This window comes from Sphaerodactylus townsendi, linkage group LG08 (assembly GCF_021028975.2).
Source record: "Sphaerodactylus townsendi isolate TG3544 linkage group LG08, MPM_Stown_v2.3, whole genome shotgun sequence".
NCBI classification, from domain to species: Eukaryota; Metazoa; Chordata; class Lepidosauria; order Squamata; family Sphaerodactylidae; genus Sphaerodactylus; species Sphaerodactylus townsendi.
Window position 1 is genome coordinate 86,155,973 of NC_059432.1, and position 55,240 is coordinate 86,211,212.

The following is a 55,240-nucleotide window of genomic DNA, read 5'->3' on the forward strand; positions in this document are numbered from 1 at the left end:
TAAAAAAAAAAGAAAATAAAGGCACCAAAACCTCAGACATTTGCACTTAGATCTTTTATTAAATGAATGCCCCTGTCTGATTGATGACCATGATGTTAATTCTGTTATTTGTTCAAGCGCTAAAGATGGTTATCTCAACCATCTTTTCCAGCTGATATCTAGCCATGTGAATGTGTGGCTCCTTTTTTGACCTTTAGAATATCTTTATTGTCATTTTTTTGCAGCCCTGAGTTGGTTGCACCACTGAACATTTTAATAAAGAAACCATCCAATGAAGACACAAGAGGAAGTCAGCTGGGTGGCTCTGGGATGTGAAAGAGGAGCATATAAGGAGTAGAGTTGAGGGGTTATGGCCAAAGCAGAATCATGAAGTTTATTGTTTTATTTCTAGGGCTTCTTGTGAGGCCTCAGGCTGTTTCTCTCACTCGACGCTTTGAAAGGTAGATAGTTCTCAGAGTGGTAAACAGTTGACAGAAAATGCTGTCACAGGGCAGGTTCTCTGTTTGAGGGGAGGGCTTACAGTGCCTAAAGGCAATTGTACAATCCCCCAGTTAGTTCCCCTTGCCAGCCCCATTGAAAGGAATTGGGTGTTTCACAGCAGCACAGTTTAAGGCATCTGACTTCGAAGAGCTAAAGATTGGGGTTGGGATGGAAAAGGCAGAGTGAGCCCTATTTTAATCAAGTAATTCTTCTTTAATTATTGAAGTGAGAAAGTGTTTCGTGTGGTTCCTCAGAATGAAACTCAAGTGAACTTTCTGAAAGTACTGGCTTCTGATGTACAGGTAAGGTTATTCTACACATATATCATTGATTCACTTTGATGTTTCCTCCACAGACTTTTGCAATAGGTTTTAATCTCAGAAATACACATGCATGTTGTGTTAATGGATCTATTTGGTTGATTGTACTGGCTCATTGTGAGTAATCTGCCTTAAATCCTTGTGAGAAAGGCAGGCTACATACATATATACATACATACATACACACATACATACATACATACAAGTCACTATGAGATATGTAAATGTTGAAGAGATGTATAATAGTTTTGTTTACAGAATCCCTCACATGGTGAGGTACAAAGAGGTTCTGTTTGGCCAAAACCATTTTTACAGCTCAAAGTCTGAATGTACAGCCAATGTGGTATAGTAATCAAGAGCAGGTGGACTCTAATTTGAGTCTGATTTCCCACTCCTCCAGATGAGCAACAGACTTTAATCTGGTGAATTGAATTTGTTTCCCCTCTCCTGCACACAAAGCCTGCTGGGTGGCCTTGTGCTTGTCACAGTTCTCTCAGAACACTCTCAGTCCAACCTCCCTCACAAAGTGTCTGTTGTGGGGAGAGAAAGGGAAGGGATTTATAAACTGCTTTTGAGACTGCTTACCGTTGAGAAAATTGAGATATGAATCCTTATTATTATTGTTGTTGTTGTTGTTGTTGTTGGGCTGATCTGTCATCAGTACGCTGATGATACTCAGCTCATTCTGTTGATGGAGGGGGGAGCGGTCATCACCCCTGCAGCTCTCCAGCACTGTTTGGAGGCGGTTGCTGGTTGGTTGCAACAGAGCAGGTTAAAACTTAATCCATCGAAGACGGAGATCCTCTGGCTTGGTCGTGGGGGGGGGGGTGAGAATTTCCAGCCGCCGGTGTGGGAGGGGGCCTCATTGGCGCCAGCTCCCTCAGTCCGCAGCCTGGGGGTCCACCTGGATTCGTCTCTTTCGATGGAGACCCAGGTGGCCCATATAACCCGGGTTGCGTTTTTCCATCTTCGGCAGGCCCGGCGGCTGGTTCCCTTCCTCTCCCACACAGACCTGGCCACTGTGATCCATGCAACGGTCACCTCCAGGCTGGACTATTGTAACTCGCTCTACGCGGGCCTGCCCTTGCGGTTGATCCGGAGGTTACAACTGGTCCAAAATGCAGCAGCCCGGCTGCTCACGGGGGGCGCCTTCCGTGATCATATTCAACCAATACTGCGCCGCCTGCATTGGCTCCCAGTTGAATTCCGGATCATCTTCAAGGTATGGGTACTTACCTTTAAGGCCTTACGTGGCCTGGGACCCTCATACCTTTGGGACCGCATTACCCCATAATGTCCCTACTAGGCCTCTACGTTCAGCGGAGGCCAATTTGCTGGTAGTCCCTGGCCCCTCAATGATGCGGCTGGCCTCCACGCGGGCCAGGACTTTTACAGCCCTGGCCCCTGCCTGGTGGAACACTCTTCCTCCAGCTGTCCAGGCCCTGCGGGATCTTGGTGAGTTCCGCAGGGCCTGCAAGACAGAGTTGTTCTACCGGGCCTTTGGAGTGTCCAGCCGCTGATATAAGTGCCCCCGCCTCCTCCTACATTTTGGGCCCATTACCATCTATGGGCCCACTCTTTTTCTCCCCTTCTGGGAGAGTTTAACAGGGATTGTTGCAGGCATTGCTGTTATTAGTCGTTCTTAATTGCTGCATTTTAAATTATTTACAGTCTATTATGTAACTGTTATTTTATGTTGTTCACCGCCCAGAGCCCTTCGGGGGTTGGGCGGTCTATAAGACTGAGAAATAAATAATAATAATTGTTGTTATTGTTATTGTTATTGTTATTATTCTATTTGGCATTCAAACTTGGTTTTGAGGTGTAAAATTCTATTTCTACAGATGCTCCTTGACATCTCCTATAGTTTGAGCATTGGCAAGTATCAACTAGAAGGTTGCGTGAATTGCCAGCTGTCAGATACTGAGCACCATTGCATGTCAAATATTTTCAAATACTACATATCATGGTACCTTACCATAAAATGCTGTAAGATATCAATAATGATATCAAATGTCATTTGACAGCATATATTTGGCTATAGGCAGTTTCTCAAAATCAGAATTTATATATTATTCCACTTTTCCAAGGAGCTCAAGACTGAAAACATGGTTTTCCACTCCTCCATTTTGTTCTTACAACAATGCTTTGATATTAGTTGACACATAGCAACTAGCCTAAGATCACGAGCACTGTGGGTAAGAGGACTGTGCCTCTCTTGTTCTTGCCTCTGCACAGACAAGAATTCTGCAAATAATATTTGGGAAGATTCTTATATCTGGGTAGACAAGAGAAACAATTCAACCAACACGTCACATTTTCTGATAAGTTCCCTGCTCTTGCATGCCTAGGGGAGGAACAGATGCAGTTAATACATTTGTGAGAAAGAGGAATGAAAGAGGGAAAATAATAGTTCTCTGTCCAGTGGTTGGAAATAAGTTTCTACCATTCCATGGGCATAAATGCACCTATACTTAATTAAAACTGATCCACATTTTTCTGCACAGCTTGACTTCTGGCATCCTGATTCAGTTCATCACATTGTCATCGGGACAGAAGTGGATTTCCAAGTCAGTTTACATCTGGCAAACTATGTTCTGATGAAGCTGGAACAGAATGAGCTACAGTATGAGTAAGTGATATTTTATAATACAATGGAGACTCAGGAGCACTGTGAATTCTCTGAGTTTTTATGATCTACACAGGCTATTTGGAGAAAGTAGCAGCAGCTTACTTCAAGATGTGAATGTCATCCAAACTGGGACAGGCATTGTTATCTGGCAAGGAACTCTCCAGTAAATGAAACAAAAACATATACAGCCATTGATGAGTCTTCAATGGCTAAAATAAATTTCCATTAGGATGCATAGTTGTGTCATACATGCTAAACAAAATGTAAGTTGTCTGCTATACTAAATAAACAGTAAATACATTTCCCATGTGCATTCATTATACAGTCTCTGTGTACAATCAGATTTGTTTTTAAGCTTTACATGTTATAGGCATCATGCATATCTTTTCTTTGAACCCTTGCCATCTTCTGGCCACTATTTTTCCAAATGGACAGCTAAACATGCCACTAAGAGAAGTTAAAGACGGGTTCAGCTTACAAGTTGTCCACTGGAATATAGCTATTTCAAAAACCTGCAAAATATAATATTGGGTGAAATTCAGGAACTTAGGCCGTTTTTGCATGGTCAAAATATTCCAGGGTGAGCATGGAAAATATCCCTGTGCAGCCAGGAATTCCGCATGGTTCCTGAAGCTGCACAGGATCTGCCCCGGGGTTGCCCCGCTATTTTTCCATTGCCCTAAGACTTTCAAAAACCACCAAATTGGTGGTTCTTTTAAAATGCTCCTGTGTGACCCAGCTGCTGTGCAAACACCGCGGGATCAGAATTGGGGCAGAACTAGTCTTTTTTTCCCGCCTCAACACTCTGACCCACCCCACCAATCAACAGGAACTGGGAGCAACAAATGTTTGTGTTGGTTTAGGAAGTGCTTGCAGTTGTTTGAGAGACTAACTCTCCTCTTCTTTTCAACTTCCCCTCCCCTTTTTCTGTCTTAAGGAGCAGCAAAGGCGTAGTGGCTAAGAGCAGTGGCTAAGAGCAGGTGCATTCTGATCTGGAGGAACTGGGTTTGATTCCCAGCTCTGCCGCTTGAGTTGTGGAGGCTTATCTGGGGAATTCAGATTAGCCTGTGCACTCCCACACATGCCAGCTGGGTGACCTTGAGCTAGTCACAGCTTTTAGGAGCTCTCTCAGCCCCACCCACCTCACAGGGTGTTTGTTGTGAAGGGGGGGAAGGGCAAGGAGATTGTAAGCCCCTTTGAGTCTCCTACAGGAGAGAAAGGGGGGATATAAATCCAAACTCTTCTTCTTAATCCACGGCTGCTTGAGAGTCTCACTCTTGCTTTCCCCTCACACACACACCCTTTTTTTCTGTCTTAATCCACAGTTTCACCCTCAGTGATTTTTCCGCACTTCATGGAAGGAGTTCTCTCAGTGTAACTGGGTTCAAAGTCATTTAAAACTAAACTAGTGAAAGTGAGTGGGGGAATAGGGGGAGAATCAGCCAATCAGAACGCGGAAAACGGAGGTTGTCCGCACATGCACAGAAAAGATCGTGGAAGAGATCGTAGTGCAAATGGAAAAAGACCTGGGCTGGTGTGGAAAGTGCTGGGGCATTACATCCAGTCCTGCCTCTACTCCTTGGAAGAACTGGGGAGTAGCGGAAGGAGAAACTGGGACAAATCAGCCACAGTTTGTAGGATCCCGGTTCTATCCTGGGATATTTTGACCGTGCAAAAATGGCCTTAGAAATTTAAACATGTTCTGCCACTGTTTTTATTGAAATATGGCTTACATGCAGTGAATAAAACCAAGGGAAAATTGGACTTGATCTGTCAACAATATTTTGTCACCCATTATGTTGAGTCAGAGCACCCCTAAGTCAATCTCACTGGACTCCCTTCCATTCCCCAAACTCTGTACTCTCCAGGCACCATCTGCAAATCTCCAGGAAAGGAATTTCCCAAACTAGAATTGGCAACCCTAACTCCAGGTCCCCACTCAAGTCTCTAATCGCTACCCCACACTGGCTTTCCTAGAATTGACATCATGTGAACTTATGCTTTGCTTCAACTGTTGACGAAGCTGAAGAGTCAAAGAATAGGAGAGTTTTGAAGGGTGATTTGAAGGATCTAAACATTGTAGATGTTTTTCTCCCATAACAGGGTTTTATTCCACAATCTACAAGAACAGATTGAAAAGCAATTTGATGGAGGGAACTATTTCCGCAAGATGCACAGCTACACAAAGTACAATGACTGGGAAAAGGTAAAGCAGTGTCATTTGATTTGTTTGTTCATTAGTTTCATTACATATAGGCAACAGAAGCACTGCTTAAGTCACATGTAATTGTTTCAGATAATTCAATCATGAATCATTTGTCGTCTGATTATTATTTTGCAACCCTTAGATTGTTGCATGGACTGAAAGAATCGCTAGAAATAATCCCAAAATGGTCTCCCGAATTGAGATGGGAAAGACCAGTGAAGGGCGCCCCATGTACCTTCTCAAGGTATGAGGTCAAATATTTTAATAACTGGCCATTTATAAGGGAAGTACAGTGATGAAGCAACTTAAGAAATTCATGTTATCCTGGGAGAGCGACAGTCAGGATTATTGGAGCTATACCTTTTATTTATAGCTGCCTTGTAGATATTTGTATGGAGAGGTGGGATACAGCTATTTAAAAATATATAAATAAAAATAAATCTGTAGCGAAAGATGAATGTGGTATTATTGCAAGAATTATTTAAATATTTTCTCCAAGAGCACTAGCTGGATTCTTACAGTGTCCATAGGTAACCCAGTCATTCTATCCAATGGAATGACTGGAGAGGCTTAGGGAGCTGAGTATGTTTAGTTTGCTGAAGAGAAGATTAAGAGGTGACATGATAGGCCTGTTTAGATATTTGAAGGTATGTCATGTTGGTGAGGGAGCAAGCTTGTTTTCTGATGCTCCAGAGACTAGGACCAGGAGTAATGGATTCAATGTGAAGGAAAAGAGATTCCACCTAAACTTCAGGAAGAAATTCCTGACAGTAAGGACTGTTCGACAGTGGAATGCACTACCTCGAAGTGTGGTGGAGTCTCGTTCTTTGGAGATTTTTAAACAGAGGCTGGATGACCATCTGTCAGGAGTGCTTTGATTGTGTGTTCCTGCATTGCAGGGGGTTGGACTTGATGGTCCTTGGGGTCTCTTCCAACTCTATGATTCTATGATTCTAAGTATGACATCTGAAGCCTCTGAAGTCATCATGTCCATCACATCCTTCATGGGCACTGAAGAAGCTAGGCTTCTGCACAGCAAATGCAATAAAAATGTCTAAAAAGCCAATGTTTTGCTTGGTAACAGGTTGGGAAGGTGACTGGCCAAAAAAAAGTCATCTTCATGGAATGTGGCATTCATGCACGAGAGTGGATCTCGCCAGCGTTCTGCCAGTGGTTTGTGAAACAGGTTAGTGTTATCATATGCAAATCCTCTATTGTCAGCCTTCATTGCCACTGAATTATCCAAAGTTAAGTACCTTTCATATGTTAATATTATTGCTGCACTATACATTCTTAGGTTACCAGCAGGCCAGGGATAAAAATGTCCTAACTGCAGTATAATAGTCAGAAATGGGCAGTCAAAGCGTTTCATCTCATGGAGTTCAATAGGTCATTAAGAACCTACCCAATTAGTGTCATTTTCTGAGGTCCTGTTTCAAGTACCTCCACCTTCTGAGGTTAAGTGGGTAGCAGGTTTAGAGAGGAACTTCTCAATTGTAGCACCAAGATTATGGAACATGCTCTTGAGGGTTATTTATCTGTCCCTTTCTATCAGTGCCTTCTGCCAGCAGGTGTAAACTTTTCTGGTTCTTCTGACATTCTCTTAATAATCCCTTCTTCCTGCCCTGTTTTTTAGTTGAAGGGGGATTTGCATTTTGCCAGGAGTTGCATTTTGCCAGGTTTCAGAAACCACAGGGCTTCCCTGATCTGAAATGTGGTGAGTTTGAAAAGGAGGAAAATGTGTGCCCAACCAAGAATCTGCCCTGAGGGCATTTATAGTCACTGCAGAGTAGACCACAAGTGCATAAATGGCCAAAATACATTCTAATTTGCTTTGTCACTTGCATAAAATGTCACACAAGCAATTTATGCTACTACAAGGGGAAAGCACTAGCTATTTCACAAGAGGTACTGCATTGTTTACGTTTCTGCTTGCACATTACTAGATTCAAGCTAACAGTGCCTTTGTAAACAGGGTTACACTATTCTAAGCCCACCGAAGCCAAACAAACACTGTCCAGTTGCAAAGTGTAGTAACAATATAGATTTTAAGAATACATATTCCAAGATCACAGATGTGTCTCAGCTGATTTGGAATGGAATTTTATACAATACATTTGTCTCTTATAGGCCACCCACACATACGGAGAGGACAAGGTCATGACCAAGCTACTGGACAGCATGAACTTCTATGTGCTTCCTGTGTTCAACGTTGATGGCTATGTCTGGACATGGACTAATGTACTGGCCACATTTCTACATTTTCTAGTGAACTTTGTTTACTAAAATTATTTAAGGTGACCCTAAATGTCTGAAGGGGAATGGTGGGTAGAAGAAAAAAGAATGGATAGGTGAGCACAAATATGAAATGTCTACTGTTAAACTATATCAGTGCATACACATATATATGTATTTAAACTATTTAAATACTTACCTTTCTCCAAAGCATCCAAGTCCTAAGACAGACATAGTTCAGAATCCAGAGACCCACAAACTTGAATGGCTTTGGCAGAATACAGATTGTTGCCAGTTCCTCTTTCCCACTGAAGCTCATGTAAGAATGCGGGCTATTCAGTCCTTCCTACAGTGAAGTCCTCCCTCATTCCACATCATGACCATAATTGCAAGGACCTTCAAAAATGAATATTCAGGGGATGGAAAACACTGCAGTGAAGGGGGTGAATTCTTCATTCACTGTTCTCTGTAAGGAATTCTTCATTCACTGTTCTCTGGACCCAAACAATACTGTCCAACTTACAACTGTTAGCTGGCCCCCTTGCAGTTCTTACTCCTAATTTTTCCCCAGACTTCTGTGCATACATTTCATTTACACATATGTCTCACAGGTGAAGGCAAGGTGAGTTCAAGGACATGGAACATGGAAGCAAATCCATCTTGCAAGCAGGGTGGGATTGGGACAATCTTAACACGGCACTATGCAGCATTTGTTCATGCTAACAGTTGAATAAGAACTTTAAGCTTTTCAGAATTAATATTAAGTCTAAGTACATTGAAAAACACAAGATAATTTCAATCACCTTGTCCTACAGAATCGCTTCTGGAGGAAAAATCGTTCCAACAACTCTAACAGTGACTGCATTGGCACCGACTTGAACAGGAATTTCAAAGCGGCTTGGAGCAGTAAGTATAATATATTTGGTAGCAAAAAGAAATACAATGTGGCCTGGGATGTCATCGGCAACTCAACTCAAAGCAACTCTACATCCTTATGGTTTGTATCTTCCTGTTTTCTTACATTCACGGCTTATACAGAACAGTTTCAACAGTATTTAGCAATCTGCTGGCAAACTAACCTTAGCAATCTAGCATGGCAAAACCTTTAATGTAACTTCAGTAAGAGCCATGCATTCCCTTGTCAGGCTCTCTTACAAAGCTTTGGCCTGTTTCATATGCCATAGTACACTGTTATAAAACTGATAAAGTAACAAAAGACAAGAATGGCACAAAAGCTGAAATTATAGCCCTTCACATTCACCTCACACATCTATTGCAGCAATAAAGGCTCAAAACTTCATGGGTAACAAGGCTTTAATACAGTAATATTTACTCAGTGGATTGGGAGCCCTATATGGCTCTTTGACGCATCACTTGTGGCCCTTCTGAGCACTGTTCCCCAAAATGGCACCATCCCCACAATTTAGGAAAATGGGAAAGTCCTAGTGGGGCTTTGTGGTCAGCATGCGGTTTCCACCTTGAAGCAGCTACTGTTGGAGACACGGGTACGCTACAAACCTCTATGAGTGGCAGGCTTCATGCCACGGATGGAAGTAAATGTACCTCTTTGGGGCGATGGTAATTGCAAATGTGGCTCTCTGCAGGCTGCAGGGTGAGTACCACAACTTTCAGCTGAAATATTTCAAATTACCCATGTATCCTGGATTCACTGCAATCACACTATGCAAAGCACAATCTAAGCCACACAAGTCCATCCTGAGTCCCACTGAATAAGCCCTGTCACCACCATTTGCTCAGGATTGCAACTTGGCTTGGATTCCATGTTAACATCAGGTCTACAAATTTTGCCTTGCAGCAGTGGGTGCTTCTGATAAACCTTGTAATGAGATCTACTGCGGGACCTCTCCGGAGTCTGAACCAGAAACTAAAGAACTTGCAAACTTCATTCGGGACCACTTAGACGTCATCAAAGGCTACATAAGCTTCCATTCCTACTCCCAGCTGTTGATGTTTCCATATGGCTATACGTACAAGTTGGCACCCAATCATGATGAACTGGTATGTGGAAAAGGGAATCAATTTCCATAGGTTAGCAATAAGAACGATCAAATTAGTTTTCTTCTTCCTGATTCTCAAAAGCTGAGTGACTATTGCAAATTTCCTTGTTTACTTGTGAGACATGATAAGAACTCTGTTAAAATCTGCTCATATATCTTTCATAAACAGGGTGTTTAACCTAACTCTAATTTAATGTGAATGGCATTTGGGTTAGTTTAGGAATTTAGAGCCAAAAAAAATTAGAATCGACGCATCTTCTGTGGCTTCTTTCAAGGAAGATTGAGTACAATTAGACAGAAATCAAAATGAGCACAGATTGTTGTTTGTTCACATCCGTCTTAAAATCCCTGCTCCACAAACAATGGAACTTTCTAGTTGTTTTAGGAACAAGTTAATTCAATCACAGGAAGCAGTCCTGGGTTCAGAGACATGGTTAAAATGAGACTGTGTGCAAAAGAACAAGAGGAGAAAGCTGGGTGTCCCATCCCATTCTCAAACATAGCCTGGACAGTTTTGCTGGACAGTAATTCCAGGAAGGTGATTTATTTATTCACTTTACTTATACACTACCTTTCCCCCCATTAGCCCAACACTCTAGCCATGTGTGCATGTGGCATGGTGAGCCAAGGCCCCAGGATCTCCTACAGCTATAGTCAGATCCTACTGCCACATGCACAGCTCATCCATACACTTTTCTAGAAATGGGTTTGGTAACTGGCAGGATAGCATCATTCATTGGGTTGGATTTGACTGAGGGGCTCCCAGTTGGTGGCCCCTAGCCTACTGTTTCTTCCAATCCTTCTTGACTTGTAGGTCTTACCATGCTGTCATAACAACCATACATGCAGTGCAAATGGCTAAAGTATGGAAACAAAGATGACACCATATTAGAAAGTGAGGGCAGTGCAAGTAAATACAATATGGCCGATGGTTTGCCATGGATGGTATACAAAGCAGTTAGATCTGCGTATCTTCCTTTTGCATAAATAGAATGCAAAGTCAGACCCAAGGCACAAAAAGCCCCCACTCAGAATCTACTTGGATTCTAATCTGCATTGTGTTCAACTGCAGAATGATTCAGACTCACCCAGATAACTATTGCTTCAACAATGCATGTGATTCCACTGCTGTCTGGTAGATATTTTTGTCTGCTTCTAAATGTCTTAGCAATTCTTAGTAAATGTCTTTTTCCCTAAGTGCAGCTTGACCCCTACTAACACAATAAAGGAAAGGCATTATGGACACCAGTTTTCCTGTTGATAAAAATCATCTTTTAAATTTTATAGATGTATTAGATAATTGTAGATATAACAATGCTGCCCTCTTGTGTTTTTTGCCTACACAAGGAAATACCAGCTGCTAAATTTGTGCTCCACTTTCCAGGGGTACCTTTTTAAAAAATGAGAGGGAGAGAGGCAGACATACGGGAGGGGGCATTGATTTGTGGCCCCATAGCTGCCACTGAAATAAAATTGAGAATTTTGTTTGAAAAATACAGTATTACCAATTCCAATTCCAAAGCCTTTATTGGCATTATAAACTACAGAGTTAGTAGAAAAGTAGAAAAGAGGCATTTATCTACTAACTGAGACATTAAAACATTAAAATGCATTAAAACATTAAATACATTAAATACATTAAAACAATGTTAAACGTTCACAACCACGCCTTGTAAACCGCACACATATAAATTAATTAACCATTACTACTATGTAGACAATGATTGCGCCTGACCAAATAGTGCCTCAAAAAACTTGCAACATTCTCACATACAAGATCACAGGACCCATTGAGTAGAAAGTTCATCACAGATGGTAACCTGACAGCGTTTGAGCTCTCTACCAATGGACAGATGTACATGGAGCGTATAGACTCGTATATTGGACACTCAACAACGGCCATGTTACATTGACATAACCTGTTCTCATATGGAGTGTTATTATACCTGCCAAGAGTCATAGCGTTAGGTAGAGCATTAAAACGAGCCAAAGTGTACACTCTGCGTTGTTTGGGGTTGCACAGAATGTACAGATAGTTGGCACAGTAATCTGATCGGACAATTCCCAAGGCCTGTGGGGAGAAGCTTTTTCCCCCCTCCTGCAACATTCTCAGTTTCTCTCGTTCAACTAAAACAGATTTAATTTCATTATGAATTCTGATGGCAGACATAGTTTGGAACTGGTCAGCTGTTAAGCCCATGTTGTTAAGTTTCTTATCTATGTCAGCCAACCATTTCACAGATGTAGATTCTGATAAGAGTTGATGTATAAAACTATTGGGTCTGGGCTCAAAATGAATTTGGGTCCAGTACTTAAGTTCTCTTGTCCATGCCATCAGTTCCATACTATTTTGTCCAGTTTCTCTGCATAGGGTGTCATATGGGACACACCTTGGTGACCCTAAAATTCTTCGCAAAAAGTATCCCTGTACTGACTCATAAGGTGATTTAATTTCGGGGAACCATATTGGGGCTCCATATAATAGTTGAGGGATTATCTTTGCATTGAAGATTTTCAGTGCAGCGGGGACAAATTGGTGTCCTTTCGAGTAGACACATCGCAGAATCGCTGCAGCATCCAACCTAGCTTTGTTCTCTGCTTGTTTGCTGTGAGGGACCCAAGATAGGTTGTAACTGAATAGGAGCCCTAGATATCTAAACTGACTTACTTGCTCTAGGACATGGTTGTTCACTTTCCAGCTACATTTACACCTAGATTTTGCAAAGATCATGACTTTGGACTTGTCATAGTTAAGCGTCAGCTTATTTACATGACAGTATTCTGCACTGCAGTTTAGTAGGCGTTTTAAGCCTACTTGGGAATATGACAAGAGAATAGCGTCGTCTGCATAAAGCAGGGTGGATATATGCAGCGAACCTAAGCGTGGCGGATGGCCATCAATTTTAGTTAAGGTTGCAGGGAAGTAATTGAGAAATAGGCAAAATAGACTGGGTGCCAGTGGGCAACCTTGTTTAACCCCTTTGTTAACCATAATTGATTCTGTTAACGTGCCATCTCTTGAAGTTCTTATTTGGCAAGTTGTATTCGTGTGGAACGCTTTAATTAGAGCTAAAAGTCTCTGTTCCATGTTTAGGGTTTTTAATTTATGCCATAAAAGTTCCCTATCTACCGAATCAAAGGCACCCTTCAAATCCAGAAAAGCAGCATAAAGCTTGCTTTTTCTTGTGCCTACGTATTTGCTTGCAAGATGTTGGAGAATTAGACAGTGATCTAGAATAGAGTTACCTGCCCGAAACCCGATTTGTTCTGGGCCGAGTAGCTGATGTTTGTCTGTCCAGCTCTTTAATTTTTTCAGTAGATAGTTAGCATACAATTTGCCTACGATAGATAAAAGGCTGATCGGCCTATAATTAGAGGGACACTGGGGGTCTCCTTTTTTATAGAGGGGTACAATGATCGCCTTTAACCAGTCCTTGGGAATCATTAAAGATGAAAAATACAGTATTATAAAAGTCATCACTCCAACTTCCCAGTTGAGTGCATACTCTAGCTCAGGGGTAGGGAACCTGCGGCTCTCCAGATGTTCAGGAACTACAATTCCCATCAGCCTCTGTCAGCATGGCCAATTGGCCATGCTGGTAGAAGCTGATAATTGGTATCTGGCGAGGTCTCTACTCTTTTAAACAGTCTGCACTTTGGCAGTCATTTTCTTGCTGCTTGCATTTAAAATGGAATGCTTTTTCTATACAGAAACTAATTTGAATTGTTCTCATACCCAACACAACCAGATGCCAACAAGTAGCATTTTCCACTCACTGTCTGGTAAGAGACTATGAAAGTGTAAAAAGACCAGACTTGGAGACTATTCCAAACATAGCCGGAAGCATTGAGATAGCCCAATGATGATCAAACTCTCGCATTTTAAAACAGAACAGCAAAAGTTATCATATTGTAGATTGCTGATCCAAGACATGGAATGACTTTGGATTGGTCCACAAAGTTCATATGGAGCAAAAAAACAGAAGGCATGATTGAAAAGTACAATAATTTGCCCAGTACCCATAAGCATGGATCGAATGCAAATAAGCCTCAAAGACACATGATGAAACCATCTGCTCTCAGTCACAGGGATGAAACAGTCTCTGTGAAAGTGGCAAACTTCAGTCTGAAGTGCATCAGTCAGCTTCCAACAGAGTACAATGAACACATGCAAAGGAATTATTCCTGAGCGACTGAGGGCACTGCTTAATTTTTTCATTTGGTGTTCTAACCACATTTGTTCAGTTAATAATGAAACACGCACACACTTAATGCATCATGTGAAGTATTCAAGAATTTAGCTACCAGTTTTACCTGAAGAAGACAATGGGCCTTTCCCCACTTCCCTTAAGCCCCGCGCTACTCGAGGAGAGTAGCGGGGTCCCTCGGCACTCCCCACTGAGAGGGGCGGTGACAGCGCAGCCCCCCCCGAAGCTGCTGCTGTCGCGCCCCTCAGCGTGCAGCATCCCAGGCGCTCTTCTCAACGGCGCCTTTTGATGGCAGCGAGCGCGAAGGTCGGGGACGGACGACGAGCACCTGGGATGCTGCGCGTTGAGAGCAGCGCGCGGCGTAGAGGGGAAGGACGAAAGTGGGGAAAGGCCCAATGTTTGAGGAGTTTGATCTGAAGTTATTGCAATGCCGCTGAATTCGCATGGACTTAAGCCCCGGAGGGAAGTAACCAATTCCTTTTTAAAAAATGCAGAATAAAGTGGCAAAGGGAGCAGTGGATGCTTTAGCTACCGTCTATGGCACAAACTATACATACGGACCAATAGCTGAAACAATATGTAAGTATGTTGCAATTTTCTAGAGATTTATAGGACCTTTCCAGCAGTGATTAACTTCTGTATCCTACCCAACCTCCCTTTTGCTTTCTTCAAAACCCTATGGATGTTTTGCCTACAAACTTCATTTCCATGGCAGCTGCCACTACCCAATTCATCTGGTAATTCTTCTCGATTGAATCTATTTTGCCTCCCTTGAAATCCCTCACATGTTTTGCCAGAATTTCTGAACTTGCCTCAGAACATTGCCTGAGATGGAAAAAATGCAGTTCCCCAATTTTTGTAGATATTGATTTTTGAACACTAGTTGTGTCCTACCACCAAAAAATCAGAATGTCATTTATAAATCTACTTTATACCAAGTCAGACCATTGATCTACATAGTTTTCTGGGAAGTAACTCTCCAACCTTTTAGACCCTGGAATTCTTAAAGTGGAGACTAAATCTGGATACATATATAGATTCCTGATGTAAATTAAAATGATTTACCATTTGCATTCTTCGCAACAATGCTACACCTTTATTTTCTTAACCATGGTGATATCTGGCTATCTTAAAGTTCATCAAGATGTTGTTTTTTCCTGCTCCCCAGCTACTGTCCTGTGAAATGTCATCACCTACCAAACAAAAAAAAAACCCTTTGGCACAGCTTCATCACATAGTGAGTTTCCCAAAAAAACGTTCCCCAGCCAGCATAATCAACCACGAACAGCAACTCTCCATGCAATGGACAACACCGTATAGTGTTTGTATTCTTTACACTAGGCAACTAGAAGCTCATTTCAAGGAAGTGAATGTCAGTTGGGAATAGGGATGCTAATCTCCAGGTGGGACCAGAATTACAGTTCGTCTCCAGATTACAGAGATCAGTTCTACCATGGGTTACCCCCTGGGTTACCATGTACTCCCTGGAAACTGGTTGGGAAGAGGGGGTCTTACCAGTTGCAAATTGAGCCCTAGATCCAAATATTAGCATGTTGAAAGTGACATCACCATGTCACTGATGACATGAAAGATGCTCTGGTATTTGGGCAAAAATTCTGAGGCAAAAATTTTCTGTAAAATTTCACCCAAATACCAGAGCGTCTTCCACATCATTGGCAATGTGATAACATCACTTCTGGAAGTGGCATCAAGGCACCAACAGTGGCAAGGTCTAGACCAAAATCCCTGCTGGCCAGCTGAGCAGTGCTGAGGGAGGGAACCCAAAGCAGGGGATTCGTTGCCTCCAGTGGGAGTTTGGCAACCCAATTGGCCATCCTGGCAGGGGCTGATGGGAATTGTAGTCCATAACATCTGGAGTGCCAAAGGTTCGCCACCACTGCACTATGGCATTGTATCCCAACGAGGTCCCTGTTCTTGCCAGGCTTCATCTCCAAATCTCCAGGTGTTTCCCATGCTGATCTGACAACCCTACCCCTGCATCACCTGGGGACCTGGCAACCCTAATTAAGAAAGACCATTACCATTTAGACTAGCACTGAATCCAAAGTGTCTACATTCCAAGAAATGTGCAACTAGGATAATTTCATGTGCCCATTCTCATCAGTTTGAGCACTGAAACAGCTGGACATAAGGGGAGAGAACCCAACCCTCCTATGCCAGTCACCACCACAACCAGTCCTTCACCTTCACTGAAGAAAAAGTCATCTGTGATGATTGAGGTATTGTACTGCAATTTCAGCAGTTGCTTTAAGGTCTCTTTTCAGTAGTTCACAGCACTGTGAGCCAACTAGAGAAAAACAGTTTTTGCTTTCAGCAAGTTTCTGACTGTGACCTGAAAGAGTTCTGAAGTGAGCTGGGCCTCAAATTAAGCTAGATAAGACTAAGTAATTGTGTTCCATAGCCCTTGCAAGTATTTTTGTCTGTATCTAGTAGAAATATTTGAGGGGCTCAGTTGTAGCTTAAGTGCAAAAGTGATCATTATTCTTCCAGTCTCACAACAGAACAATTATGTCATATTAATCTTCTAAACTAGCAGCCTATCACTGCAGGTCTTTCCATGGTTGTGCCAACATTTTCTTTAAATTATTTTCCCTGTTTTTCAGACCTTTCCTCTGGTTCTTCTCTTGACTGGGCTTACGACGAGGGCATTAAATATGCATACATCTTTGAGCTTAGGGACCATGGGCGATATGGCTTCCTGCTCCCTGAATCAAAGATAAGGCCAACCTGCAAGGAGACAATGCTGGCAGTGAAATACATTGCCAGTCATATCCTCGCTTCTAATCCATGATGATGTATTCACACATTTCCTGAAGGAATTCTTTTTTCCTCTCCTGCCCTTTTTTTCTTCTATAGTTCTATAGTTATTTTTTGTCCACTGCATTCTGACTGTTTTGTTGAGGCTTGATCATCTTCTGCAGAAATGAGATGTCTTCAGTCCTCTCTATGCCACCCAAACACATCTTGTTTCTCTTTGAAGCTGCTCTTTGGTGATCATAGTTCTGAATATTTGGGGAGGGGTCTATTATTAGGGAAGCATAAATCAGGAATCTGTTGAGTTGCTCTGGAGTGCAGGTTGATTGATATGATCCTTTGGGTATTATTAGAATTTGTATGGACTGAATCCAATTTAGTCCCAAAACTCACCCACTTATCTAGAAACAGGCATAGTTCAACACTTGTTCATGAATAACACATATGACCATGCAGCAGTGAGTCACAAGGAATATCCCCACTCCCACTTATGAGCATGGTCAGAGGAGGAGGAGGATGTGGAGGAAGCACTCTGGTGGGTGAAGAGGCAGAGGTAGAACTGCCACAGCCTCCGCTGCACATTTAAAAGGAGAAAAGAAATATCTTTTAAATCACTTTTTTTGTTTCCTTTAAAATGCTAGTAATGAAGTCAGGAATCCAATTTCTACTATCAAAACCAAGTAGCGGTTGAAGGGTTCAACCACCTCTTTTCCTCACCTTTGGGGCTTCACAAGCTTGCAATTTGCATTTTATGGACAGAAAGCTATCCATAAAATATCTTTGAAAGGAGATATATGCCTCATCTGTTGAATTTGGTGCCTAAGTTTGACCCTTTTCATATGAGAACTTGCGGTGTCATGCAGTTGTGGTATGTTTATATGTACTGATTCATGGATATTGAAAACATGTGGATGGAGCTGATTGTGTGGATCATGTGTGGGGTTTCAGTAACCTAGTGCCTGCTCTCCCAGCCAAGTGTTGATTCAGTAGGGGAGACTTAAACAAATAGACCTCCCAACAGGAACAGGAGATTTGCAGATATGGTGCAGCTGCATAGAAGTAGCTCCCACACTGCTCAGAACACATGTGAAGGAACTTAGCCTTTAATTATGACCTAAATTGATATATTTCTTCCCTGATTCTGATACTATAATTTTTTTCCTATGGACCTGCCCCAAATGATACTGAATCTAATTCTTACACAGGCTGCATTAGACTGATCAAGTCAACAATCCATGATCCTCCCTCACAGTTCCATAAAAGTTTTGTAACATAGATCAAAATTGGTGTAACTGAAAGAAATAGCACACGATTGTACTTTTTAAAATCTATGAGTCCTCTTTCAATTGACACAAAACACTTAGCAGAAATAACTAGTGGTAAAAATCCCTTGCAACTTTGTTTTTTGGTTATGGCGATGTTTTTCCAGCTGTCCCTCAGAAACATTTTTATATGGTTGCCATTTCACTGAGTAGCAAAAAGAACTCTGACATTTAACACTGATTACTAGGCAATGAGTCTTAATAAAATGTTAGCATCAAACTACATACCTTTTTCTTAAATGTTCTGAACAGGATATCGCACAAAGAACAAATGCTTTGCTCTACTACTTTGAAAGTATTGTTCCACCACGGTAAAAAAAAAAGTATCACTGATGTTCATTTAAAGCTATAACTGCTTCGAAATGGGTCTGCATGCATTTGTACAGCTTGAGTCACAACTACCATCGTAACAGCACAAAGCACAAAGGATATACCACCCAGCCATCTTGAAGCTCATGTATGTCCATTGAAGTCCAGCTGTGTTTTCATAAATCCAAACCATACTCCAACACAAGAGCTACTTTATGTTGTATAATGGTTAAAAATCTGAACTGCAAGTTGTGGAAATCTCTATTGTTATAACTAGATGGTTAAGGCTGCAGTCAATCTACTTATTAGGTTCCAGTCAATCTACTTACTTGCTGTATAGCATTGAAGCAGAAGAGAAGGAATCTGCCAAAGATATTTTGCTGTCCGAGGGTGGATCTCTTTTGTACGAGTTCCTTTACCAATAATACACACTACTCCATTGCTGGGGTAATAAATTGGCCATAGCCATTTTATTGAGCAGAAGCGTGAGGCTAAGCATGGGTCTGGATCTGGTCATACAGGTAACATGCTACAGCTCAGCAGGGTGGGTGCCCCATCCCGAGCTTCATTCTACTGCGGGGCTCTGTCGGGCAGACGCTCCTGGCCAGAGATGTTTCCCTTTGGCCTGGTTCAGCTGGGGCGGTCGCCTCTTGCCGTTGTTGCCGTTCCCAAGGGGAAGGCATAGCTCCCTAGCTCCCTTCCCCTTGCCCTTCCATACCCATGTGCCAAACCACCAAGGATCTAGGCTATGACAACATGAGCATGCATTAACATAGAAAATTAGGGAGAGGTGGGTGGGCAAATCGTCAACCGACAAGCACACGGCCCGGACAAAGGTGGGCGAGCCCATTTAAAGTCTCGGGTTGCCCCTCCTTTCTTCTGGTGATGCTAGCCCATTTCTAGCATGGCTCCCCTTCCCCTCTCGCCCCTTACTGGGGCGGCATCCGCTGGTCCCACTTTTCCCCACCCTGCAACCGCGCCTCGTGGGTGATTCACAGGCGTCCTTGTTCTCAAATTAAAACATTTGATTAAATTCTCCTGCTAGAACTGTAGCTCCTGGAAGACACAAGAAAGTACATCTTAGGAAGTAAAATTGCAAAAAGGAAATTCAAGAATGTATGATCATTCGTAGATTCTGAGCAATTACAGCACAAAGTAGGCCAGCCAAGAGAGAAAGGCTTGGATGAATATACCATGTTCTTTTGATAACTTACTATAGTTTGCCTATAACCTTGTAGAAAGAACTCAGACTTTCTGCCAAATGATGTATAATTCTGCTTCCTAGGTTTCTGATCAGGAAGTTAACAGTCTCCTAACCTTTTGGTAGGAGAATACTGGCCACCAGCTTGCCAGCAGGTTCAAAGCCATCTGAATTCCTTGAGTTGTCACAGTTGTTTAAAGATGAGCAATGTATGTGTGTATAGAATGTTACTTAAGTATTCTCTGGTTGCCATAGAACCCACTTCGATGTGTACTGATAATTAAAATGGCTCTTTGCCTCCTCCTTGATCTAGAACATTTAAAAGTGATAGAATTGGTTTCTTAATGAAATTCCATAAACTTGGAGCTGTGATGAGGAAGACTGAGAATGTAGTATGAGGGTCCTAAGGAAACACAGTTACTCTCATTGTTGCCTGGCTTTTTGAGAGAATGTTTCATCTTCATTGTTTGTGAAGATATCTGAGAAGAAACAGGAGAAAAGAGAGCCAGGAGACATCTGTTCATATGCACATCTCCATAGGATGTTTAGCTGAAAAGGTGGAACCCATGCTTAATGACTGAAGACAACAAACAGAAACTGAGAAGAAAATCAAGACAGTTTCATTTTCAATGGACTTTGACAATACCTGTCATCTTTTTTCTCTTAGGATGCATTCATACATATCCTTCAACCTCACAGAGGTAAATCAACCCAATACTTATTCCATATTTAGCTGATGAAAACCTTTTGATTGACTAACAAAGGTGTTCCTGATCTGGTACCAAATGGTAAAATTCCTAAAAGAAAAATATAATATAAGAATGTATAAATATTGTGAGGTACTAAGCGCTATTTTAGAAAAGGCACTTTCTTTTCTCACACACGTATGAAATTACCTTTCCTAAGAGCTGAGGAAAGTATCATTTTTATTCAGAATGATTTGCAAGGAATTTGTGTGTGTTATTCAGAACAACTTTATTCATATAAACTTCATGTATGTTTAATCGATCATTCACATAAAATGCATATAATTAATCAACTAGGATTTCTTTAATTGGGTAATGGCATACTCTTATCTGGTGAACTGGATTTGTTGCCCTGCTCCTACACATGACATCTGTTGGGCAACCTTGGACTAGTCACAATTCTTCAGAACTCTCTGAGTCCCACCTACCTCACAAGAGGCAAGGAGTTTCTAAGCCATTTTGAGTCTCCTCACAGAAGAAAATGCCAGGATATAAGTCCAAACTCTTATTTTTCTTGATTAGCAAACAGCTAGACCTAGGTGAGTCATGTAACTCGTGTGATATCAAGTTGCCCAGTGGTTCCTGCCAGGCTGGGCCCCTATGAGTCCTCCTTCAAAGGTCAAACCAGCCCTGGAAAGGACCCACTTCAGTCCAGTCCCCTCCCCTTTCATTGAGGGTACCATTTCACTGAGGGCATCACTGCTTAATGCTACAGGCACTCCTTTTTGTCATTTTGCAGTTTTTTATCCACACATGTATATATTTTTAAAGAGTTTACATTTTTCTACAGACAGGTTTTTTTCAGTCTTGCAGAAGGGTCTGTCTTACCTGTTCCTTGGTCCAATCTCTAGATTTAAATATTCTCAGGCCCTTTCCGCATGGGCCAAAAACGATGGCCACAGAGGCGGTAAAGCGCCCCCCCAGGCCGCCCGTTTCCACAGGCGGCGCTGCTGCAGCGCAGCAGCGCCGACCTGACTACCCCCCCCCCCCTCCCCAGGCGTCAGGCCGCCTAAACAACAACCCTTTAAAAGGGTTGTTGTTGAAGCGTCTTCCAGGCGGAGCAGTCGCGAACCGCACCGCCCGGGGAACACGCTGTTCTCCCTGCCCGTCCCACTCACCTTGTCCCCGTCATTACCTGCTGGCCGTTGAAGCCCCGCCCACACTGTCCTCCGACCCCTGGAGGTCGGAGGGCAGCGGCGGGCGGGGCACTGCCAGCGGCTACAACGGGACAAGGTGAGGGACGGGCAGGCTGAAGAGCGGCTCCGTCATGGAGACCACCTGCCATTACCCGGCCTCTGCTGAGGCCGCCCGCCATCGCGCGATGCATCGCGAGCGACGCTCGCCTCCGACGCCAGCGGAATTCTTTGCTGGCGTGGAGGCGACTGCACAGGAAACCGTCGCAATGAAAGCGGCACATTTGGCTGACTTGGCTTGTGACAAGCCTTTTCTATTCTACTGAGGGACACACACAGCCTCCTAAATGTTTTTGGTATCTAGGTTCATTTTGAACTATAAACCTTCCCCTCAGTTTCATGTTCTACAGGTAGTGAGTGTAGGCTTTGGGTTCATTGCCATGAGGCAAATATTGTGGTGAACAAGGAGATTACTGATATCACTGAGGTTGAATTAATATAGAAACAATGAAGAATATTTATTTACGTACAGGATGGATTAAAAGAGGAAACCAGCAGCACAGATCTCCAGGTAGACAAAGGAGAAACCTGGCTGAGGAACACAAATTTAAACATGTTATGACTTTAGAGAGTGGTTAGACTTTTCTATAATGCTTACAGGCACAGAGTTTTATTAACTAGTCACTGGGTTGTATCTTCTCTCTCACACAGGATTCCACTATATCAGCCTGCCCTTTCCCCAGAGTCAGACTAAATGATACAAGGTCTGCTCATTATCTAAGATAAGCCTAACCATTGGGAACTATCTTCTGTCCCAGAGATAGAGCCAAACCACTCTGCCACACATCCAGGCAGAGCTACCTTTCACTGTCTTCTTTTTTTTCCTGAGCCAGATCGGAGCTGTCATGTCTGACTCCCTGAGGCAGAATTCAAGGCTCTGTTCTCTGTGTTCCCTCCCACATTTCATTCCCCTTCTCAAAGGTGATTGGATGCTGGAGCAGCACTCCTATGGGTTTATCTGAGTGGCTGATTTTCCCTTCAGGAGAAAGACAGCCTCTGGTCCATCAAATGGCTATTAGAATACAGACAAGTGGGAACCTGAAATTCTCAGAAGGATCCCGTCCTCCTCTTAGCTATGGCTCTCAGCTACCCACATCACTGCCATCATCACACCATCACCTAACTACTGGTGATCCCAGCATGACATCTACCTCCCAACTATCTCCCAGCCTTCATCACCAGGCCTCCCATGACTCCATCACCACCAAAAACACTCTGCCACAACTCCTGCCCCCCCCCCACCATCGTTTCAGCCACCCAGGAGCCTATCACAGCTCCACTGCCACCAGGCCCACCATGATTCTCACCCCTCACCTACAAAGTCAGGTCCACCACTGTCCCACTCCACCACTGCCCAACTGCCCCACTGTCATTGGAGGAGGTAGGTTCACTGTCTGTGCATTCACAAACAGCTATTCTGGTGGGAGGGAAGGGGAGTTTAACACCTCAGTGTATTTTTAAACATTTTCAGATATTAGCAGAACTGTGTTTTTAGTCAATGTGGGCCTGCTCTGTGAATTTAAGTATCCACAAATTGGCCTACACTCAGCTACTGGAATATAGAATTCAAATTTGCTAGTTTCTGTCTTCTAATAGTGTAGTGTCTAGATTATTCTTAAGAAGGGTGCAACTTTGTAGATATTTACCTGGGAGTAAACATCACTGAGCATAGTGAAACTTATTTCCAAGTATGTTCCACTGAATTCCACTTGTGTATACTTCTGAGTAGATATGCTCTGGATTGTGCTAACAGCCACATTATCCCCACTGAAACCTTGAGCAATTATATTTAGTATGTCAAACAGTAACAGAAGTTTTGATTCTTTTTTAAAAGTGTATCAGGTAATAACTGCAGACAACAACAAGAAAAAGGATCAGAGCCTGATATTACTTATTTATTGCTGACAAAATATTTATATGCATCTTTCCTTTAAAAAAAACACACATACACAAGGTGGAATGCAAATAAAGTTGTCAGATCAGGAAAAAAAATAAGTAAGAGTAGGGAACACAAAATTAATTTTAGCGACCAAACAAGGGTAATGAGAGAAGCAAGGCTTAAATTATGGATGGTCTATTGTAAGGCTATAAAAAAAAATTTGGTAGGGACAGTATACCTATACAGAATAATTATTCTTGGAAAGATAATTATTTCTACAGCAATTTACCAGTTTATACTGAGCTCTGAGAGTTAATGTTATACTGACAGAATAATATTAAAAATGCACTTTGAATGGACAAAATGCTTTACTTCAAAAATGTCGCATTAACCTAAATGTACAGATGGGAATTGAATTCATTGAAAACATGATACTATCAGCCATCGCAGTGTTCCCCTCCCTTCCATGGGTGACATTTTTTTCCTCATTGATGGTCTCAATGATTCTTTGGAAGAACTGAATTAAGCACAAATCTAGGCCAATACAACCCAAAGTTTCCTGTATCTAAGACCAACACTTCTCAGGCCACCTGAGCAGAATAATTTGAAGTGGAGACCTTTCAGTAAATGAAAGAAAGATAACTTCTGTGGTAAAAAAAAGACTGCCCAGAGAAAGTGTCAGTTATAAAATATGTTGATAAGAGAGGAAGTGGTTGTTTTAAAAAAAAGTACCACATCAACAGAACGATTAAATTCTGTTTGCACATTTATGATAAAAAAACGAATAAAGATAAAACATATGCCAAAGGAACATAAAAAAATTTTTAAAAAACCACCTGGTGAGAGGGGAGCTTAAACTTTGGATTTTGTACTTGGAAGATTCCTTCAGAGCCAGTGGGTGAGGTGGGTTTTGAACAGCACGTGTGTACTGGTTGCTTTCTGGCCTGTACACAACAAAACTACAAAGCCGAAGACAGGAATCCTAAAGCCCAAAACAACTGAAAGGGAAGCAATCAAAAGTGTGGGGGTATGGTTGTTAGTCTGAGTCTGGCAATTTGTGGGAGCATTGGGGACAGAGAGATGGGGCAGCATCACAAGCATGATGATGTCACTTATGGGACAGTGGTAGCTCTAGGATTGTTTCAGCACAGAGCTTCTGTCAATTCCTAGAACTACAACCATCGCTTATGGGGTTTTGCCAGAACTCAACAAATCAATCACAGAACAGTATAACGGGAAAATTATCTCAATATCTCAAAGAAAACACTATACTAAAGCTACTATTAAACATACATTGGGCAGTGGGTCTTCTTTGAAGGCTTCTTTGAAAGCACAATAGCCCAAAAACAATGCTAGGCCAATGAAAGTAATGCATATCCCATGAACTGCACAAAACTTCTCATTATGCTTGACTGATGACATCATAACCTAGTTGTACGTTGCCACTGTTGCTGCAAAAGTAGTCTCTACAATTAGTTTAAAGGCACTAATACGTTTGTAATTTCATTAAATACGTGTGTAGCTATAACAGCACAAAACTCGTATCTCCCCATGAACCCCCCTGAGGAACTAAAATAATGACAAAGCAGAAAATAAAAATGACAGAGATCAATTGCAGCAGAAGAAAACAAACATTAAATCCCTTCTGGCTTTGGGCTTGATTCCCACAGCTTTGGTTCTCACTTCAGCTCAGAATTTTGGTGGGTGGAGCTTTCTCACTTAAAACCAAATCAGGGAAGGGTTATTAATGTCCTCATGCTCTATTCATGTTTTTGACTTTATTTTCTGAAGTGCAAAGGTGTTTCGTGTGAAGCCTCATAATGAAAACCAAGTGAGTGTCATGAAGTATTTGGCCAGCATTTTACAGGTGAGACATGTTTACTTGGGGGATGGTCTTCACTCTGGTGGTCTGAATATCTATATGAAGTCTTGTGTGTTCTTAAATAACATTGGCTTGGAGTCAGACAAGATGTTTTCAAAGGTGCAACATTTTTATCTGTAAAATGCATTCTATACCTCTCCTGTCTCTCTGCAGCAAGATTTTGGGATTAGGGGACATTTGGAGATGCTGCCAGATGAGGGAAACATGTCTGTGGGTAGAAATCTTTAAGCCATGCAATGGCTGTCTGTGGGTAGACATCTTTAAGCCATGCAAATTTTAGCTTGGGCCCAACCAATTGTTTTATAAAAACATGAAAAGTCAGAGCAGCAGTAATGTATTGCCTTTCATTAGAACCAACTCAAATGACACAAAAATAGAAAATAGTTAAGTGAGACCAAAAAGGATGCAAAATATAGATCTCCTGGTCTTTTTTTTTAAACCCTCAGATTAGCATGATTTTTAACAAAAGTCCATTCCATAGCAAGCCGAAAAGTTGCCATTGGCTGTTAAGAGGAATTAACCAGAATTCCAATGACCAAGATCAGAGGTCCACAAATAACCAAAAGAGAGATTTGAATTCTCTTTCTGGTGATCACCTTCCCTTGGTTGTCTGGCACAGAAGGCATTTCAGAGAACTTCAATTTCCCTGTGGGCCCAATGCCATTTTCTAGCATGCCCACAAAAGTTGGGGGAAGGAAGGAGAGAGCTGGCTTCTTCTTACTTCATGCTAGATGCTGGAAACATTCAAAAGCAATGGGGACAAATCTCATTGCTCTAATGATTGACCTTTCCCAAGCCCTTTCTGCATACCACTGGAAGAGGAAGAGATGTACAGTCAGTGGCAATCACAAACAATTTGCAGAGAAGAACTGCAATATTTTCAACAGCATAAGGACAAGTGACATTGTGTGTGTATGTTAATTAATACTCTTTGTTGGCTCTCGTCAACATGTAATACAAAATTTGCCTACTATCTTCCTATAAAACAGGAGCTTTGATTTTCCTATCTGCTCACAAAGGAAAAAAATACATAGAAATATAGAAAAAATATAAACTTATACCAGATATGATACAGCAGAGAACTGGTTCATATAAATCAGTGATTAAAATTTTTAGAGTAAGCTCACAAATCTAAAATAATGTTATTCGCGGTAATAAATCAGAGGAGGAACATATATCAGAAATGCCCAACATCATTTCTATTGATGGGATTTTCAAGTACACATTCACTTCAGCAACGTGTCTTCTTATTTTCTTCTTGTGCAGCTCAACTTTTGGTATCCAGATTCAGCACTGCATATCATCCGTCAGATGGAGGTAGATTTCCATGTCAGTGCTGATCAATCCAACATTGTCCAGACTCTCATGGAGAAGAATAAAATACAGTATGAGTAGGTTTCTCTTAGCAAATTATTGGGTTGCCTGCTAAAAGAGAAGGAAAACTGTGTCTGTTGTGTGTGCTGTATGTATCATATGATCTTTCACATGTGTATGTTATATGACATAAATGACACTATTAGTGCAATCCTATGCCGAATTATTCTAGGAATAGGTTCACTGCAGTGACTCAACATAGGATTGCAATGTACATGACTTCATAATAGTTATGTTGTTGTTATTTTCCATCACACAGAGTTTTATTTCCAAACCTGCAAGAAGTCATTAAAAAACAGATTGGCAATGAGACAAATTCCACCAGCAGACACAGTTATACAAAGTACAACGAATGGCATAAGGTACAGAAGAAATATTATCGTTTGAACGGCAAATGCTCTTTAGGGGATGAAGCACTACTGTTGAGGGATGAGGCCAATTCTGGAGTTTTTTGGTGGAGTCAGATAGGCATATCCTAGTTTAAGATACCCATACACCCTATACATATGATGGGCAAATGTGCTTTTATTGTGCACCCAACAGGAAATGGCACCAGAGGCTCCAAACCCTTCATACGCCAGTGGCCTCACATCTGAATTTTAAAGAAGATATACCAAAAATAATTGTAATAGATGGGGAATGTGTGTAATTTAATATCTGTAGGCTGAATTTTAAAAGTCTAATGAAAATTAACTCACAAGTAGAATAGAACCAAGGTTGTTCCCCATGGTTTCCTCCACAAATAACTTCATTCCTCATTTCCTCATGGGGGGAATCTAAAATGTAATACTCTGATAGAAAATGTTGTTGAGAAAAGGCATACAGTTTTACCTACGTTCTTCCAACTAGCTATCTATAGAGGTAATTGGAGTCCAGTTATTTGGGTAACAGAAGAGGAAGAAAGATACTGAATTATAACTGCATAGCCTTTGCAGTATCTGTTATTTTCCTTCAAATAAAGCCATTTTGTCCTGTGCCTTTAACAAGCATGAAGAATATGACACCATTCACAGGATCTATTTCCTTGTCACAAAACATGTTACTTGCTGATTTCTGCAGATCACGCAACTGCTAAAGGCCCAAGTGCAAAGCAAACTATTTTTATGATCTTCTGGCAACCTTAGGAAGTACAAAAAGCTAAGCATGTCACAATTGGTGCTAGAAGGTATGGGACTTCTTGCTAGTATGATCACAACATAGTTTATTGCTACAGTATCATGAACAGCAATCAGTAAATCATATTTATATTTCAGTGTCTAACATTTAATCCTACTCTGTGCAAACAATGATATATTATTCTTTACTTCAGATTTCAGCTTGGACTGCTAGAATTGCAAAAAATAACCCCGAGCTGGTTTCCCGCATTCAGATTGGCAATACCTTTGAAAAACGTCCCATGTATCTCCTTAAGGTACAAAGTTCTTCCAAGGATAATGTTCAACAAACAGATAAGATACTAATAGTGCGATCCAATGCAGAGGTACTCCATTCGAAACCTACTTATTTCACATGCACAAATATTCCAATGTGTACAGTTGGATTTCTGCCAATTAAGCCATTTTAGGACTTCAATCCTAACAACAGTGCAAATATTTTCTTAAATTGCAGTGCTATTCAAACATCAATATTTCTATGAAGATCTCAGACTGTAACTGTACCTCCTTAAAAATGGCTTCTAACCATAACATTTGTTTTGAAAATAGGTTGGGAAAAAAAATGGAAGGGGAAAGGCCATTTTCATGGACTGCGGAATTCATGCACGTGAGTGGATTTCACCTGCTTTCTGCCAGTGGTTTCTGAAAGAGGTTAGTTGAAGACTCTTTTCTTTCCAATGTAGCGGAATACTGGTGGTGGAATACTGAGGCAGATGAATGAAAATCTCCATTTCAAACTGCAGCTGATGGGTTCTAGCTTTGAACATTCCATTGTGTGCAAAAAAAAACTCCTTGCAAACTGAAAACTGACACCAGCAGGGCAGTTATTTCTGCCTCCTGTCTTTGACTGTTGGGCTGGATTTCTATTGTCATAGATTTTTAAACATTGAAGATCACACCTAATTTTGATCCTTCATGCATTTCCATGATAGAATCCATTTTATCAACTCTGTGTTTCACCGCCTAATTATCCTGCACATGCAACCCAGAGGAGGTATCAAACCTACCCACAAAGATCAATTCCTACCTTTTCAGTTTGATAGTAATATATTGCAGCCTAGGAAAAGTGAAGGCTTCTTTACTCAGTAGGGTAAAACTAGGTTGAGGTCCCCAACTTTTTGCAGCCTGCAGGGTATTTGGAATTCCAACATGGCTTGGTGGGCACAGCAACAAAATCACTGCCACTAAATGGCTGCCACAGGAGGCAGAGTCAGCCACAAAATGCTTGCCACAGCATAACTTCTATAACACAGTACAGATTGCTCTGCTGTGGGATCAGCTGCTGGCAAAGCAATATTTTTTAAAAAAAAATCTGCCACACCCAATCAAATCTCCAATTGTCAATCAGAAGCCTTGCTGGGAAAAAGCTCTACCTGGCCCCACCCACTAGAAACATTTGGTGGGCTCTAGAAAAGGTAATGGTGGCAGGGGCATATCTATAGAAAATGGCACCCAGGTCAAGCAATGAAATTGTGCCCGCCCTTCAAATTTGACAGGTCTTCCCCATCTTGGAAGACCAGCCTCCATCAGCCAGGTCTGCCCATGCCTTTCAACTGTGAACAGACCAGTCCTCCAGAGAACTAATCACCCTGCCTTTAAGAAGAACTGATAGATCTCTACCCATATAGGTGGAATCAGGGGTAGACCAGCTCTCGGAAGGGCTGATCTACCCTCCATTAAGAAGAGTTGGTAGACCTGGCCAGATCTACCCATTATTTTCAACTGCAGGTAACCAGCTCCAAAGAACTGGTCTATTCATTGTTAAAAAGAACTGATAGACCTGGCCTCTTACTTCCTATTGGCAGGTAGACCAGACCTCTGAGCATCAGTGGTCTCCAATTTTGCCAAGGAACAGCCTGGGCACTCCTACATAAACAGTGTTCAGGACTCATGCCCTGGCTTGCCCCACCCTAAATACCCCAGTGGATGGTGGGCACCTTGATATCCATGCAACCATGTGTTGCGGATCCCTGGTCCAGATTTAGGGATAGCTGACAAGTTATGATGAAGTCCAATGAAATAATTTACTAAGTTAATTCTTAAATCAAGCTGACTCTGAGCTGTCATTATCAGGCCACTCAGACCTATGGAAAGGACCAGAGTATGACAAATATCCTGGACAATATGAACTTCTATATACTTCCTGTGTTCAACATAGATGGATACATTTGGAGCTGGACTCAGGTACTGTGCAATTTTTTCTTACTTTTCTACAGTGCTCAGTGAAAAAAAACAGTGCCAGGGATAAATCATAAACACCAGCTACAATAAACACACCCAATTAACCATTAACTTAATTCATAAGTGTTTGATGATTCTATCAAACATTATTTTGAGAATGATGAATGGCATAGTTCCGTGGTGGCGAACCTTTGGCACTCCAGATGTTATGGACTACAATTCCCATCAGCCCCTGCCAGCATGGCCAATTGGCCATGCTGGCAGGGGCTGATGTAGTCCATAACATCTGGAGTGCCAAAGGTTCGCCACCACTGGCCATAGTTTCTTGCAATGAAATCTGGTTTCAGCTACCAAAATCTTTCTTTAAAAATTAAATAAAAGTCCAGTGGAGCCTTAAAGAGTAACACATTCATGATTCAAAGTTTACTTCATATTAGTGCAACTGATTTTTGTTTAATTTTGCTGCAACAGGGTTGAAAGCTCTTTTCACCACACAAATACCTTCCTTCATGAGTCCTAGACAAAGGTAAATTAGAAGATGAATGGTAATTAAAGATTTTGTGGACAATGTGAAATTAAATTCTGTCACATGTGTTAGCCCTGAGTAGAACATAGAACATTGTTCAAGGAACATTAACAATAGATACTAGAATCACAGAGTGGAAGAGTCCACAAAGGCCATCCAGTCCAACTCCTGCCACATAGGAACCCACAAACGAAGTACTCCCGACAGATGGTGAGACAGATTCCCTCACCTTCACAACTCACTGAGGCAGGATAACCACTTTATGACCAGGCTTGTCAGATTTCCTCCCTTCTTCACTCAGGGACTGAGGTGCTTCAGCCCTGTAACTCTCCAGAAGGTGAAGGACACCTGTTATTTTAATTTTCTGGCAAGCCTCTCAATAAGGCACCAAATAATATATAGTGGTAGATTCAAACAAAACAGAATCAAAGTTTATTAACAGAGAAGAGTTGTGAATAGGAGACAAATAACTTGGATGGAAGGAAAATACATATACCATACATACATACAAGAGCTTCAATATTCAATTTTTGTTTTTAGGCACAGGCATAGGTTTATTATATTTATTCAGTTTCACTTAGATGTTATTTTTGGATTTTTAAAAAGATGGTACAGTTTCTTAAACTTCTACAGGACATCGTCTACACATAGGTTGTATGTTTCACCCTAGCTACACCAAAGTGCTTTCTTGTCTGGAAAATTCATGACACTTTGAAGAAGCTCAAACTGACTTAAATCTGAGAAGGGAGTGCAAGAAGATGAAATGATAGCAGCATAATCTTTCATTCCCCTAGAAGATTCCCAGGAAGAGGATAAAAGTAGAAACATACATTTAAATAACCACAAATCAAAAATTAAAACCAAATTATGTCTGTTCTCTAATATAACGTATCCAAATGGAATAACTTGGTAACAGTAGCATGAAATGAATCTGGTTTCTCACTGTTGTGGTTTCTGTTGTCTGGAGAGGAAAGTGAGGAGAAAGAATGCCTCCACTGATATATGCACCTGAAATGGATGTTGTCTACCCAGGTATTTTTGCCAAGGAGGATAATGACAATTGACATTTTTTGTCTAAAACACTTCAGTTTCCTCCCATGACTGCATTATCTCAGGTTTTCAAAGGGCTTTGTGGGTTGACAAAGTTAACCAAAACTGAATAACATTTTTTGCCCAGATCCCAACAGAAAAGTGGCAAGTAGGCTGAAATTGAGGTGTTTCTTGCAGTTCTTGAATGTATTGCAATTTTGATTGCTTGTTTGGTATGAATATCAGTTGAGGGAGTATGCCTAAGAAGGCCTACTTGAAAGCAGATCTCATTTTATTCAATAGGTCTTATTTCCAGGAAAATGTTTTTGGGATTGGAATTTTTGAAACATTAATAATTATTTTACATACACTTTATTGAGATCTACTATAACCATTTTTCAATATAACAAACTGCTAATATTGACCACAAAATCCAAGAGATTGTGTAGGAAAGACACTTTCCTGATTCATAATTCTCTGTACCTACAAAACGTGGAGAAGGTTTGCGGAGTAAGCATAAAAGTATGACTATCCATGGGCATGAGGTAGATGGTTTTCTTTGAATTGACATTGTCTTGTTGGTATAAAACAACATAAGATTCCCCACCATTTTGTCAAGCAGAATCGCTTGTGGAGAAAGAATCGTTCCAAGACATCTAACAGTGATTGTGTCGGTGTTGACCTCAACAGGAACTTCGGTGTTGCATGGGGCAGTATGTATTTTTTGTAAAGCCACAGGTGACTTACTTCAGAGCAGGCCAACTGCTTTCTTAAGGCTAATATAGTGTAAAACAGATTGGGTTGTATGCAAAGGCTGCTAAAGACTCTGCTAAAAAAAAAATCTTCTGTAGTAGGAAGTCTCCTTCCATTGGAAGAAGTCATTTCACCAGCTGAAGGAATCTTCCTCCGACAGCATATTTTTCTTATAGAGGAAGAGAACTTTTAGCTCCAGCTTATGATATATTGCAGTTCTTCCTCTTAGCCATGCTGGCTGTCCCACCTTCTGCCATCTCAGCCCAGCCTGACTTGGTCTTGCAAATCATCCCAATGGAGAGGATGTGGGTTGAATCTCATGTTCTTCCTACTCTTCATACCTCCTGATACTCCAAGCTCAAATAGTAGCTCATGAACATATACCCCAGTCTGTTCCTAGTTTTCTCTAGCTCTACCTCACAGTGGTCACTTCCCTTCTTTCCCTTGCCCAGCCCCAAAACTGCTCCAGGGATGAAGGTGAGGATCAGGAAGCCCTGACAGTATCATCTTCCTGTTCTTAGTCCTTACAGGCAGCTGGTCTCCTAGCTGTTTACTGTTCCATCCCCTGCAGAGCTCTGCAGAGTGACCCTGATGGGCTGGAAAGCTTCCCTGCAGCCCAGCTTTGCCTCTCTCAGGTTTCTCCAGATCCCCATTTCTACCAGTTTCTCCCAGTTCATTCCTAGTTTCTACTACCAGAAGGACTCTCAAAGCAGCTTACAGTTCCCTCCCCCTCTCCCCACAACAAGCACTTTTTGAGGTAGGTGTGTCTGAGAGAGTTTGGAAGAAACTGTGACTAACCCAAGGTCACCCAGCAGGCTGCATGTGTAGAAATGGAGAATCCAATCTGGTTCTCCAGATTAGAGTCTGCTGCTCATGTGGAGAAGCAGGGAATCAAACACAGTTCTCCAGATTCAAGTTTGCTGCTCTTAACAACTATGTTACACTGGCTCCCTGGATGAACTCAGAAAGTTCCTGGAACTGCTAACATCAACAGCATATGCCCAGCCTCCACCCACAGAAGCTAAACTACAGACACTCCAGGAGGCACTAGTGTCAGTTTGCTATTTCTGTGGATACAGTCTCAGCATTGTCTAAACCATTCTGTCAGCATGGATCAAATTACACGTGTCATTAATTGAAGGCTAATATTCTTTTAATCAACAGCTGTGGATTCTTCCAGTAATCCATGTAAGGAAACCTACTGTGGATCTTCTGCAGAGTCAGAACCAGAAACGAAAGCAGTGACAACTTTCATCCGGAACCATCTTTCTTCAATCAAGGCCTACCTAACTGTGCATTCTTACTCTCAGATGGTGTTGTTCCCTTATGGCTACACATATGATGATGCCCCTGACCACAATAAGCTGGTAGACTGCAAATGTGAATGATTTCAATTTTCTAAGACCTTTGTAATGACTCTGTTATCCTTAAAAAAACAGATTTTAAATAATGTACATTGGGGTCATAAGCCATCCATCCTTGCTTAGTGTAGCTGCTATATTTTCAATGGTATTTCAAGGGGCAGGAAGGAATTAGTGATAGTCAACAGAAATGTCCATTATCCTTTCACCTAGTGCAAGTGACTGCAAAATTTGTGTGTGTGTGAATTGTTAGAATTTATGCTTTTCTCCCTTGAAACATCCTGTTGTGATCCTAAATCAATGGGTTGTATCCTGCCATCTGTGACCAGCAAATGTTGCCAATTGAGAAAACATGGCAGAGCATGCTTTGAGGTCAGGGAGCAGTTTTGCCTGATTGGTGGTGGAAAGTGCCATCAAGTTGCAGCTGACTTATATCGCCCCCACCCGCCGGCCCCCCCATGGAGTTTCAATGGCAAGAGATGAAAAAAGGTAGTTTGCCATTTTCTGCCTTACATAGCGCAACCCTGGACTTCCTTGGTGGTCTCCTACCCAAGTAATAACCAGAACCATCCTCTGCTTCTTCCAAGATTGGACGAGACTGAGATAGCCTGGGCCAGCCAAGTCATGGCTTTGCCCCCATTACAGAACTCTAGGCCTTGTGGTATTTTGCCCATGAGGCTCTCTCAGTCCAGAATGTTGACTTCAGCGGGCCTTAAGCAGATGCTGTAGAAATGGAAATACAGAGTTAGAGCCACTGTCCTGAGGACTTCCATTTGTGGCTTGTAATTAAAGACAGACCTTTTTATTACTTCATTATAGTGATCCTGGAGAAATTCATCCTGAATGGGAAAAATTGCAGCTTGCCAGAGCTGATCATGTCAGATGTAGTTTTACAACCCCCCCCACCCCCCCATGGATGCTATCATATTACAAAGTTTGAAAGAGTTTTTCAAAATAGGGTAAGGTGGTGTCAATCAGTGTGCCATACAGGAGAATGTTAGGTCATCTAAAGACTGCAGTGCCCCATTTCCACAGGGGCTATCCCAGGGGTAGGGAACCTGCGGCTCTCCAGATGTTCAGGAACTACAATTCCCATCAGCCCCTACCAGCATGGCCCAGGTGGCCATGCTGACAGAAGCTGATGGGTGTAGTTCCTGGAAGCCGCAAGTTCTAGTATCCAGTGCCGTGGGGAGTCAAAGAACACAAAAAGGGCCCCCATAAATGGAAAACCTCCATTGGGCTTAATGGACTTACGCCACCAAAAAGATAGTGTAAGTCCAAAGCCCCAGCTCTGGTGTAAAAGGTGGAAACTGACTAACATTGGCCCCTTCCCCAGCCACGCCCCCAGACCACCCCCTCTATGCCAGCAGGGGTGAAGGGATGCTGGAGTGGCATTCAGCACTGCTCCACCGCCGTGGAAGGCAGTGGTGGTTTCCCACTGGCAGATCTAGCCCTCTGCTAGGGCAAGTGTCCCAGGGTGGGCAAATCCACTGGTGCGGCCTCACATCACTCCCAGTGACAGATTCCGCCCCCCTTTGATGGGCTGTGTGACTGCTGGTATCATTCTACCTGGGTAAAAAACATGGGCAAAGTGTTTCTCTGTAAATCTTGAAGGAGAAAACTGAAGGGGTCTCTTGCAAGCCGTTTCTAAAAACCCCACTACAATGGCAAAAGCCATTATGCTGGCCAAATAAAGATATAGATAACAGGTTCTCTATACATATGCTCAGATGTTTTTTGACTTCTAAGAAACAGGATTTTCTTGTTGTTTTTTTTAACCAGAATGAAGTTGCAAAGGGAGCTGTCAAAGCTATATCCAGCCTGTTCGGGGAAGAATATAAGTATGGATCATCAGCCACTACAATCTGTAAGCATTTTTCACTTTTTGGTAAACATGCAAGGGTGTTTTAGCATCAGGGTGTTTTGTTCACAGACATAAAAGAAGAAAATTGTGGCATGCTGATACAGTAGTGGGGAAACACTGTTAAAAGTACTGAATCCCTGCTGAAAAAACTTCATTCTGTGTTCCCCTAAAAGGCCTCCATTGGACCGCATACTCAGTTTACTCCTGGACTCCTCCACACCTAATGTTTGACTGACTGATGAAGTACTGAAGTGCCATCATAACAACTCCTAATGTCTTGTTTACCTAAATTTTCCTCCAGCCATACCTGCAGCCAGCTCTATGGGAGGAGAATTCATGGATTTATCTCTTCCCTCCTCCCCTGAACTGGGGTTAACAGCAGCTCCTAAAGGGTAAACATCCCGTTCCCCTGTCACTACTACACTGCTTTAAAGGAAAAACTTTTTAAAATGAGGTAGGTTAGGTTAAGTATATGAAACTAGCCCATTGCCACCAAGCAAGTTTCCATGGCAGGACAGGGAATCACGCTTGAGTTTCCTGCATGCTATTCTGCCATTCTAAACTACATTACCGCATGGAACCTCATCTTAGAGCCAAATTTGAGCCTCGGTTTACTGGGAGGTTATCTTCAAAGCAGGTTAGAATACCATGGATAAAGCAATGGTTTTTTAAAAGAGATCTTCTTACCGCATGCAAGGTATATTTCCTTAACTCCATGCTGAGTAATTATGTGGATTTTTAAGAACTAAGGCCGATTATACACAGGTGCTCTGCCATGCAGCAAGGATATGTTTCCTTCGTGGCAGAGTCATCATTGAAGATACACTCACAGTTAAGCCACTGCATATCCTAGAAGCCCCACCATTCCTGAGAGCAGGCAAAATCCTAGGGCTTGCTGGGCCATAGCATCCTCCTCCATTGCCAATGATCGATCACTCCTGGCTGCCTCCCTTCCGAGCTCTCCAGCATTGCAGGAGGGAGCAATATTGTTCCAGGGAAGAATATTGATATAAAATTTAAAGGCTTTTTTTTAAGCCATCAATTTTGAAATGAGGACAGGTAAGCTATGCAGCAAGCAGTGGGGCACCTCCTCGCCTGTAGAGAAGGGAAGGGCAAGGAGATTCCTCTGTGACTCCACTGTGGAGCAAAGAGCATTGCAGAAAGTGTTCCATGCATAATAGGCCTATGTCTGTGTTAGATCCCTTGACTCACTTCCACTAAGTTGGGGGCCAGGACTTTTTCACTACATTTCCCTTCATGGTAGAAACAGGATTATTCTCAATGGAAATGTATTTCTTTTTTCTGACAAGAAACATTTTTTTCATTGTCGAAAGAAGTCTTTCTTTGCTGAAGGAAGACTTGGTGGAAAAGAGGTGGAAAAGAGTCATAGCAGCCAGCTCATAGTTTCCACAGTTTCCTATGCCTTCTCTGTAGCACCCTGGTTCAAATGCACATTTAACCATCATTGTTTTTACAGATCCTTCATCGGGTTGTTCTGAAGACTGGGCCTACAGTCAAGGCATCAAATACTCCTTTGCCTTTGAGCTTCGTGACAAGGGCAGATATGGTTTTCTCCTTCCTGAATCTCAGATCAGGCCGACTTGTCAAGAGATTGTACTAGCGGTCAAGTTCATTGCCAATTATATCCTCAACAAAACATTGTAATTTGGACAACTGTTTCCCTGACTTTCTGCAGAGATCTGGAAAAGAATAAACCACCATGTGTTTACAGAGAATGATTCCAGAGTGTATAATTATTGGCTGTAAGAGTTCTTCAGTCTGGGCACAGCCAAGTAGTTACGTATGTTCCAGTTTTAAGCCAAAGAACAGCACCCTGGGCAAAACTAATTTCTTTTTAAAAAACACTATTATTAAATGTCTGTTCAACAGATATTTACCATTTTTGCTCCCACACTGTTCTGAAAATCCAGGTACACTGAATGAGAAAATAATTCTCAGGTAGAATTTCTAGGTGTCCTGTCTGTCTGAGAAGAACAAGAATATTTCTATGAACCTCGGCACTGCCACATTGTGACAAGACTCCTGAGATTCTTATTACGTGAAGCATATAATGCAAGATAGGTCAGAGATCCCTTGGCTTCCACTCACAAGTATGATGGGGGACTTGCTTTTTAAAGTGCTGTGGGACCAGTTCTTCTCCAAAGTGTGAAACCATGGCAGTGGGTATTTAGCCTTTTCTCCTCTGCTGCTTTTACAAACAAAAATGTCTGGCAGGGGGAGCGGTTTGTCATGGGATCATGTGATGATTGCCTTCCCCCCCCCCAACCCAACTCACATCAGACATCTTACTTTATGAGGGCCTACGAATGGGGAATGGAGTAAAGTCTCTCAAGAAATTACCACAGCCATCCTAAACAGACATTAGGAAGGAATCCTAAACTGTAACTAGACATCCTAAATAGACTCTAGATATTAGGAAGGAAATAGACATTCAAAACATTGGAAATAACTTCCTGACATTAAGGGCTGTTCGACAGTGGGATACACTGCCTTGGAATGTGGTGGAGCCTCCTTCTTTGGAGACTGGATGGCTATCTGTCAGGAGTGCTTTGATTGTGTGTTCCTGCATGGCAGGGGTTTGGACTTGATGGCCCTTGGAGTCTCTTCCATGATTCTAGGATTCTTCGTACATTTACTGCAATGAACTTGGAAAGGTCTATCTGTGCTTAGAGTTGACTCTTCTGTTTACACTAGTGATGCCTTTTTTGAGGCAATCAAGGAAAAAAACCTACAAAAACATTAGACGCTTTATCCTCAGAGGAATAAATACTTGTTCGCCTCCCCCAACCTTAGAGAAGCTGAAACCATATCAGAATGCTCCAAGAGCCAATGTATATGTTGCAAGAAACATGGACTGCCCACCAAAACCACATTCCTAAGGTGTATTCTTTCTCACATAGTTTTACTCACCTTAGGATGTGCAGTTATCATGCCCTACCTTTCCCTGTAGTGCACTACCATTATACCCCCACCTGTCTCTACTAAAGATTTGCAGTAGGGATTCCTGTACTCATGGCAAGGTCACTGGATACCACATGCAAGGGGTGGTGTAAAGAAACACATGCCATAATGTCACAGCACAGAGTAAATGCTAGTAAACTTTGTATGGGGAGGAGGGGACTTGTAGAACAGACGTACCAATGTGGTGCTATATTTAGAATGTTAGTCTAGGATCCTGGTTCAAATGCACATTTGTCATAAAGTCATCGGCTGACCTTATGCTAGTCAGTCTCTCTCAATTTAACCTGTCTCACAGGGTTGTTGTCAAAATGCAGTAGATAGACAGCAGATCTCCTGTGTCCTGATATTTGGCCCAACTTTTTAGTCTGTTTTATATTGTTTTTATCTGATGTTTTATTGTTTTTTTTCATCGATTATACTATTTTTCACTGATTTTCCTAAGTTTGCTGTAAATTATCGTACTTTGAAAGGGGTGGATAAATAAATAATGCAAATATGTCGCTGCTCTTCTTGACTAAGTTTTGCATACCCAGAACTAGGTCAACATTGACATCTAGTGGATAATATGTAGAACAATGCATACACTAACAGCCAAGTCGGCTAAATCTAAGAATACTTAAATGCCATAAACTCCACCCTCTAAAGCAACCATTTCCTCCAGGGAAACTAGCTGTTGGTCTCCTCCTTCCCCCACCCCCAAATCTCAGGAATTTCCCAAATGAAGCTGGCTACTTAAAGAATTGATCTTTGCAACTAAGAGATCTATTGGAATTCCAGGTGATCCCCAGGCCAGAGGTGGGATCCAACCAGTTCTCACTACTTCTCTAGAAGTGGTTACTAATTTTTTCTGAGTGCCAAGAAGGGGTTACTAAAGCAACCTCCCTGCCCAATAGGGACTGGAGATGCGTGTGTGCGGCGGCGCCACTGTTTGAATCCCACCACCATCGGAACCTGTTATTAAAATTTTTGAATCCCACCACTGCCCCAGGCCCCACTAGGTGGTTGGCAAATCTAGAAGGAGAGAAGGAAGCAGGAAAGGGGGAAAGGCTATGGGGGCTTTCAGAAAAGGAAAAGAGGAAATAGTGGGGAGGAAGCAATAAGTTGCCTTCCATAAGTCTTGAGCATTCCCACTTGTCTGATATATTGCTTGAGAAACCTCTTGTTCTAGCTATCTGCCTGGGACTGCCAAACCAGTTATTAAGCATCTGCCAGGCCACAATATACAGCCAGTAGTCTGCAAACGTTTTAGTAGATCACAAGCTGCAAAATCTAATTCATTTAATGCTTTTAACAATATGTAACTATAAGGTTATATGTCCCAAATGGTATAGATATATCTGCTCTAGCTATGGAGATTGATGGATGCTAAAGCTTTCCTAGATCTACAAATCAGCAAATGCTGCTTCCGAGAAAGACATCTTTCTTCCCGCTAGCTCCTACAAGATTCATCAACCCTTTAAGCTAGATTTGGAAGTTATTATCTCACACCAATTATGTTTCAAGTTATTTATTTACTGAACATTTATTATACTATCCTTCAACCAGAGAACTCACTAAGAGACCCCTGTCCATCTAGTCCACCATCTTGTTTCATGCAGCAGTCCACCAGTTGCCCTGGAGGCTCGAACAAACATGGCAAAGGGGCTGAGACCCTTATGCTGCCTGACAGCACTGACATTCAGAGGTCTGCTGCTCCTATAGATGAAGGCTCCCTTCAGCCACCATGGCTAGCAGCCACGAAGGGACCTCTTATGCCTGGGGTAGAAAATGTCGTCAGAGAGAATTTTTCGATCTTTCTCACAATACTAAAACCAGGGGGCATACATTGAAAATGCTGAGGGGAAGAATTAGGACTAATAAAAGGAAACATTTCTTCACACAATGCACAATTGGTGTTTGGAATATGCTGTCACAGGAGGTAGTGATGGCCACCAACCTGGATAGCTTTAAAAGGGGCTTGGACAGATTTATGGAAAAGAAGTTAATCTATGGCTACCAATCTTTACCCTCCTTTATCTGAGATCAGGGGCGGAGCGAGGGGGAACTGCACCCCGGGCGTGAGTGCACCCTGCGCCCCTGTTGCAGTGCTGCCCACCCCCACCCTGCCCCAGAACGCCCGCACCATGCAACGCCCCCAACCAGGCATGCCCCCACACCAGGGCGCGCCTGGGCATCGCACTCCCCTGTTCCATGGGTGCTTCGCCACTGTCTGAGATTGCAAATGCCTTAGCAGACCAGATGCTCAGGAGCAACAGCAGCAGAAGGCCATTGCTTTCACATCCGGCATGTGAGCTCCCAAAGGCACCTGGTGGGCCACTGCAAGTAGCAGAGTGCTGGACTAGATGGACTCTGGTCTGATCCAGCAGGCTCTTTCTTATGTTCTCCTCCATAAAACTATCTAACCGCTTTTTAAAAGCCATTTATGCTTCTGGCCATCACTAGCAGTGAATTCCACCATTTAATCACTAACAGTGCAAAGGATTTACTTTTGTCTACCCTGAACCTGTTTCCCAACAATTTCATTGGGTGCCCATGAATTTTGGTAATATGGGAAAGGGGGAAGCTCCCAAGGTAACAAAATAAGACAAAATCACAATAAAACAAAAATTAAAAAATAAGCTCATAAAATATAAAGCACCAACAAAAATAAGAAGCAGCAAAAGACATTCCAATCAGTTCTCAAACAGCAAAATTAAAATCTATGTTTAAAACCAGGCTTAAAACCAAGAGCAGCAACAGCAATTAATTCATAGTATGGGAGTAAATAAAACAAATATCACCTAAAAGTATAGGGGGATAAGTTTTCAATTGACACTAGAAAGACAGGAGATCAGCTTTTGGCAAGTGTCCAACAAGAGGGCATTCCATAGCTGCTTGGAGTGCCACAAACAGAAGAGGCCCTGTTCTCAGTAGCAATCTAGGGCACTTTCATGAAAGGATGCAGGTAGATCAGGGGCCCCACTTACTAGGTCAATAGCCCTAGAGGATTACGTGGGAGAAGACTCTGTAGCTCAAGAACCCACCAAACTAATATTAGCACAGGTGTCGAATACTTTCCTCCAGATTCCCCTCTCCATATAGCAAAAAGCAAGGCTGTTTTATGACTTTTAACTATCTTCTACTTCCTGCTTCCTAGTATGAGAGGACCAACTATCAATCAAGGATGCCCTCCTACGTTTCCTCTGAGTGAGAAACACAGCAAAGGTCCAATCATAATAATATTGCTCTGTTCATGTACTTTATTGGAATTCTGCTCTTACACCTATGTGATGTTGAAACAGCAGAGGGCACTAACACATCACAATGATGCTCTGACTAGGAATTAATATAGAAACAAATGAAGCCCTTTCACAAGTTTTTCCAGATGGTGTGCCTTGGTCAAACTGACTCAGCATGCCAAACAAATGCACTGCTCATAGGAGGAGAATGCAGAGATCAGTCCCGTTGATGCTAGTCTATCTGGTCCAGCAAGATCAATGCAGTCTCCCTATTGTTTATTTATGACTTCCTTTACACCCCACCTGATGGGGACCCAAACAGGCTTATATTGTTCTTCTCTCTTCCATTTTGTCCTCATAACACCCCTTTAATGTGGGCTAGGCTGAAAGCGTGTGACTGGAGTCCATCTGTTTCCAATGTCCTTTCTTCTAAGAACCTAAGTGGACATATGTATGTCTAAGCCAGTTAGGGAGTACTCCAGTTGAATCGGTATTAAACCCCCTGTACAATGAGGCTACCTTTACAATAGAACTGAGGAAAACTTCCTGAAAATGCTGGTTTATCGCAAATTTTGTTCTTCGTTCATGTGGTTGCCAACTACCTGGGAGATTAGTTTCTCTATGGACCTGCTTTATCCTAGGAGACTGTATTTTTCAGTTGTTTTCCACTTAAAAGAAAGAATGTGGGAAGCATCTGCAGCACAAGTATTACATGGAATTGGGTGTTTGGACATCCATGTGAACTGATTGGGATTGATATCTACAAGTGTATTTTGAGATGTTTTAGTTGACAATGTGTTCCTGATATATAAAGAGGCCGTGCATATGTGCTATTGCACTCTATGGCCATTTCCCCACTGAGAAATTTAATCTAGATACAACCAGGTTTCAAAAGAATCGGCATCTTTTCATCGAGGTTTCACCCTCCCCATTGCAGCGTGTGTGTGATGAGGACATCCATGTCTATCATGCTTTCAAACAGTGCGGCAATCCCCACAATCGCGTGATCAGACACGTAATCTGCTCAGCAGCTCTTTCTTCCTTGTCCTGATTGACTGTTGCACTTTGTTGGGGCGGTAATTTTTTTAAAAAAAACTTTTTTTACACAGCTACGTCACCACGCGCATGCGTAGATAGGACAGTAGCTGTTTTTCACGCTAAGCTACATTTATGCGTGGCTTCAGTACTCTTTACCCACGCAGTTGCGCTGGAACAAAAGTGTAATTTTAGTTAACAGTTGGCACAAAAATCACGTTCCACGCAGTCATGTTTCCACGTAGCCTCCGCCCGCACAAAACAAAAAAAGGGCTGTGCACAAATCGCACACAGCCCACTGTGCTCTGATTGGCTGGAAGGCTCCGTGTCACTGCCAACAGCAGGAAATTAAATCTAGATTGAAACCCCGATCGTCCCCACCGATCCAAATTTGGCGTGTGCTTTTTAAAAAGGTGCACTTTGATGCAGGTTCTGAAAAAACATGCGATCAGGGGGAGAGGGAGCACCAGAACCGGGATGAATCCGTGTTCGGAGATCAGGCAGTGGGGAGTTCTTGCTGAAACCTGGTTATTTCGCATGAGTATCATGCAATTAATTGACTGTGGGGAATCATCCCAAATGGATATATAGATGTTATTTCACTTTGTATGTTGAGCACTATCGTGCACTTTATCATTATTTATTAAAACGCTGTTCGTTGTTCTCTCATATACATGTATGAGCAACTTTGATACGACAGTTCTTCCTTTCATACAGACTCTGCCAAAATATGATCTGAATGTAGTGAAACAATTACTCATAATCTAACAAACGGTCACATTTTATTTTACATTCCTGTCAGATAATCTGTTAAACTGAAAGAGCTACATTGCTGTGTATAAGGCAGGGAAACTGCAGTGTCTCTTTAAACACCTTGAATGGCCTCTTCAGTTCTTTCAGATTAGATATGAACTTTACATGATTACATTTCACTTTGTACTTCTGCGGTTTCTTGACCCCTAGATGCTGTAGTTCATTGGGGGGGTTTCCCAAAACTCCTACTGAACATGAGGATCCACTTCATCTGAAGAAATGAGATAGACCTGATGCCGGAATACAGCTCTGGTTAGACTTTGAGGTGCTACAAGATTCTTGTTTATCATTTATCTGTGAAGTGCTGAAATCCAGCTCACCGTGGTACTGGAGGAAGAAGAAGAACAGTTTGGAGTTATACCCCTTTTTCATAACTGTCAGGAGTCTCAAAGCAGCTTGCAAACTCCTGTCTCTTACTCTCTCTCCACAACAGGCACATTGTGAGGTGGGTGTGGATGAGATAGTTCTGATAGAACTGTGACTAGCCCACAGCAGGCTTCCTGTGAAGAAGAAAAGGAAATAAATCCAGTTCACCAGATAAAAGCTTTTGCATTTAAAGAGTTGTGTTGCTGTTCCTGACTTGACCAATCATGCGGAGGAGCAGGGAATCAAACCCAGTTCTCCAGTAGTTCCACTGCCCTTAACCACTACATTATACTTACCCAGAGGTCTGAAGGCTGATGTCCTGTCCTATTAACAGAGCTTTATCCTGTAAAAATAGACAGGGAAGTTTTTCAGGGATGAAGATGCTTTCAAACTTCTGTTAAATAACATTCTTTCAAACTTCTGTTAAAGGGCCAGGACATTTTTTTCCTCCAAGCAGTTGGAAATCTTAGTCGGGAGTTGGAGAGCAAGGTTTGCTACTTACTTAATCCTCCCATCCCCTATGCTGCAATTTCTGTATGAGACTGAATGTTGGTGCTTTTGCATTTAAAGAGTTGTATTGTTGATCCTGACTTGTGAAAGCAAAATGTAGCTCTTTAATTGCCAAGGGCTCCATCTTCAGTTTAACAGTGCTGTGGGCGGATGACTTAAAGGGTTCTCGTTTAAGGCCATTTTATTTGTTTGTTTATTGTTTAGTTTTCGCTTTGAGGGAAGTGAGCAAATTGCCCCCTACATTGCACTCCTACACTGCAGACAAAGCTACCAATAGATTGGAGGGGGAGGGGGGTTTCCTGTCCCTTTAACAGAGAATTAATGTGATATCATTAACTAAGTGATGTAATTTACCTCCATGGAATGAAAAGCTTCAATTGCCCATTTCTACACATTAAAGAGAAATGACTTTTTTCTTCTTTAGGCTATTTAGCAATCCTAACTCCAAACCAAGCCTCTGATTTTCAGAGTCTGTCTGCAGCTCATGACTTTTATTGGACAGTTTCCTAAATGTTTGAGGGTATGGTGGGAAGTACGCAATATAGGAACAGAAAGAGATCAGAAGGGAAAGAGGGAGGGCCGTGCAAATGAAATTCTGAATCTGCCTGCTTGGGGAAGGGGGGATCCTAACATTTAGGGGTAAATTTGAGATCTTTTAATTTTTTTTTACATTTGGGGACTCCCTCAGGTTTGCAGAACTCTGTTAATCATTGTGGCTGGCCCCATGCCCCATGGTCCAGATCTGGCTATCCACATTGAATCAGTTCTTTACCTAATAATTTCTAATAATTTCTAATAATAATTCATATTTCTAATAATGATCCAACCGCACATTATGCTCTTGTTCTATGACTAATAGTACAAGCTGATGCATGCTTCTTGGCAGAAACCTCCACTGAATATTATGGGACTTACTTCTGAGAAATACTTGCATAGGATTATGATGTAAGAAACCCACTTCTAGGTGGCATGAACACCATTGCAAAAGATGGCAAGGCTGCTTGTGGGTTGATACAGCAACATACTGTGAAGGCTACCTAACTGCATGACCCTGTTTTTTCAACTCTGCATTTTGATTTTTATTCTCCCACTCTTGAATTGAACCCACAAGCCTTTATTTTCTTATTTCTGATCCCTCTTGCTTAATTTCTTCCAGTATGGTAAAGATTAATTTGCACCAATGTATAAATGTTAAATAATATAGAAGTCATATAAGAATGGCATAAAGGGAACAACAAATCAGGAACACAAGGAAAATGGGGAAAATGAAAAGGTGTTCAATGGCAACATATAAAAACAGGGAGGAAAGGGGCACAGTTGTGTACTGGTACAAATAACCCTTGTAAAAACCCACCTTGGACCATTGCCTGGAGATTAACGTGAATACAGACATTGGCCATTCCAGTTCTCAAGCAGTGCAACATCAAAATGTCCATTTCAGATGCAGACTTTAGACAAACTGTTCCAAACTCTACTGAGATAGTTTCATCCTTGTATAAACTACTGGACGGCATCCAGTTCCACATCACCAGATGCAGAGAACATATGCCATTTAGCATACAGGAGGATAAATAGAGTCTGTCTCCAGGATGGCTGAACTGCTTCCTCCAACTGTTTTATGACTCCAGAACTTGTGGCTACTAGGAGACAAGATTCCTAAAAGCAAATCACCTAGATACTTACAAAGCTAAATAACACTGTACAGCAATGCCATAATTTTTTTTCAAGGCTGTGAAGATCGATGAAATTGTTTTCCATAATAATTAATTGATATTAAATTGGGGCTCACCAAATGCCAGCTGTCTCTGCCACTGTCTCCTGGAAGAACATTCACATATTCAGGAGTTTTACTTTCATAGTGGTATTATCTTCAGTTCTGCCTCCATACAGGAGAATACCTGTCCATCTGATACAGAGATTGCCAGTATGCTCCATTGCATATCCTGACGGGCCCATTTTCCTCTCCTCCAAAATGTATAGCCAATCTTGGTTTTCTCCCCCACCCCCTTCCCTAGAGGAGAAGATGTTTCAGAGAGACCCAGGAGGCATCACCCTTCTGTCCACAGGGAGCACCCATTCAAAAACATTTTTTTCATAGGAGGATAACTGGATCACTCACCATTTTATATCTGGCCCCAGTACCATATTGCAGCCATGTTGTACTTATACTTCCTGTTCTCAAAATGAGAACAATTTCAAATGAGGTAATGCGGTAGAGGTCTTGAATCACTTTCCTGGCTGGAGTGATTAACTGATAAAAAGGAACAAATTGAAGCTAAACCTTGAAAAAAAAACAGAGGTAATGCTGGCTGGGAAGGAAGAGATCTTGAAGGCCATTAGTCTCCTTACTTTTGATTAAATTCCACTGACCTTTGCTTGCTCAGTTAAAAGCCTTGAGGTCATACTGGATCCAGCAGGAATAGTACATTAATGCACATGTTTAAAAAGGCTTCCTACCAACTCCATCTGCCAAATGTCTGTAGAGGATCCATAAGTAGGTGCTAACACAGAGCAGAGCATCAAAGAGTTATCTGGACGGTCCTGCAAGGCTGTACCCTCAATTTCATCTAACTCTACCTAGAAATTCTCAGTATTCTCTTGGTCAAACTACATATTATTCAGGAGATCCACAGACAGCTCTCCAAATATTTTGCTTATCACTAAAAAGTTGCTGTGCTGTAGTAATCTTCTCCTCTACCAGACTCTGATGAGTATATAATTAAAAGATAACAAATGGTTTCCAAATATTAGAAGATTTTTTTTTCCTTTGAGGATTTTCTCCTGGCCTCCCATTGAGGAAATGTCAGCTAGATTATTAACCAGTAATCTGCCAGCAAAATAAATTGGCCACAGCTGTAAAACCAGTGACTTGCTTGCTTTATTCAAGAAGGTCACTTGAGAACCTAGGGAAAATTATTCCTCTGCCTAAGCTGTTAGTGATATCTGACTTTGGAATTCATTTTTGGACAGAGGAATGGGCCACAGAAACAAAGTCTTTATTATCCTTATCTGTAAATATTTTTTTTCTCTGTGCATTCCAGTTGGCTAGAGAAGGAAGCCTCTTAATGGCACCAGCCTTTCTTTCCTTCTAATTGCTGCAACTAGGGCTGTCAACTCTGGTTTGGTAAATTCCTGGACATTTGGGGATATGCTATGGGGAGTGTATTTTGTGGAGGGGAAGAAGATCAGCAGGTATCTGATGTCACAGTGTTGGCCTTCCAAAGTTGCCATTTTCCCCCTGGTGAATTAATTCCAATAAATTCCAAGGGATCCCGAGGCCTCACTTGGACGTTGGCCACCCAAGTTCTAGCCAGAACAGAAGCTTTTCTAAAGCTGGAGGCAGAATGTCAGGGAAAGCTGGGTTGCACTTACCTGTAACTGCTGTTCTTCAAGGTTTTCTGCGCGTGCACAGGCCTGCAAATGGAAAAAATCTCAAGCTTCCATCCTAGAGGGCCACTAATGCCATTAGCTGTGCCTTGACATAGTATGTGTGAATGTATGGGGTACAGCCCCTATAGCAGAGTAGCACAATATACTGGAACGCAGTAGGAAGTCAGACGTACACATCAGTTCAGCTTCACAGAAGCGGTCCTACTTTTATTTGTTCACAAGTATAGCTCACTCAAGCAAAGTGCTTGGCAAGGCAAGTGTCTCAGTATACTGCAGCCTTATATCTGGTTTATTGGCCTATCACAGTCCATTGCCAATCAATCCCAGAATGAGGCTGTGTCAGGTGTTACCTGTCAGTTAGCTGTCAGTTAGATTTTGATGATCAGACACATGTTACTTCAGTGCTCTGACGGTATGTTCATCATTGAAAGGCTTAATCTATTTAATTTAAGGAGGTTTTTTTTAACATGGCCCTTTCCACACAAATCACCTAAAATGCTTGTAAAACATTTGCAGTCCCCTTCTTCACCACGATTAGTTCACACTGATCCCTTTGAAACAAATCATTCATGGCCACCATTAGGTGTCCCCCCCCCTTTTTTTTTTAGATGCTTCAATACTTCAAGGCATCATGCTGAAATTCTCATAGCTCATATACTCAATAATTCAAAGAGTTAACCCCCGCAAATAAAAAGCACAGGAATTATCAAAGTAAACAGGTGAGGGGAAATGGAGTGAGTTCAGAAAATGGCGCCAAGGAAGAAGTCCAGGGATGGCACAGAGGCATGCAGAACATCTTAAAGATATTGCACAGCCAGCTGAAGACATTCAAAATGTTTCAACCAAAGAATCATTTTAAATGGACATTCATTTAAAATATTTTGAGGCTGAATGTAGAATTCCATGGAGGAAACGTTTTGTTTCCTGCCTCAAAACATTTTAAAAGGTTTGTGCGGAAAAGGCCAGTGCTACCCTTTGCAAGTTCTGAAGGTGATGCTTGCTGCAATGCAGAACTTTTGTGCCAAATCATTTGACACTCCGGTGTGGAACACATCTACTAGAAAACAAACCTCCTCACCTCAGTACAACTGAAGCAAATTCAACTTCCACTGAATATTGCTCAAATCAGTGCGGAAATCACATAAGACATTTGGATCTTAAAGGACAGTCTTTATGAAAGCCTAGCCAAGGCCTATTTGTCAACAAAATTAGCTCCTGGTAAGTCTCTCAATTTTGCTTAGTGCAAGCCTGATAGAACTTGGATACGCACTGTTCAGGATCAGTCTTACAGTATACTCTTAAAGTGTGTTGCACCATTCTACACTCAATGACTTCAATTGTTTTAGAAGGATGAAATTCTGCTTATGATTGCACTGCAATAAAGAAGAATGTCCTACCAACCTTTCAGCTTCTCATATTCTCAGCTAATCTGCATGGATGAATTGGGGGGTGGGGGATTCTCTGTGGTCAGTTTAACTTGGAATAAGAGCGTTCCTGTCCCAAATAGTTCTGAAGCAATCCTCAGTTACTTTGTAGAATGACTCCTATTCATTCACTACGAGCTGCTGGCTACAGTGGGTGAAATCTAATCTGAGCTTGTAGTCAGGAAAAGGTAGGGAAGGTTATTAAAAGGTTTTTTTGGTTGAAATAACCCATAGTGTCATTCAAAGAGCAGTTGGGTCTATACAAATCCTAGCGCCTCATTTCAGTAACCCACAGAACCTCAGTAGACCTATACCAGTTTAGGTTGCCGTCATGACTTGCTGCAAAGCAGGCAACAACCAAATCTGAATCCAAATTCACAACAAGTACTAATTGAAAGCAGGCAGCCATGAAAGCCCTGTGTAATTTACCCATCTGGGAAGAACTGGAAAGGGAAAACCCAAATCCCAGAATCAGCAACTCAGCCCAAGAAAAGGACATGAATTTCCCCACACAGATGTCCAGTTCACTCAGGTTTCACAAGTGATCCTAAAACAACTATTAGCAGCAAAAATGATTTTAATAAATTATGTCAGGTGGGATCCACATGTTTTGAATTAAGTTCTTCCTCAATGGAAATCCTCACTCTATGGTTGCTGGATACAGTGGCCCTTTTATTATAGTTATAGAGAGGACTGTATACTACACTGGAATACTCATTTATATCTACCTAGTAAGTAAGTTATTGTCTCCAGAGGGAGGCTTTGAATGTTTTGACATTTATTGGAATTCAGCTTGGAGCAATATATTAAAATTAGTGTGTGCACTTAATGACTTGTAACTTCTATACTTTCCTTTCCCCAGGTGAAGATCTCTTTCTGACCATACTATCTACACTGACCATACTATCTACACTGGCTTTCAGTCTCTTCCTGAGCTCAAAACAAAGTACTGGCTTTAAAGTTCTAAAGGGCTTAGGCCCATAATACCTGAAGAATCATTCCTACCAGAACTGGCCAGCTACAGACTTGAAATCAGTCCAGCAGGCCTTCCTCAAGGAACCAGACTTAGGAGAGGTTCAGCTGGTCAAAACTCATAAATGGGGGGGGGGGGTGTTGGTGTTAATGGCAGCTGATTCCCAAGTAGGGTTGTCAGGTTCACCCTGGCTACTGGCAGGAAATAGTGGGCATAGGGTGACCAAACCCAGGTTGGGAAACTCCTGGAGATTTGGAGAGGGAGTCTGACAATAATAGAGACCTTGGGGAAAGGGGGGAAATGCAGTGGTAAAGCTGCAATGGGGCGGAGGGACACCGCGCGCCATAGGCATCACGTGGGAGTGAAAAAATCCCCCCTGACCCCCGTCCCAGCAGCAGGGTGTGGCGGGGGCTCACGCAGGCAGGTCATGCCTTGGGCACAGTTTTCTCTCCCTCCGTCCCTGGGGAAACGACACATTGACTTAATCGGCAGACACAACTGAGTTTGTTTGTGTACTTCAGTCACAGAAATGATGTGCAGCAATGATGCCAGTGGATAGAATGTCTATGGGAAAGAATCAGAAAATGGCAGTCAGCACACAGAATCAAACGGAAGCAGCACAAAATAGTGGACCAAAGAACTGTTTCCCCCTGAAAGACATTATGTTTCCATGCTATGCAGACCAAAAAAAAAAGCCAAAATTGTTCTTTTAAAAATGTTTCCTGAACATTTTAAGTGGTCTGTCTGGAAAAGGCCATTGATGAAGCCTTGGTTGCTCCCCTCTCAGTCAAAATTGTTCTCTCTCCTGTACACTGACACTGGAAAGTCTGCACTGTTTATTTAATTGATTATTTGTTCAAAAGATTTCTATCTCACCTGTCTGTACAACATGTTCAATACAGCTAACAATGATATCAAACAGTAAACCAATACAATAAATATAATCTACAACTATTAAAAAGTCATAATTAGAACACCGTATCTCAGTGTAGATTGAACACCAAACTGTGGCATACTTTAGCTGTGGTTACTAGTGAGTGAACCCAAGACTGGGCCCTCAGACAACCAGTGAATCCCACCTTCTCTTGGCAAATCCTGGATTCAAAATTGTTGCTCCCCCGCCCCCCCCCCCCCACCTTCTCACCAGAGACCTGGCTGGTATCCCAGCCTGCCTTGTGGTGCCCAAATGATTGCAACACATCAGCAACTTGTTTATCATCAGCTGCTAACAACACAAAGGCCTTCTCGTAGGAAGCCCTTGGAATAGCAACTGGTTACCAAGCTATGCCCCCCCACCCCCTCTTCAAGCACAAAGGCTAGCAAAAGAAGCGGCAAGCTTTTTGCACTAATCTTTTGTTCAACAAAAAGCCAGGAAAGAAACTCCGGCTACTGATTTTGGAGCAATGCCCACACACAAACACAACTAGATATACCTACTCAAGCACTCTGCCTCTGTTCCATGTCATACGTGGCACTTGCAGTTGATATTGTAGCCCTTGCCCAGTTGTGCCAGCAGGTTTTTGACCACCCACAATACTACCTGCCAACCATGTATCTACAGCATCCATGCAAAGAGAGCAAATCACCAGCAAAACCGCTGGAAGAGCCCGTACACAGCCAGTTTCCACTCACACAACCATGTGCGCAATGAACTGTGTGTGATGCCCTTTTCTGAACCAAGAGAACAACCATCAAATAGTATGAGCTGCAAATGCTGACTCAGGTGGGAAATCAAAAGAGAGGTTGGAATTTGTTGTCGAAAATACAGGATAGGGAACTTGCTTTGCCACCATTCAGTCCCTTTCTCAAAGTTCATTATCTCAGTGTAAAAAATGTAAGTTGCCCATCTAAACTTCTTTGTATGTAAAACACAGGTATCAAGATAGCCAGGACACTAGTTGCATTGATTTCCCGCCCTCATAGGTCATGTTGCCATGTCTTTAAGGCAGGGGTGAAATGGGTAGATCATGATTTCTTTAAATAATTAAACCATGGTTTTGCACTGTGCCTGAACTGATCCCATATTGCCAAAAGCACAATAAATATATATATATACACATATACATATACATATACATATACATATACATATACATATACATATACATATACATATACATATACATGTGTGTGTGTGTGTGTGTGTGTGTGTGTATGTGTATGTGTATGTGTATGTATATGTGTGTGTGTGTGTGTGTGTGTGTGTGTATAAATGATGAAAGGCAATGAACCACAACAGCAAAGTGTAGCATTCCATTAAGAATACATTACAGATTATTTACCGAGTTTCATTTATAAACAAGAGTCAATAGAACACACCTCTCAAATTATGAATATATTCATTTCAATATGTTGTCTGCCAAAGGCTCAGACTGTGTATGGGTGACAGATTCAGAGGATGACAAGTCTGAAGATTATGGACTGCCAATCGGAAAGCTCATGCTTACACATAAAAACAGAACCAAGAGGAATAGCCATGTTAGCCTATTACAGGAAATCTAAAATGAACCTTATGGAATTAAAAAAACTAACAGATTTATGATGGCACAAGCTTTCATGAGCTACAACCGATTTCATCAGATGCAGAAAATGTACCCTCGGACTGCAGATATACAGGCATGGGGGGGAGGGGAATAAACAATAACATCAAATGATTTAGATCTCCCACAGGCCAAAGGTTTCTGGAACATAACTTTCTCATTTTCTGCATCCCATTACAACCCCAAAGGCTTCTACAAGATTCTGTTCCTGGAGATCTCTGTCTGCTAGGAACAAGATTGAAAGGGCAGGGGTGCTTCAGGCTACCACAAGAAGGGATAAGTGAAACAGTTGCATTCTGCAAGTGGAAATCCTTCCCCCTGTGAAAAACTACAGAGGATCTAAGCCCACAAAATTCAAAGGCAAAATGAAGATACGCGTAGTGATCATTCACAACTGCAGCACTGCGTGATATAACCATTTTACTAGATTTTCTAAATAGATTAAACACATCCAGTATGAGAGGAACACCCAGCCCTCAAACTGAATAACATTAAGCCTCTTGATACATTCTAATTCAGGTTTCACACGTTCTTTAAAAGCTCTTTTGTTGAAGAATGGTAACCTTAAGGTCAGACAAAGGTGGATTCCGCACAGCAAATGTATAACTGGTTGCAATCATTACGAAGGAACCCGTTTTCCTTTTTCAAATTCACATGCATGCCATTCATTCAGGCAGCAATTGGAGCTCATGAAAACAATCCAGGTTGCTTTCGCGCCTTCACACAGAGACACTTCGCGCCTTCACACAGAGACAAAGGTCGAATCCCCACTTGAAATTTGCACGCAGATCCAAACCTGTTCGTTGTGAAACTGTGTCCTCTTCATCGGAGTTTCTCCCTCCCCACCGCAGTGAGCACACAGCAGACACACCTGGTTGCAGAACTCTTAGCAATCCCCACTACCAGGCTAGCTCGCTTCGCCGGTCTCCCCTGATTGGCTGGCGTCCCTTGATGGGGCGGGACCTTTTCCCACTGTGGAAACGTACATTGTAGGGGTGTGATAAAAAAAACCAGCGTGTAAAAGTTTAACGTTTAACTGTGCAAACAGTTAATCATTACCTGTGTAAACCATGAACGATTTAAAGTTACACGTTTGACTGTTTAATGTTTGCATCCCCTTCTGCTGGCCAATCGCAAAAGCGGAAATGAAACCAAGGAAAGGCTGCATGTGCATCGCAGTGCTGATTGGTTGCCCAAATTCTGCATCACACTACAGGGTGGGAAATGAGTCAGGGTTTCAACCCTCATCCCTCCCCTCAGATCAGCTCTGAACCATGTTAATGGGGTCTATGCCATTTGCAACCAGGTCCTGCCGGAACGCAGATTAACGGGGAGAACGAGCACCAGAAAGGGAATCTGCCACGCAAGCAATGGGGAGGTCGTCCCTCAAACCTGGTTAGTTTGTTTTCTGAAACCTGGCTAAGATGGTAGTGGGGATTCGACCAAAGTGAACTATTGTGTTTGCGTCGAACCACTTCAAAACAGAGATTGTGTAAAAGAATCTCTAGTTTATTCTACATGTGTGGATGGGGCCTAAATTACATGAGAAGCAATGGGACAGCATAATTTGCACTTATATTTGCTCTACTAACTGTCTGGCTAGGATTTCATGCAATATTTATTGAGCTTGCCTTCAGAACACTCCCATGATGTAAGACACTGATACTCATCTTACAGATAAAATCTGGAGTGCTTGTTGGATGATTGATTTATTACTTAATTGCCAAGATTCCCATCATTGAGAAGTATGTGTGGGCAGTAAGGGACCCTGTATACTGCAAATACATTTTGGGATGGAAGGATCCTTCCCGCAAGATATCTGAGATTGTTCAGTGTTAACAGTGGCAGTACGGCTTTGTACAGACACATGTCAAGAGGGCTTTATACCTAAACATAGAGCTTTACTTTTCTACACTGGGGAAAGTAAAGGGATCAATGGTAGGGAAGGCAGCATGGTGTAGCCCAGTATTGTCAGATCTTGGAAGCTAAACAGGATTGTTACTTGTATGGGAAACAACCAAGGAAGACTCTCCAAAAGAAGGCAATGGAAAACCTCCTCTGCGTCTCACTTGCCTTGAAATTCCCTTGCTAGGGTTGCTTTTAAGTTGCTTGTAACTTGACGGCACTTAACAAATGTAAAAAGATTCATGTGGAGTAAAAAGCAGACTTTGCCCCATCTCAGCGGTGTCAGAAATCATACCTTATTTGCTTTGGTCCAATGAGAAATCATACCTTATTTGCTTTGGTCCAAGTTGGATCTCATCAGTATATTTTTCTCCTTCATCTGCATAACCACATCTCGTTTCTTGGTGATGATTAAGTGTAATAACAAGCTAGACAC

General features: G+C 42.0%; 2 protein-coding genes across 2 annotated transcripts; both read left to right on the forward strand.

Annotated features, from left to right (window-relative positions):
• The first annotated feature begins 311 nt into the window (after window positions 1-311).
• Window positions 312-18,625, forward strand: LOC125437940 (mast cell carboxypeptidase A-like). The gene is made up of 11 exons (XM_048506034.1): window positions 312-440; window positions 707-782; window positions 3,308-3,432; window positions 5,536-5,638; window positions 5,781-5,882; window positions 6,723-6,824; window positions 7,769-7,879; window positions 8,689-8,779; window positions 9,690-9,892; window positions 14,594-14,678; window positions 16,724-18,625. Exons 1-11 carry the CDS (start codon window positions 367-369, stop codon window positions 16,909-16,911), a joined length of 1,260 nt encoding a protein of 419 aa, XP_048361991.1. The 5' UTR covers window positions 312-366; the 3' UTR covers window positions 16,912-18,625.
• Window positions 18,626-21,344: 2,719 nt separating this feature from the next.
• Window positions 21,345-37,313, forward strand: LOC125438480 (mast cell carboxypeptidase A-like). Its single transcript, XM_048506918.1, has 12 exons — window positions 21,345-21,359; window positions 25,146-25,228; window positions 25,316-25,391; window positions 26,673-26,797; window positions 27,040-27,142; window positions 28,090-28,191; window positions 28,484-28,585; window positions 30,008-30,118; window positions 32,293-32,383; window positions 33,588-33,790; window positions 35,567-35,651; window positions 37,126-37,313. Exons 1-12 carry the CDS (start codon window positions 21,345-21,347, stop codon window positions 37,311-37,313), a joined length of 1,284 nt encoding a protein of 427 aa, XP_048362875.1.
• The last annotated feature ends 17,927 nt before the right edge of the window (window positions 37,314-55,240 follow it).

Coding starts and splice junctions, on each gene's coding strand:
- LOC125438480 (XM_048506918.1), top strand. Junction 25,392..26,672: donor ATTTGGCCAGCATTTTACAG/GTGAGACATGTT, acceptor CTTCTTGTGCAG/CTCAACTTTTGGTATCCAGA. Junction 27,143..28,089: donor AGTACAACGAATGGCATAAG/GTACAGAAGAAA, acceptor TCTTTACTTCAG/ATTTCAGCTTGGACTGCTAG.
- LOC125437940 (XM_048506034.1), top strand. CDS start 367: ATGAAGTTTATTGTTTTATTTCTAGGGCTTCTTGTGAGGCCTCAGGCT. Junction 7,880..8,688: donor ATGTCTGGACATGGACTAAT/GTACTGGCCACA, acceptor CTTGTCCTACAG/AATCGCTTCTGGAGGAAAAA. Junction 14,679..16,723: donor ACCAATAGCTGAAACAATAT/GTAAGTATGTTG, acceptor CCTGTTTTTCAG/ACCTTTCCTCTGGTTCTTCT.